The following is a 72,089-nucleotide window of genomic DNA, read 5'->3' as shown; positions in this document are numbered from 1 at the left end:
AGAGGAGGAAGTAGCAATATTCTGGAATGACCTTCAGGTCTGACTCAGAAGATTCACCCAGACGTTGTGCCTATCTGGACATGGACTTGATAGGATCAATGCTATGGAAGGACTACACACAAGTTTGAACCTACTCCCCTAGTTACTGAGGAGGTGTAGAGGAGAATATGTCCAGAGAGAATAGGGGAGAATGCTCCTATATTTGCTTTTGCTATACTTTGGAAGTAAAAAATATTTTTTCAAAGGCCAACCAGTATTAAGTAGTTAAATAAAAATGAGATCCTAGTCATTGGCCCTTTAAGGATAAGAAAAAAACAAACAAACAAACAGGTAGTGGGGGCTTCAATCCAAAGGCATTAGATAATAGATGCCCATAAATCCTAAAAGATACTCTGGAATTCTGCAAGGTGGCCTCCCAGTAATTCACCTGAGAAAATGGGGCTCGAGTTTATACCCTACATTAGCAAAACCAAAAAGGAAAAAAGAATATTGTTGTTGTTCAATCATGTCCAATTCTTTGTGATCCAATTTGGGGTATTCTTTGCAAAGACTTTATAGTTGTTTGATATTTCCTTCTCCATTTCATCTGACAGATGAGGAAACTGAGGTAAACTGGGTTAAGCGATTTGTCCAGTGTCACACAGTAAGGGAGTGTCTGATGCCAGATTTGAACTCATGTCTTCCTGACTGACTATAAGAACTCTATTCAGCGTGCCATCTAACTGCCTGTAAATATACTGACTGCAATAAAGTCAATGAAAAAGAAAAGAAAAAAATTGAATTTTGAATAATTGAAAAACTAATTAAATAATCATAATCATAATGGCTAATATTTGTGCAGCATTTACAAATTGCCAGGTGCTGTGATAAGTGCTTTACAGCTATTATGTCATTTGATCCTCATAGCATTCCTAGGAGGTAGGTGCTACTTTTGTCCTTATGTCCTTATGGGAAAAGTAAGACAAACAGAGGTTAAGTGACTTATCCTGGGTCACATAGCTAGGAAATATCTGATTTGAACCTAGGTTTTCTAAATTCTAGATTCATCATTCTATTCATAATGAAACTATACCCTCTTCTCTAGTAGAAAGCATGTGAGGTTATCAAGATTATATTTTAGACATTTTATACCTGATCTCTATTTTAAAACCCAGTTTTTTTTACACAATTTGGGGGGGGATCTGTCATAAATGGTTATGAGAGAATGAAAAAAAGGCATCATTCAGGTATATTTCTTTAAAAAAACCTACTTTTTGAACCCCACTTCAATGGTTAGTATCTCAATTGATAAGTCTCAGTTCTCTGAGAATGTTTCCTTGCCTGTGAAATAAAGATAATAATTCTACTTTTCTCCTAGGGTAGTTGCAAGGAAAGTATTATAATCTTAAAAAGCTATAGATAAATTTAAGTTATTATGAGGAAAATGTTATTAATACCCCCTATACCTCTACATACAACATTGTCACTGAGCAGTTATATAGTTTTGAGTTTTCCCTAAGGAAAAGGAAGATTTTTCTCAGTCAAGGCTCAACGCCTGTAGAATCCTCTGTGAAGTTCGGTCTAGATTGGATCATCAGCATGCTAATTTTTATGTCACTCCAGAAAAATAACTTTTCTCCTCATGGTGCCCACCTTACACAGAAATACACATTTCACTGAAATCCTGTTATGATAGACCACAGGTTTTAATCTTTATAACTTTCTTCCAATTTCCCTCATCTATTTATTTAAGATTAGACCTTCTTGGCTTCCAGAATGGTGTATCTCATCTGGGGGGAACAACACCCCCCCATATAGAATATGTACTGTCTGGGTTTTTAGGCTGAAAACAAAAGGGAGAGATGCAGACTTGAGCCTTTCATCTTTCCTCTTTAGAATTTGTACATCCACTTGTTTCTCCCAAAATGTAGTTCCTTATTCTTAGTCATATCTTTTGGCTCTACCCATGCTGAGATATCTCTGTATATGCATAGGAAAGATGCAATTTATACTCACAGAAAGGAATTTATTGTCAGGGAAGGAGCTTTGGCCTCAGCATCTTTAGGTAAAGAACTAAAGAAATCCTTATCAAGCCACTGGCAGTTGGGTGGCACAGGGGGTAGGGTGCAGGGTCTAGAGTCATGAAAGACTACTCTTCCTGAGTTCAAATCTAGCTTCAAATTCTTAATTAGCTGTGTGACCCTGGACAAGTCACTTAATCCTGTTTGTTTCAGTTTCTTTATCTGTAAAATGAGTTGGAGAAGCAAATGGCAAACCATTCCAGAATCTTTGCCAAGAAAACCCTAAATGGGAATGTGACTAAAATGTGACGACAATAACAAATCATGCCATTAGGCAGTTAAATGCCACACTTTCCAAAATAACTAAGGAAAATTGATTTAATTATTAAAACCTACAAAAGAATTAGAAAAAAAGTGAAATACCACAAAAAACTCTACAAAAGAATTAGAAAGAAAATTAAACCCTACAAAAGAATTAGAAAGAAAGTGAAATACCAGCACTTTCTTTCTAATTCTTTTGGTCATCTCTCCCTGGTGTTTCACTTTCTTTCTAATTCTTTTAGAGTCCTTTCTTTCTAATTGGAGTCCTTTCATTTCTTTGAACACATACACGCAATATATATCTATATATTCATATATATGTATATATATATATGTGTAGATGTATATGTACATATACTTCTATAGGCATGTATATGTATTTATAGATTTATAACATTTCTAAACAAGGGAACTTTAAATCAGAAGATATAGATATCTATCTCTCTATCTATATAGTGTGTATATTTATATCTCCTATAAGAATATTTGAGCTATCAAGATAAATAAATTAAGGCATAATCATTCTTACCTTCATACATTCAAAGAACTGAAGTCTTGGGATGACCATATCTTACTCACTCTTTTTCTGCCCTCCCCTGCCTGCAAATATTTTGCAAACATTTCCTAAGTTAGGAATAGGCTTCCTCTACATTTTCACCTGCTGAAATAATTCTCTGCTTTCAATATGTAGCTCAACTGCTTTCTCCTTTGAATCATTTCCTAATTCTCCAGCTCTGTTTTTGTATATTAGCATTATCATAGTCATGGATGTTCATCTGAGAAGTGATTATTGCTAATCAAAAAAAAGTTATGAATTTAATTATATTTTAACTTGCATTATAGTTATATATCTTGTCAAGTACTAGATTATAAATTCCTTGATGGTAGAGACTATCTTGTTTCATCTTTATACTGAATCACCAAAAACAGTGCTAATGCCATTAATAAATATTTTAATTAGACTAAAATGAAATTGTACTGAAAGTTAGTGCAGGTTAACCAGAGGTATAAAGCATTCTTAGGTGTCAGAAAGCTACAGCAATGAGTCCAATCCTTTGCCGACAGTTTTTGTTCTGCCTTCTGCTAAGAATGACTTTAATATTCTTAAACAAAGCTTTGTTATATTTTAAAAAATTTTCACTCCATTTCATACAAAAATAGATGGCCAGTTTGATCTTCAGGACATTTTTCACCCGTATAGAACAAAAAGCATACTTCAGTATGTTGAAAAGAACAGTGAATTTGAAGGCAGATGACATGGGTTCAAATTCTGGCCCTCTCTTTTGTTACCTTTATGATTAGGTGAAATCTATAATCTAAGGCTCAGTTTCCTTATTTATAAAGTGAGAGAAAAATGATGGAGTAAGCAGGGCACTAGATGTGGAACAAAGAAGACTTGTGTTTCAAATTCTGTCTCAGATACTTATATTACCTTGGCCAGCTCATTCATCCCTCTGCCTTAGTATGTCTTGGACTCATTAGTTTCCAAGTCTCCTTAAAACTTTGAATCTATGATTCTATGATCTCTGAGCTTCCTCCTACCTCAAAATATATGATCCTATGAAGTAGAATATTTTAATAAAATATTTCAGAGCAATTATATTTTTAATACTCATAACTGTGTTTACTACTCAATTCCCATCTGAAATGAGTTTTCGCTATCATGTACATAGTGCTCCTGTGAATAGATTGTAAGCTCCTTAAAAAACCTTCCCTCAGCAGTCTGTATAAGCTGTCATTTACGGCACTCTCAGAGCTGTGGGCACTTAGTAAATTTGACCTGTCTGATTGACTATTCTATTTCTTTCTCTTTGCCCTTAACTAGTGTTCAATAAATCATATGAACTCTTATTGTTTGGGTCTTACAGCAGTCAGGCAAAGACAGATATTCTTCTGCCACTTAACCATTATTTTATGCTAAGATCACAGACTTATCGAGGTCTCTGGGTACTACAGTGATAGGCATTACATAAATATATAGATAGTTAGATAAATAGCACTGACAAACAACCATATATTATCTGTGTGTGGACATCAAGTGCTACAAAAAAAGGATCTCAAGAGATTTTTCCATTTTCTCTTAGAAATCTTTTCCAAATTAGGACTCTTTTTTTCTGAATTTGGAATAATAGACCATGAGGTCTCTTTTTATTCTTATAAAGAGATTAGTTTATAAAGTGAGACTACAATATGTACTAAAGGAAAATAAATGTAATGCTAGAAGGGAACTTAGTAGCCATATAGTCCAGTCTCTTCATTTTACCAAAAAAAAAAAAGAATTGAAGCTCAGAAAGGTAAGTCCTGGCAGAACCTAGTTAGTATCTGGGGTTGGATTTTAACCCTAGTCTCTCTGCCTTCTCTTTCATTGTTTGTACCATACTGCTCCTGCATATAATCTAATCAAGAAATCAACAAATATTAATTACACACTTACTTTGTTCAGTCTGTTAAGGGATGGGGTTGCAAAGGAAAAAAAAGCAGCCCCTTTTCTCAAATATCTTACAATAGGGGAGGTAATTATGCATAAATTACATGTAATTCTCTTATTTTTGTAAAGTAACTTGATTGAGAAAACTTTCAGTTTCTTTTAAAATATTATAACTAATTCAGTTTTATTTTGAGGTAGCCTCATAGAGAAAGGTATTACATACATCATTAAAATATTTCATTCTTTTTTCAAAAAGGTTGGGACCCGACATAATGAAGGGATTCTAGAGATTATCTAGTATGACTTCCTCATTTTATAGATGAGAAAATTTATCCCAAAAGTGTGTAGTAAGTGAAGGTCACCTAAGGGTAGACAAGCACTAGAGATGGGGTCTCCTATCAGCTTCTTGGTTTTTTTTTTCTACTATAATATGTGTCTACTGAAATAACGATCAGTCAACAAGCTCTTTTTCATGTTGTGGAATTACTGTAGAAGGCTTCACAAATAATAGCTGGAAAAATATCATGAGTAAGTAGGGATAAGTGTCAGGAAAACGAGTAGAGCATTTTTGTCTAAAGGACCAAGATGTGATTATTTTATTACAATCAGAGTAGGTGCAAGGTCAGAGTGGAAGTATTTGCAGAGATCAAATGTGAGACTCATAATGTAGCATAAAGATAGACAAGTGTTAAAGATGATACAAGTTGTACCTTGATGACTTAGAGAACAACAGTAACAATTAAAAGATTCTAGCCTTGCCATCTATCAACACAAGCTGAGGGGGAACTGATCATTTATATTGGAAGAACTAGTCCCCATGTTGGCTTGCAACACCTGACAGGTCTATTGGCAGACCAGCCTGCTGTTCTTATCCTTGACATGACATAGACTACAAAGGTATCATGATGTATATAAGCCATGAAAAATTCCACTGAGTGTCATTATCATGAGAAATGCAGAGTCTAGCTGCTCCTGACAGTCAGTGATGCTATTAGCTGGCCTTCTGGAATTGTAGCCGAAGAAAATGCAGTCAACATATTTTAACCTTCAGAACTATTCGGGCACATTCTGATCTTACCAAACGGGCTGATAAGAAGTAAAGTACAAACTTGGCGTCAAACAGCTGTTTCCAAACAACCAATAAGAGGTGGGGCAAATCTCCACATTTTTTTCTGTTTTTAGATCAAGTCAGTGCCTTTCAAGGCTAAGACATCAACAACAATTTTTCCATTGCATAAAACATAAAGGAGTAAGCTTTTAAATGTATCACAACTCAGCAAGGCAATGGGAAAAAAGGAAGAATAACTTAAATGCCTTGGAGTGAAACCAAGCAGTACCTGAGTCAGGAACACTTATGTAGACAATAGATTATATATTATATTTTGATCCAAATTAAACATCAGTTTTGGAAAGTAGACTCAATAGTTTATGTGATGGTTCTTTCCATAGAAATATATTATAATTATCATCTCTTTTCCCTTTTTGTTTATAAGGAACTGTAATCCATTTTCAGCATATATGCTGGTAGAGATGGGGGGGGGGGCAGAGATAGGGGAGGTTGACCAAGCCATAGGGTTATATTGGAACTACATGAAGCGTGGGAGTAAGTGCAATAATTCCACAGCTTCCTACTTGGAAATGAGCCCAGTTTGGAGAAATAAAAATAGAAGTGTCTGAATACAACTGAAAAGCCCTGCCACATGGAAGTAAAATGCCTGTTTTCTTCAGAGCTGTATTCAGACTTCAAAATTCCCAGAGCCCACAAATTTTGATGATAGTATGTAAACTCTGGGTGTGTGTCTCTGTCTCTCCCCTGTCTCTTTCACATTCTTCTCTCTGTGTCTCTTATTTTCTCTGTCATTCTTAATTGCACTTTTCATTATATGTCTACCTCTAATCACTCTCCTCTCATAATCAGAGGTATCAATATTTGAGCTAGAAAATGCATGATATCTCAGCTGGACTCAAGGTCCCATTGATTTTTTAAAAGTTCCTCTACGTTGAATAGTTTCCAAGCTGATTGTGCTCATTTTTCTAAAGACAATTACACACAAAAGTTTCCAAATGTATTTAGCAAACCAACCTGTTTCTGATTTGCCCCCAGGGCCTTACTTAGCATAGTACCAGTATCAAATATTCAAGGTGGAAGAACTGGAAATAGAAAACAGATTTGGGAAACCAAGACCAACCACTTGTATAAAATAGCAATAATGGCAATATTTTTCACTTGTAGAGCACCTTGTGATCTATGATGCTGTCACAAAGAATATTTGACTTGGATGCTGAAGATCTAGGTTGTAGCTTTGGCTATCACTGCTTTCTTGCTTTATTTCAATTTCACCAATCCATTTAGTTTTCCTTAGGTTCAGTTTCCTCATTGCTAAAATCACTTCTCCTTTAAACTAAAACATTTTATGATGGGATTTTTATATGCATTGTTCAACCACAGTAATTTTCAAAGGCATCCCATTAAGTGATAGAGATGCTGGGAAAAACATACCCATATCAAAACAAGAACATATCCTTGACATATTCTCTAATCAGTCAACTGACAGGCATTATTTATTATTAGGCACCTATCAGGTACTAAGCGCTAAGACAAAAATGAAATGATCCCAGCCTTCAAGAAGCTTACACTTTATCCAGCAATACCATCTTGTGAAATAGGTAAGAGACATGCTATTATTATTATTTTAGAGACTAAAAAACTGAAACTCAGAGAGGGAAAAATATTTGACAGTTAAAGGAACTGTAAGAAGAAAAACTAGGAATCAGTTTAAGTCATCTGATGCCAAATTCATTATATTCCTTAGCACCCATTCTTTCTTTAAACCTCCACCTACTAAAATGAAAGCTTTATGCTCTTTGATATATCCCATCTGCTACATCCTTCATAGTTCATTGGTCTGCTGCCTGACTGGAGCTCATTGGGAGTCAAGGGAAGCCCTGTGTTTAGGAGAAGTAGTAAGGGTGCAAAGCAAAAGAAGACTCTAACTCAGGATATTATAAACCTGTGTTTATCCAGAATTCATGGGTTTCATTTTTAACATGTGTATATAGTTTCCACTACCACAAAACCTCACAAGTGTTTAGATCTTAGACTTGTAAACAGGTTTGATTTTCTTTTATTGAGTCTCTTCCTTCCTCACCCTTTATTGCGATCAGATGGCCCTAATTCCTTTTCATATACTTAGAGTAATGAAATATTTTGTTCTGAATTAAAAATAATCATGTGTTCAAGAAGATCAATCCCAGAACAACAAAAAAGAGAATTGTTTTCAGCAGATCTATTTACAGTGACTGAACAACTGGGGTTTAGATGAATAAAAAGACCCGTAATTTTCTTGAATTATATTGTTCAATTTCAATTGTGTCTCCTAATGTAAACAGCTCTGTGATTGATGTATTATTGAATATTTGTGGAGTGTGTCTGTAATGAATGTGTTTATGAATGACCCTCTGAGAGTAAATCAATGTTAGAAAGAGACCTCTGTTGATTTGGAGTTTAGATGATTATACATCAAATTTTTAAATGTCCAGATTCTAACTAATATTGTTTTCAAATTTAAGAGAAAAGAAGAAATTTAAAAGAACCATAAAACTTTACCTACTTAAAGATTTAAAAGAGGGATAAAAATGTTCCTTTTCCTTTATTAATATCTTAGCCCATATTCCTTTTGAGGAAGACAAAAGGAAATTCATGTTCTTCTTCCATGGAGTGGCTAATGTTTTTCTAGAATTTATATTTACAATACAAAAGATAGAAATAGATCATGATATATGGATGAGAGAGAGGAGAGGGAAAGAAATAGATATTCAGAAATTATATACGCTCACATCTTAGAAAATAAATGTTGCTGTCAGCATAGGAGACAAACTGAACCTCTTAAAAGAGACAGTGCCATGGGCTAAGTTCCCACTGAGGAAAGAAAAGTAGTTTAGATGACATACAAATAAGGACTTCTATATTGGCCACAAGAGTTCTTGTATTCTAACAATTACTGACCTCTATAACTTGGTCTTAGATAACTTACCAAGTAAACATATGGTCACTGAGCCAAGTAGGCTCCTAGTTCTCAGAGCTTGGTTTTACCTCAATATCTAAGTTGTCAAAATCCTTAATTCTTACATTCATTCTATTTTTTTCTCTTCTTCAATTTAATAAATCAATAAATTGTTGTTAAGTACCTGTTATTTATTATATTCTAGATATATAAAAAAATCAAAATGCAGGAGTTCAGTTTAGGGAGATAAATTTGACAGATGAATGAAACCTGGGATAGAGTGAGGAGAGACTTGAGGCAAAGAAACCAACTGGCAGGCTATTGCAATAGTCAAGGAGTAAGTAATGAGAACCTGGGCTACAGCAGCAACAGTATGAAAGGACAGGAGGAGGAACACATGAGAAATACTCTTTAAGTAGAATTAACAAGGGAAGATGGGTATCTCAGTGGATTGAGAGTCAGTCCTAGAGATGGGAGGTCCTAGGTTCAAATCTGGCTTCAGACACTTCCCAGCTTTGTGACCCTGGGCAACTCACTTGACCCCCATTGCCTAGCCCTTACCACTCTTCTGCTTTGGAGCCAATACATAGTATTGACTCCAAGTCGGAAGGTAAGGGTTTAAAAAAATAAAAAATAAATAAAGTAGAATTAACAGGACCTGCTATTTGATTGGATATGGGGAAGAGGGTAATGAAAGGGAGTGAAGAGTTAAGAATGACACCTAGATTTTCAGCCTGAGTGACTGGGAGAATGGCCCTACTTTAGACAGTAAAGGGAAAATACGAACAGTGAAAGGATTTCTCAGGAGAAAATAAGTTCAGTTTTGAATATGTTAAGTTTAAGATGTCTAAATAATCTAGGTTGAAATGTCCAATCCTTAGTTTGAAACTAGAGGCTAGAAGAAAAAGCATTATCTGCATAAAATTATCAAAAGAAATAATATAGCTCTAGAGCTAACCACCATTCACAAACTTGAACTGGATTAATTTCCCAGCAAAGGAGATTGAGAATTGGTCAGAGAGACAAGGAGGAAAAGTAGAAGAGTAGTTTCACAAAAATGTAAGAACAAGATAATATTAAGAAGAAGAGAGTGATCAATAGTGGCAAAGGTTTCAGAGACATCAAGAAAATTGATAAAATGACACTGTATTTGGCAATTAAGAGGTCATTATTAACTCCAGAGGGAACTGTTTGTTGAATATTGAGGTCAGAAACCAGACTGTGGGAGTTAAGAAGAGAATGAAAAGAAAGGCAGTATATATAGGCACTGATTGTAGTGTATTGTGTGTAGTGTATAGAATATTGTCTCAATAAGTTTAGCCATGAATGGGAGAAGAAATATAGAATTATAGCTACTAGAGATGGAAGGATTAAATGAACGTTTTTATGAGGATGAGCATATAATGAACACATTTGTAGGACATAGAGAAGTGGTCAAATGACAGAGAATGACTGAATAATAATAGAAGAGTAATGAAGATAGAAATAGAAGTTTGAAGGTGAAGGAGGGATGAAATAGGATTATTTATATATGTACTGGCTTTGCCATAGCAAGAAGGACCATCTTTTCATACGAGACCAGAGTGAAGGAATAAAAAGTGATGGAAGGCAAGCAAGTGATAAAAGATGAGAGAGATAGGATAAGAGGGACTTATTATTGAATGACTTTGATTTTTTTTTCAGTAAAACATAAGACAAGGCTTTGAACTGAAAAGTTAGAGAGACAGTCATGGGAAATTTAAGAAGGGATGAAAAGTTTTAGAATGTTTGTGTTGACTTGGATGATGAATCAATTAGGGAAAAATAAGAGGCTTATTTTGCCACAGTAAGATTCAAGTCAGGATTATATGACAAATTTCAAAGGTATTTAGCAAAATTTCATTATTTTTCTCCAGTTTCATTAAGTATCATGTGAGTAGAAGCAAAGGCAAAGTATAAAGGGGGCAGATAGTGGAAGTAAACTGTGGATGAGACTTGGCAAGTCTAGATTTTGCCAGGCTTAGGGGGCAAGGGATATAACAGAACACTGAGGGAAGAAGTTGGCAACTGTCTCTGACCCGAGCTGCTAGCACGCAGAAAGTCTTGAAGAATGATCCATATGTATATACATATGTATATATGATGTGAGTACATGTATATGCATTGTGTATTTGCATGTGTGTTTACATGTGTATTGCACAACATACATTTATATACTGTGGTTCAGTCTCTGTCATGACTTTGGATGCTGTGGGAATCTTAAAATTTCTCAGACTCTACCTTGGAACATTATCTTAAGGTTATGTTAAGGTTTATTCCCCATTTAAACAATGGAGGTACTTGGTCAGGAATGTATTGGGAATTCTAACATTACTCCACCCATACTTAGGCATACTTTAGGGGAAGATAAAGTTGTAAACTCCTTACTGAACAATGAAAAAGTACTTAACCCATAGTTATAGTGAGGCAAAAGCCCTTAAGCTAGGTCTATTTTTAGATCTAATACAAAAAGGTGCTAAGTACCTATGAAGGTCAAATTAATCACTAAAAGGTCAGGAACTTGCAAGGGGCAAGCTTAACAAAGAGGTGTGAAGTACTCAGAAGATATAATCTCCCCAGAGAAGGTGAGAACTAAAAACTAAGAATGGAGTGTCCTAGGAAAAGTGTCTACTGTGATTGGTAGACTTGAAAATTTAGGGGAGGTGACACAAGAGAAATTTCTCTTTAAAAGGAGCTGTCTGAACCAGTTCAAGGGAGTTCAATTTAATTCAGCTTTGGAAGCTGAATTGGAGGTCAGGAGTCAGAGGAGGCTGCTGGGTCTCTGAACACTAGAGTTTTGCTTGGAAAGATCTTGTGGTGAGTGATTAAACACTGACTTAGTTTTTTGTTTTTTTTTTTTAAAAGAGGAAAGGCCTAGGCCTAGGCCCTAGCCTTTTCCTACTATTTCCTCTTACTCTGTCTGTCTCTTTCCCTTTCCTAAATTCATTAATTTATATTAATTAAAATCTCCATAAAACCCAGCTGACTTGGATATTTCATATTTGGGAATTTTTCCCATGGCGACCACTTATTTTTGATATAAAATCAAGACGCAAAAAATTATCTTTACAGTTTGGGCAATTCACAGTCTTGAAACCCATATTTTCATGGTCACAGCTGTGGGCCATAATTTGTCAATATTGCCCATTGGGGTTTTGTGACAAATATGCTGGAGTGGTTTGCCATTTCCTTCTCTAGTGGATTAAAGTATAAGTTAAGTCGTTTGTCCAGGGACATAACTTGTAAGTGTCTGAAGCCAGATTAAATTCAGACCTACCTGACTCCAGGGTAAGTGTTCTATTAACTGAGCCATCTAGTGATCTCAATATTTATGTGTCTATACATATATATATATATATATACATATACATATGTATATATATATACATGTTTGTATATGTATGTATACACACAGGTTATATATGTGCATATGTGTGCGTATAATCTTAAATGTCACTCAACTTCTTTTCCAGTTTATACAGCTATGTAATAAGGGAATTTAATAATACATGATACCTAAGACCTTTTGATGCCCTATGAGTCTATGATCCTATATATCTAGACCTGAAATCTTTCCCAAGCTGCAAGCCTTTATTTCTATTATCTGGCTAGACATTTTCTCTAGTACTTCAATTTAAACATCTAAAATGAAACTAATCATTTTTTCTCTAGAGCAAGGTCAAGCTCCCAACTTTCTAATTTATGTTAATGCTACAACTATTGTTCTACTTATACTAGGGACAGAGAATTAAAAGAAATGAAGGCTGTGGCAGCTCTAAGATCCATGCAACCTAGTAACCCATATAAGCCTAGGGAAAGGAGATCTGGTCCCCAAAGGTATTTCTTGTGCAAACATATTGGGCATTTTGTGAAGGAATGCAGATTTAGGGGACAATTTTCAAGGCAATTGAAAAGAAATGGAGGATTCAATAGAAAAAAACAATTATAACAACAATTTCAATAATAATAATAATAATAATTGGGATAATTACCAAAGGAGAAATAATGTTAACACATTCCAAAATGCTTTCTGTCAGGAGGCTCAAGCATCAGATTTAAACACCATGCAGGAATGGGTTAAATCTGGAGCAAGGCCCAAATATAATCAAGTAGTTAAGGGTAATCAAAACAAAGGGGCTTTTTCCTTTTGAAGGTATACACAGAGTTCTTCTGTTTCTGAATCAAGGGAAATTGGTTTAGAAATAAATGAAAGTGATTATAATGGTGATAAGATTAATGAAGTTATAAATGCTGTTATTGAATCAAATGATAATGTACTTAGTGTTAATAATTGTAAGGAAAAATAAAAGTTAGTGGGATCCTGGGAAATGTAGCTCTTTTTTAGGGTAACAGATTTTCAAATATATATTCCCACCTAAGATCCGTAGAAGACTAGTCTCTCCAGTGGATCTTGTAAATATAACCAACTTTGAAATTACAATAATTTGAGGATAAGAGGAAAAGAGAACCAAACCAATAATTGCTAGGCACATGGACAAAAAGCCAGTTAGGGGGCAGTCCCCTTCAGCATGAGAGTAAACATACAAAACAAATGCATTCAACCCCACAAAGTTCAAATCAACACATCCCAAATTTCACTCTGTATCTTCTGGTAGAGCATGTGGTCTGTGGAGGCATCTTCATGGTGCCTTCTCCAAACAGTTCACTTTCTGGATTCAGAGAGGTATCATGTTTCTTAACCTAAAATTACTCTCAAAAAGAATTTAAACTTTGCCATTTAAAATAATAATACATTCCCCCCTGAAGAGGGTGATTGAAAAACACAGGGATCACTTAGGAATGCATGGCTGAGTAATGAGGTATATGAATCAATTATCAAAAGAAAAAAACCCAAAAACATAAAAGAAAAACAAATGGAAGAAAAAATAAACTTTTTGGGGAGAAAGAAAAAATTCAAAATCAGAATCAAAATAGCAAAAATTTATGTACATAAAATTTTGAGTAAACAAGAATAAATTCATAATGGGCCCTTATATTGGGGTCCAATTATAATAATTTCTATCCCACAAGTCTATAGGACAAAATGCAGTACTATTTTACTTACCCATTTGCAGCTAAGACTACAGGAAGTTGCCACACTATTAAAGACAGAATAGGGACAAGGTTATAGGAGTCAGGTAGGATCTAAATTTGAGATACTTGGTAGATTGTGAGATAAGGAAGACCTGCCCCTGACATATGTCAAAACAGCCACAACCTTGAACCCCAGACAAATTCAAGTCCTCTTGTCTTGGCTCAAAATTTCATTAATCACATTGGGATTAGTTGGTCTCTTTGACCTTTTGCTTGTTTGGCACTATGCAATTTAACTTTGTACTTCTTTGGCACTGTGCAGTGACTCTTTTTGTATTCTCTTGTCCTTGAATCAGATAGAATCATTAAGAAAAGTCCTATAATTTTTTTTAAACAATGAATGGCATAGCTTTTATAGTCTAAAGCTATTGGGGTATTGATTGACATTATAGCAAATGTATTTTAAACATATTACTGGGAAAAAAAGTTAAAAAAGATACTCTCACCAATAAAAATGAGATCCATTTCCTTTTTAACTTAACCACTGGGTGAGTACAAATGATTTCAGAATAAAACAGTAATACAGTAGATAATGCACATTCAAAGGAGTACTGAAGTCCCCAAAATTCACAGTAGAGTAGTCCAATTAATTACAATAGCAAACAAACTGACTTTCACATTTCATATACATTGCTGTATGACAAAAAAACCCAAAACTATGAACTGATGAATATTTCTCACAATTTAACAGATGTAGCAAATCTTTCCACCTTGGCAAAAATATTTTTAAACAAAGTAAAACTTATTTGGGTCTAGAACATCACCAAGAAATCTAGATTGTTCTGGTGGAAGTAAATTAAACTGAAGAAATTTGAAGGAGCTTTTTTGGCTTCCTGCTTCACATAAACACCTTGGTAGGAACATTTCTTTGTTTCTCTACCTTTAATACAACATTAAATATTTAAAAATATCCATTCAGAAACCATTAGTTAATTAAAATTATTTCTCAAGACCCCTTAGAACCACCATTAAATTCTTAGCTTATTAAATTCTCTAAAGGTTGTTAACCAGGTTGTGTCCATCCATCATCTATGTGACAATTAGCAAATGAAAAATTAAAAAAAACTGTTTATGAGATTTTACAATATTTTACAATATTTTGTTCAGTAGCCATAGGGGAAAGGTAACAGAATATATCTAGTTAAAACACAGTAGATTAAAATGATTCAGTGTAACAGAACAGTATCAAATACATTAATATATGAACTTAAAACAACAAAATTAAAACTTAAACAAAACAATCAGCAAAATACAATAAAATACAGAGACTTTCATAAAAACAATGGAGTCTGAAAATACTTAAAATCTTCACCTTCAGTCTCTTTAAATTTCCTTTCTCTATCCATTCAGATTCCTTTTGTCAATACTGTGGGATCTGCCATAGAAAGGGAGAAGATTTAGGAATCTCAAACTGGGCAGGCCCAAATGCCAAAGAGTTGCAAGGTAATAAATTTTTCCCCTGAATCTCAGGTAAGATAAAGTAAAAGGATCAGTGCACTCATGAATGGTAAAAGCTGTTTAAAATAGGCAATGCATTGCTCTTTCATAGAATATGCCATGCTTGTAATCAACTTCCTGTTTGGAAGAGTCTCTTCCTTTTCCTTGTCACCCCTAGGTACCCTGCCATGTGGAGGCTAATTGTTGCCTAAGGAAAGAACACCTCAGTTTTTTTTTTTCCATCTGCCCTGACTCATAACTTCTTGGTAGCAACAATCAGCAATAGCAGTAGGGGTCAGGGTCTGCTCAGAGGCTGATTTTAGTAGCAGAGCTGCTGGGGGCCTAGGACTGGGGGCCAGATGAGCAATTGGGGTCAGGGACTGGGAGAAGCAATATCAGCAATGCCAGAGTCAACAGCACGGAATGAGGAATGAAGGAAGAACAAGGAATGAAGGACTCAAGAAGTTGGGCAAGAGAAGTGATTTATCTCTTATTTGCCAAGAGTCCCCCAGCTAAAAATTGCCCAGAAAGTAGGGAGAGCAAGCAGCCAGGCAAAAAGTAGGAAAACAAAAAAGCAGCAACTACAAAGAAAGTTGGAGTTTGCTAGGGTGGGGTAGGCAAAAAGCCTTGGCAGGAGAAACATGGCTTAAAAAATTATCTAGGCTATCTTAAAAAAAATGAGAGTTTCTCTTCCCATTTGGTTGCCAACTGTGAAATCTAAAATTATATCTCCAGTAATAAAAATATTATATTTTAGAGGTTTATTAAATGATCATTAGAAATGAAGGAATAAAGAGGGTACAAAATAAAAACCATGTGCCCATTGCTGATCAGCCAGTTCAAACACCCGCCTTACCACCACCAAGCTCGGGACCAGAAGTAAAGAGCTGGGATCTTCCTCATCCCCACCTAATATCCCCTATCTATAGGTAGTCAGTGGGCTCTTGGGAAATGTAGTTCTTTTTTAGGATAACATTGTCAATTATACAATAGTTAGATACTAACAATTTTATAATAAGTTATACAGTAGTTAGTTACTTAAAAAAATAGTTAGCTACTTAGTTTAGTATAGGAATATAGGTAGGTAAGATTTGTTTTAGGAGAGTTTAGGAGATTGGGCTTTAATCAGGATTAGAGTTTAAGGTAAGATACTGAACTACACTACAAAATACATTGCAACATACATATTAACATACATTACATAGCACAAATTACATATAAGATCACATATCACACAAAAACTGTAAATGCATATGCAAATATATGTAATTAGTATGCATAATAGTTAAGAGCTTAAAATTAAGTGTATGTATATGTATACATGTAACATGTATAAATGTGAATTATATGTGTATAAATATAGCATGCATTTATATACTGTATGTATTGTGTATATATATATATATGGGTGTGTACAATTTTATATAAATAGATCACATGTTTAATTTTATGTATTGTTAAATGTATGCCCACAGGCAAGTCTGGCAGCTGTTTGAGCAAACTGGTCTTGATGGCCAGGCCAACACCGTGGATTCTGTCTTCATTTGAGGCTCTACCTTTCCAGAAGAAGGTGTATCCAGTGGTGAGTTCGCTGAGTGATCCCTCTTCTGGTAAGCGTGTTTCACTTAAGGCTGCGATGTCGATGTTATATTGCTCCAGTTCTTTACCGATTAGAGCTGTTCTTCTCTCAGGTCTTGGGGTATTCTCTCTATCAAGTAGTGTCCTGATGTTCCATGCTCCTAGTAGGAGTTTCTTTGTATTTTTTCTTTGATTTCGACCTCTTACAGGGGATGACCCACCAGCCACAGTGTGCTAAACGGGTGTTTGTAGGGCAGGCAATGTTTGGGACACCTTTTCTAGTCCCCTCACTTGATTAGGATGAGCAGTGCTGTCCTAGAGAGGGCTGCTCAGTCACCCAGGATGCTGCCGAACTTCCCTGCTGCCCATAGGGCCGAGCAACCACTGGTCCATGGGCCGCCTACGTGCAGGATCGTGACTACAACTGCCAGTGGTCACCTCCACCTGTTGCGTCACCACTCCCACATGGCCACAGGTCTTGAAGAGGGTGGACGGGGTTAGGATAGATGAGTGTGCACAAAGATACTTGTGCGTGAAAGAGATTTAACTGGAAAAGCCGATGCACAGAGACAGTCCTACTCTCTTGGCGTGGGAAGCCACGAAAAATTGTTATGTCTGGAGACTTCCTCAGATGCATTGGATGGCCATGTTGTCCTTTGTGCTCCAACACGCCCTAAGCACTCCACAGGGCTTTGCTGCATCGCCCTCTCAGCCGTTGAACCTTCTTATTGGTTTCTTCCGTCTGTTCAGCCAAAGCAGTCTTCACATGCTGGGTGAGCAAAGCCCTGGTTCACCAGGGGTCGATGACCCGATGGCTACCCTCACAAGATTTGGCCAGCCTGTCGAAGCCTTTGCCCGGGGTGTGGCCACTGCTACATGCTAGCAGCTACTGGGAGCCACAAGTGAGAGCTGGGTGTCAGGTGGGGGTCAGAGGCTGGAGACCTGCCCTAGGAGGGCACGACACGCCCTCCATACCAGAGATACTACCCCTCCCTGAGCACCCCATACACCCCATGAGAGGCTCATGAAGATCCGTTTGCCTCTCAACAAAGAGATGCCACAATCATCAGCTCATATGCCCCAACACTGACCAGCACAGAGGAGACCATCGAGCAGTTCTAATCTGACCTGAGTGCCGTCCTGCACTCAGTGCCCACAAATGACAAACTGATACTACTGGGAGACTTCAATGCCCGCGTTGGCCAGGACCATGAAAGATGGAAAAGAGTGCTCAGCAAACACGGCGTGGGCAAAATGAACAACAACGGCCTACTGCTACTCAGCAAATGCTCAGAGTTAGAACTCACCATCACAAACACTGTGCTCAGAATGGCAAACAAATATAAAACAACATGGATGCACCCAAAACAGTGGCATCTCATTGACTATATCATTGTACGCCGGTGAGACATCCAGGATGTAAAGATCACCAGAGCCATGAGAGGAGCTGAATGCTGGACAGACCACTGATTAGTTAGAGCGACTCTTCAAATGCGCATTGCACCTCACCATCCAAAAAGTGCCCAGACCGTTCACGCATTTTACAACAGGAGTCGTCTTAGAGATCCATCTTATTTGCAAACATTCCAGTCCTACCTGGACAACAAGCTGTCTGCCAAGGGATCACTCACTGGAAGCTCAAACGAGAAATGGAACCAGTTCAGAGACGCAGTGAAGGAAACATCAAAGGCAGTCCTAGGCCCAAAACAACGCAGCCACCAGGACTGGTTCAACGAGAACAACACTGCTATTGAAGACCTATTGAGCAAGAAGAACAAAGCCTTTATGGAGTGGCAAAATAACCCAAACTCTGCTCCTAAAAAGGACAGATTCAAGTCTCTCCAAGCCACGGCGCAGCATGAGATCAGGAAGATGCAAGACCAATGGTGGGAAAAAAAGGCAGAAGAAATCCAGCGGTTTGCTGATACAAAAAACTACAAACAATTTTTCAGTGCCCTCAAGACTGTCTATAGGCCATTAAAACCCACCACCATTCCCTTGCTATCCTCTGACGGTGACACTCTCATAAAAGATAAAAAAGGCATGAGCAACAGGTGGAAAGAACACTTCAGTCAGCTTCTCAACTGACCCCCTTCAGTCGACCAAAGAGCCCTTGACCAAATCCTCCAAAACCACTCCATTGAACAACTTGACCTCCCTCCTTCAATAGAGGAAGTCCAAAAAGCCATTAAACAAATAAGTGCAGGCAAGGCACCTGGTAAAGACGGGCTCCCAAACGAGGTGTACAAGGCCTTAAATGGAAAGGCGCTCCAGGCATTCCACATAGTGCTGACCAGCATATGGGAAGAGGAAGGCATGCCCCCAGAATTCAGAGATGCCTCCATCGTAGCCCTATACCAGAACAAAGGCTCACGAGCAGCCTGTGATAACTACAGACACATCTCACTACTCTCCACTACTGGAAAGATCCTCGCCCCTGTTATACTCAACAGACTCCTGTCATCTGTTTCAGAGCAGAACCTGCCTGAATCACAATGTGGCTTCCGACCAGATCGCAGCACCATCAACATGGTCTTCACGGTGAGGCAAATGCAGGAAAAATGCCTTGAGCAGAACCTGAGTCTCTACATAGTCTTCATAGACCTGACAAAGGCATTCGACACAGTGAACAGGGACGCATTGTGGGTGATCCTCAGCAAGCTTGGTTGCCCAGCAAAATTCGTCAAATTGATCCAGCTCTTTCATGTATGTCGACATGACAGGGGAAGTCCTATCTGGTGGAGAGACTTCCGATTGCTTCAACATCTCCAATGGTGTGAAACAAGGCTGTGTCCTCGCTCCTGTACTATTCAACCTATTTTTCCCCCAAGTATTACGACATGCTGTGATGGACCTATACCTGGGCATCTACATCAAATACCAACTGGATGACTCGCTATTCGACCTTCGATGCCTGACTGCAAAAACAAAGTAAACAGAGAGACTCATCCTGGAATCTCTCTTTGCAGATGACTGTGCTCTCATGGCCCACCAAGAAAATCATCTCCAAACTATTGTGGACAGGTTCTCCACCGCAACAAAACTGTTTGGCCTGACTATCAGCCTCAGCAAAAGAGAGGTGCTGTTCCAACCTGCACCAGGGAGGCCAACTAACCAGCCGTGCATTACAATCGACAACATGCAGCTTTCTAACATCAACACTTTCAAGTACCTGGGCAGCACTATTGCCAACGACGGGTCCCTAGACCACGAGATTAATGCCAGGATCCAAAAGGCCAGCCAGGCACTTGAGTGGCTGCCCTGCAAAGTCCTCCCACACAGAGATGTAAGCACTATGATGAAGCTCAAAGTGTATAACGCAGTGGTCCTCAGCTCGCTCCTGTACGGTTGTGAAACATGGACACTGTACCAGAAGCACATGAAACAGCTGGAGCAATTCCACCAAAGCTCCCTCCGGTCAATCATGAGGATCCAATGGCAGGACTGAATCACCAATCAGGAAGTCCTCGACAGAGCCAACTCCACCAGCATCGAAGTCATGGTCCTCAAAACCCAGCTACAATGGTCTGGACACGTCATCCGCATGGACCCACAGCGAATACCAAGACAGGTATTCTATGGTGAACTGTCAGCTGGACTCAGGAAACAAGGCCGACCAAAGAAAAGATTCAAGGATCAGCTAAAGTCCAACTTGATGTGGGCTGGCATTACACCAAAGCTACTAGAACTGGCTGCCTCTGACAGAAGCAGCTGGCAAACCCACATTAACCATGCCGCCACCACCTTTGAAGATGAACGACGTCAACGTCTTGCCATTACGCGTGAACGCCGACACCAGGCCACAACCGCACCTCCGGTAACAACTGGCGTCCCACGCCCCATGTGCCACAAACTCTGAGCCTCAGTCTTTGGACTTCAAAGCCACATGAGGGTACACCGTAGATGAAACTGCACAAAGACAATAGTCATTCTCCATCACCGAGAGACTACCACTACTATTGTTAAATGTATTTCCATAAGCGAGTTTGATGGTTTGTTTTAATTTTTTTTGTAAAACTTATGCAATGTTGTATTCATTGTATTTTGCAAAATTTTTCTCTAAGTTTGAGGTTTTTGCATTGCAATGGTAGTAGAATTTTCTGTATTAGTTGATAAGAGTAGTATTTTATGATTTCAATGTTTTGCATGAAAGTTATGTATATCTTTTTGCTTTTTATGATATTTGCTTGTTGTGCTTTTGCATATGTTTGATTTATATTTTGAACTTTATAACTGTTCATTATTAATTCCCTTTTTCCTTTCCTTGATTAAGTCCCTAGAATAGAATAGTATTAGATAGGATAAGATAGTTGGGTGTAGATTGTTTGTTATTTTGGGTAGATATTTTAATTTAAGTAATAGGTAAGTAAGTTAGTGCACAGCTTTGTGCAAAGAGGGTATTGTAGCTAGGGAATTTGCAAAGATGATTGACAGCCCTCAAATCAAGATTCTACAGGACTGGCTGGATCAGGATTCTAAGTCAGTTAGGCATCTGGGAAACTGTCTCTCTGAAGCTGGGATTCAGACAGAGAGGCTGTGGGTCCCAGAATCTCCCTGAAGAAATCACCTTTGAAGCTGCCTGATTGGATTATCCTCAAGAAAAAGGTTGAGTGTGAGGTCCCCATTCACTCTGATGGACAGATGTGATTTGGGTGTGAACTTCCTCTCTTCCTGGGTATTGTAAGGACCCTATATCTGGATTCTTCAATCTGACCCTTTCAAATCCTCTGGAGTTTGTAAGAATCTGGGTCTCTTTTGGAATTTCTCTTTTATTTACCTTTTAGTGAGTTAGATTAAGCTTAGATTAGAAACCTTAGTGAGTTAAATATCTGGATGGGTTATATTAAGTTGGGTCCTCAACCTGTTAAATTTTATGGTTGTATTGAATATTTAATTCATCACCAGGGATTTTAATTTCTAAACCCCAAAAATGAATTACTAAAGAAAAATGGAATTTATGATAGTTTATTTTTACAATAGAGGGAAGATATTAATGAAGAGAGAAAAGGGGAGAGAGAGAGAGAGAGAGAGAGAGAGAGAGAGAGAGAGAGAGAGAGAGAGAGAGAGAGAGAGAGAGAGAGAGAGAGAGAGAGAGAGAGAGAGAGAGAGAGAGAGAACAAACCCAGGCTTCTTCTGAGACAGGTAGAAATTCTAAGGTCCCAGCCAAGGGAAAGGAGTCTCAAGACGATGGAACTTTTCCAGATGCTCATGCCTCCAGAAATGACAAGGAAGGAAGTCACTCTTTACACTCCCCAAGTAGTCAGTTCAATCAGCAGATTTTTTTATCAGCCTCAACTCCAGCAGGCTCCACTCCAAGTGTGTCTCTTTCAAACTCCCAGAAGACCAACAACCAACAACTCCCAGAAGACCAACCTTCAACAACCAACAAGAAGCTCCCACCCCCTCAGGCCCTTGTCTCTTTCTTTTAAAGATCTTTTTTTCTTTTGTTACTTCTCCAGACTCTAGAACTGCCCAGAAGGCAATTAGTCAATTCTAATTCATTACCCACTATTGCACACCTGGGTCACAGACCTCCCACTTCATGATTAAGTGGGATATTTACACCCTTGGTGATTAGATCTAACATGGGCAGATCTTCCCACTCAACTTTAAGTACTGTGCTTACATTTGAGGTATTAAATCAACAAATAGACAGGGGATTACAATTTCATCTTCACAATCAAGGAAGAGCTTAAGTACCTTCTTTGTTATAATCAGGGGAGAGCCAAATCCAATCTTCACAAACCCCTGTTATTTCCTTACCCTTTAGTTAATAAAATTGTTTTATAAAATTGTGTGATCCCTTCCTTAAAAACTTCCCTTCCCCCAAATCCCCTTATTTCATAGCTCAATTCAATTAAAATAAATACCTGCATTAGACTCTTACTTTGTACAGACTAATGTTCTAGAAGTTGAGGGAAATTAAGATATTTGATAAGATATTGCTCCTGCCCTTTTGGAACTTTTAATCTAATGGAAGTATTTGATACATAAAATAGCTAAAATACAAAATAATATACAATAATTGGTCATCTAATATAACTTGTACCTAAATAAGAATTCACCCAACTTGACCAGCAACTGATTATCCAGCCTCTCTTTGAAGACCTCTAGCAGTACAGTATTTGCCATTTCCAGAGACAGCAAATGATATTTGGGAACAGGTCTCATTATTAAAACCTTTCCCTATATAAAGACCAGCTTGTCCTCTTTGTGGCTTCCATCCATGCCTCCTACTTTTCCCCTTTGGTAAAAAGCAGAACAAGTACAGTTCCTCTCCCAAAAGACAGTTCTTTCAAAACTATAAAATTATTGTAAGATAACTGACTTCTCTCTTCCTAACTAAACCCAAGTGGTTGCTTCAACTAATGATCATATAGAATGTTAACTATCCATTTCCTCTTGATATCAATCTATAATTCTAACAAATAACTTTGATGGTAAATTCAAGTAATTGTTTAAAATGATAACTAACATAGGGCCAAGAAGAGATCACTGATAGATTCTATAGTAACCTCCCTCAAAGATGGCATTGTTTCATTAAGACAGTCATCTTTGGTCTAACCAAGGTTCATGGTAATGAACATTTCTTAGTCACTTTGATGTCCCCTACAGAACCTATCCATCATTTATATAATTTATGAATTTTAGCTACATAACAAATGTGTGTTAAAGAAATGTATAACACATTACTATCAAGAAAGCAACTTTTTCATATTAAAAGTGGAAAGGCATCTATAAGTATCTAATATCCAGTGTTCAAATGTAAATATATAATTATTTAACATGTTAAAATGTTCCAAAAGAAGACAACAAGGATAATAAAGAATTATATTATTTGAGGAATAATTAAAACAATAGATTTTTATTTGGAAGAGCAAATACCTTTCTTTTGAGAAATCAGATACCCATCTTCAAAAAGTTGGTCATGTAGAAGAGGTTTTAAAATTGTGTATGCTGTTCCAGGGGTAGAACTTAAAGGATTTAAAGATATTTGGAAATAGATTTTAGCTGACTATAAGAAAGACCTTTCTTACAATTGGAGCTGTCCAACAATAGAGTGAGTTTCTATGAAATATTAAAGTCCTTTTCACTGGGAGTGTTCAGGCAGAGATGTGGGATTATCAGTTGTCAAGGACATTGCCTAAGGGTTCCTGCATTGGATTGACTAGAATGACCTCTAAAGTCCCTTTAATTCTTAGATTCTGTGATTCATTTTTCTCAGAAACACATAATGCCCACTGATGTGAACCAGAAGCTACCCAATTATGCAATTAAAGTCTTAGGAAACACATCATGCCTCAGCTGGGTTTTTTTCCACACGTGGATAACAACAGCCATAGCAGAATTTCCAAGTATGAATGATGATAGGAAGTTTGTAGAGAAAGAAGAAAATACTAGATACAGCAATTGGTCCTTCATTTGTGAAGTAGGCTTAATAGTAAATTTGACAAGATTAATTGAATGATTATATTTTGTTATTATCAAGAACTCAAATATATTTATAGTTAAACAATTGACTAATTTGTGCAAAGAATATAAACTCCCACTGTGCTTATTTTTGTTGGCTTTAAATACATTTGATTTCTCACCTTAAAAGCTTTCTTCTACTAAGTATCTGTCATGTCAAAATCATTCAAGATTACTTGGAAGATTTAATAAAAGATTACTTTTATGGATCACACTCTGATTACCAATAGTAACCAAGTAATAAAACAGAGAGACTCATAATGCCCAAGCTTGCTTGCTACTCTCAAGAAGATAAACAACACAGAGACCAAAATGGTGGATGTGTTCCAAATGGATAGGGAGGTCCTTCTGATCTTCCTATTTGTGCAAGACAATGGTCTGAGTACACCAAGCCCCTAAACAGCACAAAGTCACTTTCATTAGAATAAATTTGCAATCACTCAGAAGAGTTCAGCCTAAATAGAGAAAAGAAAAATTTTACATGATTTTTTTCTATTGTTCATTAGTATATATCCATGGGCACATACTAAAGTAGTACATATGACAGAGTAGATACTGGGTTGACAATGAGCTGAGAAAACAATGGATTAGGTGGTAGAGAACAGGCTTAATTATCTTTTGAATGCAGTATTTTCTTTTCATGACTCCAAGTTTCTCCTTGGAAAAAACTGGGGTGGGTAAACAATTTTTAAAATTTCTATATTATTCCAGTGATATTATATATCAATAAGACATAAAATAAAACAATTGCTAGAAAATTAATATTATTCTTGACATAGAACAATAGAGGCAATTTGGGGTATGGTTAGACCATAGTATATTACCAAATTTAAAACACATATACACACACATAGGGGCCACATTTATGCTCCCTTTACCTTGCAAATGATTGTTTCCTCTCAGCATAATAGAAAATTCATATTTTCTATTTTCAACAAACATATAATTTCCAATTGTGGTGTTAGGCTGAATTCACTGCCAGAAAGATTACCCTGCTTTTCTCAGTAAGAGTGTCCAATGAGGCCATAAGGCATTGCTTCATAGTTCCTATAAATAAATAACTGAAGGAAATGAACCAAAACATCCAAAATGATATCACCAATTATGGTAACCCAAGCTGTACAGCTCCATAAGGTTTCTTTGGAAATAAGGTTGGAGACAAAAAAAGAATAGAATTGTTTGGTTTGGAAAAGAAAAGAAAGGAAAACAATATTAAGAAGCTAAACTTTTAAAAAATGTTGAAAGGAAGAAAAGAAGAAAGAAAGAAGTGTCTCAAAAATTTATGTCTGAGTTGATTTAAACACAGGGGATTTTTCTCAGACATTGATAGTTAGGTACAAGAAGAATTTCATTCCAAGAATAATTTATAAAGTGTCCACTATATGAAAGTCATTGTGCCATATATTAAATACAATAAAAAAAATCAGAACATCAAATCAGAAACAATCTGCTCCTGTTTTCAAGAATAATACATTCTATTGAGAGGTTTGTTGCTGTTCAGTCATTTTAGTTGTGCAACTTGTTTAAAACAAACAGTTGATACTTTGAGGAAAGTGAGAACTCTAATGACTTGGGATCTGAAATAGTATTTGAAGGAAATTTCCAGGCCATTTAATCTGGTATTGTCTCATTTTGCAATTGAGGAAACTGAATGATCAATGACTTAATGACCAAGAAGCTAAAGGAAAAGACAAGATTCCAATTCAGGTCCTATGACTACAGATTCAGCATTCTTTTCATTGCATTGTAATAACACAAAAACCTAAGGATGAGAGAATACTTAGAAGGGAATAGCCTACCATATGAAATACTGAATTACAGACAATAAAGGTTATGTGCTTTTTAAACACCATAATCTTAGAAAAATAAAAATTTGCCATTTCCAAAAGGCAATAGGAGGGCCCATTGTTGCATAGGAGTAGGAGAAAATATAATAGCAATGATGATTTTTCTAAGATGGATTGGTTTAGCAGTCATAATGAAGATATATATTACCAGTAAAAAAAAGTGGTCTTTTCATGTAATGAGAATGGGAGACATCATAAGGACAGCCTGAATCCCATGTTGAAACCACCAATATGTTCAAAGAACTATGGAGAATTAAGAGAAAAACCTGGAAAGAATCACTCAGAATAAGAAAGCATGAAGGGGTTGAAATCTACACCAGTGGAAAGAATAAACACATGGTTGAAATCATAGAACTTCCTACTCTTTAAGTTCAGGATCTCATTTATGGAGACATTCCTCAAAATAACAACTACAAACACTGATTTGACATTTACATTATTGATCTAGCACAGAAAAAAAAATTCAAAATTTGTTACAATAGAAGGCAAAAAATAATCATTGAAATAGCTGAATGGATTTTCCCTACTTATTAACTATTCAGATTAATCATGGAGATTCTGTTAATATATTTTAAATTAGTTGTAGTTACATTTTGAGTAAGAATAGAAATTTTAAACTAGTAAAATATGATTAAAAATTAGACTAACATATAGTCACCAGAGACTTATAACAAGATTCCACCCCTGTACCCTATTAATGAAAATTCTGTACTTTTACAAGTAAAAGGATTTACTTCTCCCACTTTATAAAAAAACAAACAAACAGGTTGTCTCCTTTATATTCTTTGACCTCACTTGAAATATTACCCCCCTTGAGATTTCTGTTGTTCTCCTATCCAGGTGTTAATATTTCCTCCTTGAAATTAATTTTGATTTATTTTATATAGATTAAATATTTACATATACATCATCTCCCCCTTATAAGTTTCTCTGGAGTAGGTCATATTTTTATTTTTTAGGGTCATACATTTATTGTGGTATTCCAGTATCTGGAACTGTACCTAGCACATACTAAGCTCTTAATAAATGTTTATATTAATTCAATTGCACAGTTTTTCATTTTTCATATTCTTATTATCTTGTAAATTATTTACTTCCCTGTAATTTTAATCAGGGAGAGCTGCAAAGCTGGATGGAATGAGATTAAGAAAATCCAAGGCAAAGAAAATTATTTAAAATAGTTACTATAATTTTTGAGGAAATTAGTCTATCTATTTGGGATGGGATATGACAAGACCCTTTACTTTATTGACATGAGGAAGGAAGTAGGAATATGAGTAGGAAACTCTACCAATGTAAAATAGCATCTTAAAGAGTTACCTGGGGCACCAAAAAGTTAATTACTTTATCAAACAGCAAGCATATATCACTGAAGTTGGTTTACTTGAAAGACAGCTCTCAATTCATTATGCTATTCTATATCTGATTATTCATTCAAAATTTAAAATTTAAACTAATTTTATCTTTCAATCTCAAGCATATATAATATTCTATTTACTGCCTTCTCCTCTTCAAACCTTTCCCCTTCCCAGAAAAAAAAGTCAATTAAAATCTCTAGAAGTTTATGTTGTAGCTTTTTACCAAATCCCAACTGGCTAGTTCTGTCAGTATTATTTCATAATTCCTATTGAATCCATGTAGAATTTCATAGATTTTCATGCTTTTGTCACTCTGTTTTGATGAAATCAATACCGTTCTGCTATATGAATTTGTAGAATACTGCTGACAAGTATATTTTGCATTTTCCTTCACTTTAAAGAATTCCAAAACAAATGAATACAATCTGAGAAGCAAATACTCAAAGGAGCAAATTGTTCCAATAAGGATTGGTAACAACTTAAGACATCAATAGCACTGAGCCATGATCAGTTAAAGAAGCCAAATGTTCATGCAATATATATTTGTGCTACTGATCAAATCCAACTATCCTAGGGATTTTGAATGATAATATTTGTCTCTTCATTAGCTAGTGGGCAAATACAGACATCAGTTAATGTAGAATTGGAAGAAATGTGACATCAGAAGATACCTTTCAACATTATTAGTTAAAATGACAATAGCCAACATTTTCCAAGTTCTGTTCTTAACACATATAGTTCAGAAGATTCGTAGAGGAAAATAAAATGAAAGAATCTACAATGTATATAAAAGCTAATTGTATGATTAAAGTAAGAGGTGTAAGTATAGACTCTTTCAAACCAGTACACTGAAATCATGCATATCCATTGATAATGTATTTTCCCTGTGGTGGTGAATCATATCAATACTCTGCCGTAGTCATTAAATCCACTTAGGGTATGTTAAGTAAATTATTCACTGTTCTAGTTTTCTTCCTTTTTATCTTTGCATTCATTCATTCAACAAACATATGTTAACTACCTACTACATACAACATTCAATACTCATACTAGAGGGTATATAGAAAAGCATGTGACATTTTCTGCTCCCAGAGAGTTAACATTTGATGGAAAATAAAGTGGAAATAATATTACATTATCACAAAAAAATTCATAAGAGATGTACATGTGAATTGTAATGAGTGTTCAGAGGAGGTGGAAAGTTCTGACACAAGATTTGGTACCACAGTTCACTATGTCTTTATCATCATCAAATAATTATCTGTAGGCAAGCTGTACCATAAAAATGAGCAAACAGTGTCTGCATCTTTCTAATCATTTGTCATCTAAAATGAAAAATAAGATCCATATATAGATAAAAGAAAATTAGATTCATGATGATTGAGGATGTGATTTTAAAGGCTTATTAAAGACATACAAACACACACACACACACTCCATATTACATAATCACCTTCTCCTGACTTCCTACCAAATCACTCTGCTCTTTCCTTCCAAGTCTAATTTTCCATAATTATTATCTTTATGCCATTTGATAGTAGATAAATAAGGTATGGCATTAGCTCTATATGCTCACAATTTAACCCCAAGGGTGATACCTGGGTGGCCAAAAATTGGACTTATGGAGTCCCTTGTTACTTTATAGTCACATTAGGAGAAATTAACTTAATAAATTTCATAATTATAAGGAATTCTGAGATTGGACCCATTGCAATGTAATGCATAGTGCATAAGAATGATTGACAAGTGCATGAGATCAGAATCTTTCCTGGAGCCTTGTGGAGTGGAATCCCCAAGGGATAGTTGCTCAACTGACAGTCTCTCTGAACCTCGGATAGGGACATAGGTGTGTTTTCTGAAGCAGCTTGAGTATCATCTTTCAAGTTACAAGCCTGTGAATATCTATGGCTGTGGATAAGAAGTCAGACTTCAGTCTTCTGCTGGACAGAGATTGAGAAGCTGATACAACTGGGGAAATACCATCTGTGAACATATCTTCTGGGATTCTTGGATTTTGCTCACCAAGGATTCTTTTGTAAGATATTGGTCCCTGATAGACTTTGCCTTTAGTTAACTTAGAGATTAGATAGAATAAGTCAGATAGTATATATTTATTTATTGGGTAAAAGAAGTTATGATTTCTCTGTTATCCCTTCTTCCTTTTCCCCTTCTCCCTTAGTGCTAAATAAAATCTAAAATTTAAATGTTATTCCCTCTCTGTTTCTCCCCTAAAATCCTTCCAATTTAAGTGTACCATTTCAGACCTGAGATAATAGAGAATAGGACAGATAAATTTTGAGTAGGAGGAAGAGACCATGGCAGCAATAATATTTGAATTAACAAAATCAGAGCCAGGAATTTGTGCCACATTTTGTCATATCTCAAAGAAGTAATGATGGGGGGATTAAGATAGAATGGAAAGAAAGAAGTTAAACCATTTTGGAGAGCAATATGGAATTATGTCCAAAGAGTTATAAGGGCTCAAAATAGGTCCTTGTATAGGTCCAATTTAAAGTAATTTCTATTCCACAAGTCTGTAGGACAGAATGCAGTAATATTTCATTTACTCATTTGCAGCCAAGACTACAGGAAGTTGCCATAATATAAGAAGGAAAAGAACTAGAATTCTATTTTGATAGGGAAGTGTCATTCCCTCATCTGATTTTTTACATTCTCAGGGGTATAGGGAGCCAGCATGATGGTCAAATTTTGGTAGTCTTATGAGTACTTCATAAAAAGTGTAGATTCAAGGAAGTCCTATGATTTAACATATGTCAAGCGTCGCAACCTCAAGTCTCACACTAATTTCAACTCCTTCAATATTGGTGTAGAAGTTCATCACTCCCACATGGATTGGTTTCATTTTGACCTGTGTGCTCTTTTTGGCACTTTTCAGGTTAAGTTTGTGCTCCTTGTTTTTATCACATTTTCTGGAATCAGACACAAACATTAATCACAGTCCCATAACATTTTATCAATAAATGGCAAGTTCCCATAGTTTAAAGCTTTTGGGTATGCAATGACATTATAGCAAGTATATATATATACATATATACATGTATATATATATATATGTGTGTGTGTGTGTGTGTGTGTTAAACTTATATTACTGCAGAAAAATAATATTAATTATGTGTACCTTTAGTATAAGAAATAAGAAAAAAGGGAAAAAATCAAATATTCTAATCACAATAAAAGAAAAACAATAAAAAAAAAACAAGGAAAAAATCGGGAATTCAATGTGTTCTCGAAAAAAAGCATCCATTTGTCTATGGATTATTATCTCCAATGCATATGATAGGGTACAGTCAATCAGTCTCAACAGAAGATGTTCTTTCTTCACATGAAAACAATGAATCCAAGGGTCCTTTTCTCCAACCTTTATAGATGTTGGAGTAGTTAACAATATTTGGAATGGTCCTTCCCAGGAAGGCTGAGTTGCTCTAGTATGCTTGAAATTCTTAATATACACTTTGTCTCCTGGGTCCAGGTCATGAAGAGAAAAATCTAGTGGTCCGGCTTGTACTGCAGCTCCGGGTTCATGAAGTTCATGTAGTTTGTGCTGTAACTCCTGTATTTAGGAAGCAATAGTAGTATCTCCCCCTAATAGTGATGTATTTGCAAGGGGAAAAGGTTTAGCCTGTATAGGCAGATGTTCAAAAAGCATCTCAAATGGTGAGATGTGTAGCTCTCCTCTAGGCCTGCTTCTAAGATAAAATAAGGCCAGAGGGAGAATTTCAGGCCATTTTAAATGCGTCTCAGTGCATAATTTTCCAATCATAGTTTTAAGTTCTTTGTTCACCCTCTCCACTTGGCCTGAACTCTGGGGATGATATGGAACATGGAATTTGGGAGTTGGCCACCTGTATGGACAGAGCAATGAACTACAGCTAGGGCTTCAGGCAGCTGGAGAGCAGAAAGGACTTCATTAATAATTTCTGCATTAGTAGAAGTAGAGAATTAGATGAGAAAAAGTCAAAATTCTGGAAATAATAATTTTATATGACATCTATTTTAATGTATCATATTTCCATATTTTGAGATATTTAGTAATGAGAGATACCTATAAGTGTCAAATCTTCTGAAAAATATGTTTTGATTTGTTGAATTAATAGCCTTTCCACAGTGACTGACTGGTCCTACTGGGTTCCATACTTCACTTCTTCCCCCATTTTTCAGTTTGCCTTCATGTCTTATCTTCGTTAATTAGAATATAAACTTCCTGAGGATAAGGACTGTTCTGTTTTCTTGATTTGGTGTGTCCAGGATTTAGTCCAAGGCCTGGAAAATAGTCAGTAGATTATAAGTATTCTATCTATCTATCTTCACAATAAATAGGCAATAGAACCAAACTTCTGCCTTCATATTAGGGATTTTCCTCCTAGACTAGGACTATCATATTGCTCCTAGGCTAAAAACAAGCGAAAACTGTGGTGTGTGGCTGATCAAATCTCCACAGCACAGAGGGAAATCACTCCTCTTCCCCCAGGATGTTGATTGGGCAGACCAGAGAAAGACTCAAACCTACCCTAACTAACTGGGAGGAGATGGGGAAAATGCCAAATGTCACCATAGATACTCAACAAGTTTGCACTTGCATAGTTGTACCAGCAAAGGGCATGACAGAGGCAATACATCTCTAGGTTCTTTGTTTTCTAAAGCAACAGAAAGAATTATCATTTTCAAACTGTGTCTCACTTTTGAACATTAATATGACATTTCAATTACTTTATCATATGCATTTTAGTGATACTTTCATTCCCTCTTTCATTTAAGAAGGTGTTACTCTATTTGATTATATCACAGTTAGGGGAGACTCTGGATCTTCACCAACTATGTAAACTTTCTGTACAAACCATACGAACCTCTGAACTCTATTAAAACCACTGATAAGCAATCTTGGAACAACAGTCTCCAGGAATGGATAACTGGGCAAGCATAGCAAAGCACACTATAATTACTGCTTTGTTGACTTTTTCTGAGAGCAATTGTGACCAGACAACTTTCCATGATAAATGGAGTTTTAATTCACTATTCCCATAGGAACAAAGCAAAGGCATTTTTCCCTTGGCAAATATTTCCCAAAGCAATAGGCAACACAAAACTTAAGTGGTTTATTGAATGTGAATAAATCATAATGTGTATTCACAAATTTAGCACTCAATCTGAGTCTACCTGAAAGTCCATGCTAACTGGAGAGAAATTTGCCAGTGATTTTGACAGTCAAAATCCACAGATATATCTGAACAAAGGCTCACAGAGAACTCACTTCCCACATTGTTATTTATCATGGATAATATAGACAATTTCTCCAAGAGTTTCGTTCAATTTTTGGTACAAATTCACAGATAAGGATCTTTTGCGAGACAAGGAAGCCTTCAGAGTAATACACACATGACATGGAATCTAATTCTTAGGAATTTGTAAGCAAAAGAAATGGGACGTGATCATTTAAGTAGACATAGGTAGAAGAGTGTATATTGGTATATGGGAGCAAAAAAGACCTTTGTGGTGAATGAAGTCAACCATATCCAGTTGTGAGAAATTAATGAGTGAAATCAACTAGAATCTGAGTTCTAAAGGACACAGGGATGTGGTTCAGTGTAAACAGGTCCTTAAAGAGTATTTTCCTTTCTCCTCATTCACTTACTCAACACCCAACTCTTGCAAATAGGCTTCCGTTCACATCTCTATTGAGATTACTTTCCTAAGAGATCATTGAATCTGCTGGTCTTTTTTTAATCATCACTGTCCTTTACTTCCTGGCAGCATTTCCCAGGATCAGAATTCTAGAACTAAACAGAGCTTTAGAGATCATATAATCCAACCCTTTCATTTTACAGTTGAGAAAAGTCCCAGGGTATGAAGTGACTTGTGCCAGATCACACAGATATTAAGGATCAAGGCAGTATTTGAACTCAGGCCCTATAACTCAACTATCACTATTCTTTAAATCCCAACATTATCACCCAATCCTTAAGACTCCATTTTTCTTAAACTTCTGTGACTTTGAAACTCTTAATTCTCCATCTTTGGCTTCTTCCTTTCTGGTTGCTTTTCTTAATATAATTTACTATGTTAGTATGCAGAATTTCCAATGACTCTACTATTGGCTCTCTATTCCACATATAATTCATATCTTGAATGGGGATGTATTCTTTGGTGGGCACATGCACATCAGAGCTTAAGTTATCTTGGACATCACATAGAAGTTATACCATTGGCACATCAAATCCAGTTTGTACAACATCAAATTGATCATCTTCCCCTAAAAACCTACACCTCTTTACTTTTGTTTTTATCTTTTTGTTCTCAGAACTTAAGACAGTGTCTGATGCATACTAGGTCCTTAATAAATGTATGTTTATTAACTATACCCTATCTTTTTATGTTTTTTTTTTATTTGAGCTACACACCAGCACTGAAATAGTCATTGTAAATAGTTTTCCTTGAGGTAGGGGGGAATTAAATATTTTTTTCAATTAACAAAAGCCTACTTTTTCTCCTTTAGACATCCTTCTGCACTGAATGAAGGGGGGGGGGATAAAACCCCTGTAACAAATATGAATAAGCAAGTAAAACAAATTCATGCATTGACCATATCCAAAAATATATGTGTCAGTTTGGGGTGCAGATATTATTAATCTCATTTTAGATGAGGAATTGGAGGCTTAGAGATATCAATAGCCTTGCCACAGTTTGAGAAACCTATCCTGGTGCTCTTTCCAATTATGCTTCTCTCATAGTGATGCTATTTTGCTTCATGTATTCCTTCGTTTACCATTCTCTTTCAATAAGATTTAAAGTCCCTTGATACAGTGGTTGATATCCCCTAATTTTTTTGTAACTGTTATCACCTGAGCCATTGCCTCATTCTGTTCAACGAATAACTTTAAATCAAATTGGTCTATGTTAATCAAGATTGAATTGAATTACATTTTATCAACATTATTTGGATATCTGTTACCCTTGAGTATGGACTAGACTTTACCATTTGGAAAAGGGATGAATATGCTTAAGGAAGGGCATGTAAGTTCACTTGACTAGAGGGAAGATATGAACAGATGAAGAATGAAAAGCACTGCCTTGTGTTGGAACACTGTTCTTTAAAGAATCCTCTTTTTCCATTTGTTGCAGGTTTGCTATTTATTCAGAGTTAAGAGATAGCCTTAATATACTTTGGTTCACACAGATAAGAAAAGGTTGTTTGTTTGTTTGTTTGTTTTCCTTTTTAAAAGCTAAATTTGAGATCAAGGAATTATTTCTAAGTCTTTTGTCTTTCTAAGACAATAACTACATCTGAAAGTGGATTATTTTATGTTCTTGCATTTTCATAGCAAAGAGTTAGGAGGTAATAGGGATTATGAGGGGTAAAAATATCCTCTCATATCTGCATTCCTATTCGATTACATAGATTATATGCGTGATCAAACAGGCATGAAGGGCAGTCAGGATTTATCAATGTGCTTTCAAGTTACCATTTTCTTCTGACATACATTAAATTATATAGTTCCATAACTTGTACATTTCTCTTCTTTTTCTGTATCAAAAATCACACTTAGTAAACTTTTTCCTCAGATTTATTCATCTATTAAAAATAACTTATTTACATGATGAATAAGACAAAGAATGTGGTAAATAAGGTAAGATGTTTTCCCCCATCCTTTCCATGGAAAGAAGCAAATTAAGGATTATTTCTGGCTTTTACAAAAATTAAGAAGCATTGAAAAATTTAAGGAATATTTCTACATTTCTCTGAGTTTAATCTCATAGTACGATTTTAGGTACCAGTGTATATAGAGTAAAAGTGAGTGAGAGAGAGATTGGAAAATGCAATATCAATTTCTTGAAAAAATTTAAAGTCTAATTAGCAAACTCTGGTTATATAGACACCATGTCAAAATATATAGATAAAATTGAAAAATTCAGCTTGAAATTTTAACATATTTTATTTATATATTTTTCCTAAATATCATAGTTTTCACATTCTATATTCAGATGGTAAGTATCATGTAGACATAATCTACTCCAACTTTTTTTTTTCTGAAACAGAGGAATCCAGAAAAATTCCAAAGATTTCTCATTTATCTTTGAAGCTTTATAGCATATATGTGCAACTTGGAATATATTTTCAAGAATAAGATAGTAAATTTCATTTATTAAAAACATGTTATTGCTTTTATAAATACCTTGAACATTCAGAATTTCAAATGAGCATTGATAAAAATTTTTTTAACTATTTGACTATATAGCATATAAAGACCAGAAGTTAAAAAAATAACTTTCAAGCTTAAATATATAAATAACATGTTAGATAATTAATGGTGATATTGCAGCAAAATTCTATTAGTGATTTTTAAATAATGTAGATTGCTAGATTCCTCTGATTGGAAGGGACCCTAAAGACCAAACTTTTAGGCCTTTAGTTTAAGCCCTTTGAAGTATAGCAAGGGTTGAGGGAAGAAAGCAAGGTTCCAGAAATGATTTATCAAATCAGAAAACTAGACATGGAAGAAATGTCAAAGAATGAACAGTGAAGAGGAAAAGAAAAGGTAGATCAATAGCAACTGGAAAGATTTCTTTATTTTTTAATATACATAAAATTATGCAGAACCTCTTTCCCTTATACTGAGTATAGATTACACACACACACACACACACACACACACACACACACACACACACACACACACATACATAGAGTCAGATATAGAAAATGTGTTGACTGGTTTTGCTGAACTGTTTTTCAAACCATTATTACAAAGCATGGTTCATATTAAAGAAGTGAGAAGGGAATATTCAGAAATGAAGATTATATGAAAATAAAATATATAAATAAAATAATTTAAAAAGAAAATTCTTTAGTATTTTGTGTATATTTTTCTACCAATTCACTCTGTCAGATGATCTTTGTCATCAGCATTAAAAAAAAATCCAATTCTGGGAAATTTTTTGTATTATTTCCTCATTGTTTTATTTTATCTTTTTTATCACCTGGAAGAGCTCTGATATTCAAATTTTCTCTGGGGATCTACTGACAGTTCCTAAAAAATGACAAATAGTTCTAAGGAAAATACAGATCCAAGAAGCATTTTATGAATTAACTTTTTAAAATCATTTAATATGCTTTAACCTATTTCTTCAACTATAAAATAATGTTACAATATATGAATTCCCTTATGTCTCCAAATTCTCTCACATAATATGAACTCTAACTTTTTTGCTTTTATGTAATGAGCTTCTAATTTAACCCTTCTCTTACTAAAAGTTTTCAAATGAATTTATTTGATAATTCAAAGTGAAGAGAACCTTCTTTTTCTGCAGAAAGTCAATGAAGAAAATGGAAAATTGTGATGCGAACAAAAAGATGGTAAAGGTAGTAGCTTCTCTATCAATATCCAAACCTAACAACCTCAGGAGCAAGAAATTTATAATAATTAAGCCTCAAATAATAAGATAAGAAAGTGGAAACACATCACTTGTAAAAACTTCCTAAAATTACATTGATGGGCTTATTTTTTTTTAAATCTCCAATCCTCGTTTACCTATTTACCAGGCATGGCTAATAGTAGCAAATTCAAAGCTTGGGTATCCCAAGTGATTCTTGATTATTACACCTAGAGGAGTGACACCCTAAAACATGGAATAGGGCCAGTGACTTCCCCCAAAATAGTAATAAAAAACCTGGTAGGGGTCAACGTTTTCCCCATGTATTTTATTTTGGCCAATGACACAGGCAGACCTGCAAGATTTAAGTCATTAATAATTAGAAAAATGCAAATATAAAAATCTCATACCTATCAGATAAAAAAAGTTGACAAAAAAAGAAAATTGATAAATACTGGAGGGACTATGGGAAAACATATTTATGATTTGAGAAGTAATCCAACTATTCTTGAAAAAATTTGAACAACACACAAAAAGACAAATATTGCATACCCTCTGACACAGCATTGCCATTTTTAAAGATAGATTAGGATTCATGTGCACAAAATTACTTAGGTCAGTACTTTTACATTGGCAAATTGGTATTCATCAATTCTGGGATTGCTGAACATGTTGCGATGAATGAATTTTATTAAATATTATTGTTCTTAATATTCTTATTGAAATTATGAGAATAGTTTCAAAGAAATTTAGGGAATCTTATCAGAACTGATGTCAAGTAAAGTGAACATAATGAGAACAATTTATAAAACAAAAATTCTGAAAGGACAAAAACTCATTAAGGATTAAGAGTTTAAGAAAATATAATATAAATTAAAATACTCCTTGACAGAGTACTAATTTATACCTTGCCACAGTTTGGCCCCTAAATTTTAATCTTAAGAAGGGAGCAGTTGGGAAGCTCAGCGGATTGAGAGTCAGGCCCAGAGACAGAAGGTCATGGATTCCTCAGACACTTCCTAGCTGTGTGATCCTGGGCAAGTCACTTTTGACCCCCATTTCCTAGCCCTACAAACTCTTCTGGCTTGGAAGCAATGCATAGTATTGATTCCAAGATGGAAAGTAAGGGTTTAAAAATTTTTTTAATTTAAAAATTTTTAAAAAGCAGGAGTAGTAATCATGATACCAGACAAAGACAAAATAGAAATTGATCTGATTAATAGAGATTCTGAATGAAATTATATTTTGTTAAAGGGTACTATAAAGAATGAAGTGATATCATTACTAAACATTTATGCAACAAAAGGCATAGCATCTAGCTTTCTAAAGGAAAAATTAATAGACTTCAAGGAGGAAATAGTAATACCATACTACTGGGGGAATCTCATCCTTCCCCTTTCAGAACTAGATAAATCAAACCCAAAAATAAATAAGTAAGAAGTAAGGGAAGTAAGGGAATGAAATGCTAAAAAAAAATCAGAGTTAATAGATATCCAGAGAAAATTGAACAAGGATAAAAAGGAATATATCTTCTTCTCAGCAGCACATGGTACATAAACAAAGGTTGAATAGAAATATTGCAAACAAAAGAAGAAAAGCAGAAATAATAAATGTAACTTTTCCAGGTCAAAATGCAATAAAAATTATACTTAACAAGGGTCCATGGAAAGACAAATTTAAGATTAATTGGAAACTAAATAATCTAATTCTTTGAAATTGATGAGTCAAAGAAGAAATCATAGAAACAATTATGAATTTCATTCAAGAGAATGACAATAAGGAGAAAACATATCAAAACCTATGAGATAGAGTCAAAGCAGTACTCAGAGGAAAAGTTATATTGCTGAGTGCCAATATCAACAAAATAGAGAGGGAAGAGATTGATGAATTGGGCTCACAACTTAAAAATTAGAAAAAGAACAAATTAAAAATCCCCAGATAAAAACTAAATTGGAAATCCTAAAAATTAAAGAAGTTAATAAAATTGAAAGTAAAAGAAAGTTAATGAATAAAACCAGAAGTTGATATTTTGAAATAATAAAATAACATACTACTTAATCTAATAAAAAAGTAAGAAGAGAATAAAATCAACAATATCAAAGATAAAAGGGTGATCTCACCTCTAATGAAGAGGAAATTATGGCAATTATTAAGAACTATTTTGCTCAATTCTATAACAATAAATATTACAATCTAGGTGAAATGTGTGAATATTTACCAAAAAAAAATTGCTGAGATTAACAAAAGAGGAAAAAGAATACTTAAATAAACTCATCACAGAAAAAGAATTTGAACAAGCCATCAAGGAGCTTCCTAAGAAAAAATCTCCAAAGTGTAAAAATAGACTTGAATCCAGGACTTCAATCCCAAGAAGTCCTTGCTCCACCTCCCCAGAATGCTTTATCTCACTGAATTCTCACCTGCAAAATCATTATTTAAAGGGACTTCGCCCATGGCAGGGGCTCTTCTCTTCCTGGCTCCTCTGGCAAACAGATGCATCTCATGATGTGAGTAAAATTTGGGTGGGCGTCATGGCCCAACTAGCACGTGCTTCTCTTGCTTGTATTTTCTCTAACCCTTAACCTTTAATAAACCTCATAAAAATACTACTCCTTACAGAGAGAAACTAATTTCTACCTGCCTCAGTTCCCAAAATTTTAATCTTAACAAAAGCCAGATAGATTCACAAGTGAACTCTATCACATTTAATGAACAACTAATCCCAACACTATGTAAATTATTTGACAGAATAAGTAAAGGAGTATTTTCAAATTCCTTTTATGACAGAAATATGATACTGATTCCCAAGCCAGACAGACCAAAAACAGAGAAAAAAAACTACAGACAAATCTCCTTAATGAATATAGATGCAAAAATCTTAAATAGAATACTAGCAATAATATTCCAGCAAGTGATCACAAGGATTATTCATTATAATCAGGTGGGATTTATACCAGGAAAGCAAGGATGGTTTAATATTAGGAAAACCATCTACATAATTGATCATAATAACCAAACAAACAGAAATCACATGATTGTATCAATAGATGCAGAAAAAGCCTTTGACAAAACAAAACACCTATTCCTATTGAAAACATTAGAAAGTATAGGAATAAAAAACCTATTCCTCAAAACAGCAAACAGTATATATTAAAACTACCAGCAATTATCATCTGCAAGGGGGACAAGTTCTATCACTCTTTGCAGATGATATGATGGTATACTTAAAAAATTGCAGAAAAACAATTACAAGGCTAGTGTAAATAATTAGCAACTTTAGCAAAGTTTCAGGGTACAAGATAAACCCACATAAATCATCAGCATTTCTACATATTTCCAACAAAACTAAGAAGCAGGAGTTAAAAAGAGAAACTCCATATAAACTCACTCTACACAATATAATATATTTAGGAATATATCTACCAAGATAACCACAGGAATTATATGAACACAACTACAAAACACTTTTCACACTATTAAAACTAGATCTAAATAATTGGATAAATATTAATTGCTTCTGGATAGAATGAGCTAATATAATAAAAAGGACAATCCTACCCAAAATAATCTACTTATTCAGTGCCATGCCTATCAAACTACCAAAAACACTTTTTTATAGAATTAGAAAATATTATAACAAAGTTCACCTGGAAGGACAAAATATCAAAGGAAATAATGGGGAAAAATGTGAAGGATGGGGGCATAGCAGTATCAGATCTTAAACTGTAGTATAAAGCAATAGTCATCAAAACAATATGGTACTTCCCCTATGGTTATGCAATGTTATGAAACTGCAATGCAAGGTTATGCAATGTCGGTGCTGTAAACAGTATGGACACAGAACAGGTGACAAAGAATTCCCATTCTTTATCAAAGGCAATCAGAAATTAGAACAATTCAGAGTAGCACATGAAGATCCTATGTATGACATCATAAAAGAAATTAAGTGTCATGAAAAAGATGTGCGGATACAGCAGTTAAAGAAGCTACTAGAAGATTATACCTCAGATGAAGATGGCACTAATTCCAGCTCCTCAGAATGTAAGGAGAAGCAGAAGAGAAAGAAGAAGAAAGAGAAACATAAGAAAAGGAAAAAGGAGAAGAAAAAGAGAAAGAAAAAGAAAAAAAAGCACAAATGTAAATCAAATGAGGGTTCAGACTTTGACTAAAGAGTCATTTTCTTTGAATTCACCTTGTCACTCCAGAATCATAGCTGAATGTCAGAGGTAAAGAAGAAGTAGCCACAGAAGGGCCTCAGTTGACAGAAGAAAAAGGAAAACTTATATAGTTAGCATCCCCCCATTGCATTTTGCCCTCACTACCAATAGTGATGAATATACTATGATGTTGAGTTTCTTATATGCCACATTGCTGGATTCTCCTCCTCCTCTTCCTCCCTTGTACTGTAATTTGTGATTAGTTTTGAAAAAAAATTAGGCATAAGATACAAAAATGTTCTAGGTGTTTCCAAGAGAGATTCCCCTAGAAGATCAGAGGATTAATGGGGTAGTAGGATGACTTGAGAAGTTGAGATCTTCAGCAGTTACAAGTACATTCTATTGGGTGATGAATAATAAAACTCCATTATTTCTGATTTAAAAGTGAATATCCTTGCTGTATTCTTGCAAAATCTAATGGTGGAAGAATGGAAAACTGTTGTAATCATTTTGTTGTAGAATCTGGCACTCCACAAAAAGTAATTGATACACTAAGATTTTTAGAAAAAAAATTTTTTTTCTGTCATAAGAAAATCCTTCCTTTCTTCCCAGTACAATCTACTCCCCAAAAAACAAACAACAAAATAAACAAAAGAAAACCCAAAAAATATGTGAACTCAAAAAAAATATGGTACTGACTAAGAAACAGAAGGGTGGATTAATGGGGTCAATTACCTAAGCAAGCTAGTATTTGATAAACTCAAAGATCCCAGCTTTTCAGATAGGAATTCATTATTTGACAAAAACTGCTGGGAAAATTGGAAAACAGGGTGGGAAAAATTAAGTTTAGATCTAGAAAAAGATAAATTAAAAATGAGTAAATGACTTAAGTATAAAGCGTAAAATCATAAATAAATTAGGTGAACTTAGAATCGTATACCTGTCAGATCTGTGGAAAAGAAAGGAATTTAAGAACAAGCAAGAGATAGAGAACATTACAAATTGTTGACTGAATGACTATGGTTATATCAAAATAAAAGTTTTGTACAAAAAAATCCACCAAAATTAGAAGGAAAACAACAAAGTAGGAAAATATTTTTATAACAACACTCTACCAAAAGAAATTTCCCAAATTTATAAGGTACTAAGTCAAATTTACAAAAAAAAAAAAAATAATAAGCCATTCTCCAATCGTCAAATGGTCAAGGGACACGAATAGGCAATTTTCACTTGAAGAAATCAAAATTATCAATAAGCACATGAAAAAGTCTTCTAAATCCCTCCTGATTAGAGAAATGCAAATTAAAACAACTCTGAGGTACCACCTCACACCTAGTATATTGGCCAATATGGCAGCAAAGGAAAGTGATAAATGTTGGAGATGTGGCAAAATCCAGAAACTAATACACTGCTGATGGGAGTTGTCCAGCCAATCTGGAGGGCAATTTGGAATTATGGCTAAAGGGCTTTAAAAGACTGCCTGCTCTTTGATCCAGCCATACCACTGCTGTGTTTGTACACCAAAAGAAATAATAAGGAAAAATACTTGAAAAATAATATTTATATCTGTGCTCTTTGTAGTTGCAAAAAAATTGAAAATGAGGGTGTGTCCATCAATTGGGGAATGGTTGAACAAATTGTGGTATATGCTGGTGATGGAATACTATTGTGCTCAAAGGAATAATAAACTGGAGGAATTCCATGTAAACTGGAAAGACCTCTAGGAATTGATGCAGAATGAAAGGAGCAGAACCTGGAGAATGTTGTACACAACAGCTGATACACTGTGGCACAATCAAATACAATGGACTTCCCTACTATCAGCAATGCAATTATCTAGGACAATTCAGAGGAAATTATGAGAAAGAACACTATCCTCATCTAGACAAAGAACTGTGAGAGCAGAAACAGAAAAAAAGTATATATGATTGATAATGTTTCATTGGGGATGTGCTTGGGATTTTGATATTAAAAGTTCACTCTATTGAAAATATGAATAACATGGAAATAGGTTTTGAACAATGATACATGTGTAACCCAGTGAAATTGCTTCTTATCCCTGGGAGGGAGGAAGAAAGAGGGGTGGGAAAAATCATGGATCATGTAACCATAGAAAAATATTCTAAATAAATTTAAAATAAAAATTATAAATTATAAAAATTTATATAATTTCTTGTAGGATAGCATTTAATCTCCTTTTCTTTTAATCATGACTTTCCTATGGTCCAATAATTCTTAGATTGCCTCTTCTCAATCTGTTTTTTAGGTTGTTTTTATAAGATATTCCCTATCTTTCTTTTTCATTTTTTATTTAGTTTTATTACTTTTATCTAAAGATGTTTTCAATTTCAGTGAAATTTTTAAATTCCTTTTCTAATTGGCTAGCTCTCCCCTTTTTGCATTTTTCCCATTTTCTTGCATTATTTTAATTTTTTTCTAACTTTTCCTCAACCTTTATCATATGGTTTTAAATTTTTTTGAAGATCTTCCAAAACCTCATTTGGGTTTTCTTTAAAAGTTTTACAGGTGAATGCTTTAATTTTGCTTTCTTTTGAATTTGAACTCTGACCTTCTTATTTCCAAAGTAGCTACCTGCAGTTTGTTTCTTGCTCTTTTGCTTACTTATTAAAAAAAGTTGGTGGCTTATTTCTTGTCAATTTTCTGCAAATTTCAGATTCTTCTCACTGTCAGAGGAACAAGGTCTCAGGGTTTTAGTTTGTTTTGTTATTGTTATTTCCTGAGCTTTCTGGTGGCCTTTGGTCTCTTGATTCTTTTAATTTTTTTTATGTTGTTGTCCCTTCCACCCCCCAGCAATGCTATCATTTTCATGACTCTTACTCCCTGCAGTTTCTATGGAGACTTTAAGCATCTTCTTACACTTCTCTCTTGGAGCAACAATCAGAAACTCCATTCTCCCAAGGTTATCTCACTTTTGCATATTCACTCCTCCTCTTCTGTAGTTAAAGTTTGATGCAATATATCTAGTCAGCACACAGACTCACAATCTTCTCTCAGATAGTTGCCCAGTCAGTTTATTAAAGGTTTCAAAGTTGAGGCTGCAGCCTACACAACTGCCTCCAAGCATTTCCATCTGTTTATTTGTTAGATAGCTTTCTCCTAAGTTGTCTCATGTTGAACAATTATTTCTACCCTCTTTTAACCACTTTTGATGCTTTACAGTTCACTCAGACTATTTTTAAACAATTTTGGGAGAAACTAAAGAGTGAGATAATCATTTGTCCTCTTCCACCATCTCCCAAGATTTAATCTTCCTTTTATTTAAGCACCATAGATTTTATCTTTATCTACTTGCATGTCATAATAATTCTTCATTTACTTACTTTTTCCTACTCAAAGAAGCTCCCTAATTTTCTCAAGTGATGTTATCAATACAATGGTATTTGCAAACAAGAGCATCTAAAATAATCAGTGAATGTTTATGTGCTAGGCACTGTGTTAAACACTAGAGACCACACACTTAATAAAGAATGTCTTAATAATAGATCCCCATGCTGCACTTCCTACAATATTTGGTAACCCCTTTGTTGAGCATAAGTAGTTCAAGTCTTAAGTGGAACTTAGGATTGGAAGATCATTAGGGAAGAATATCACAATTGTTATTTCTTTCAAGGAATCTTGAAAATAAAACTCCATCAATTTGTTGTATAGAAAGTCACATTTGAAAAATTAAAAAAATTATAGAAGGAAGAAAGAGACTGGAAAGTATTGACTATATTTGATGGAGAATTCCTTCTCACCTCTCCACTAAAATAAAGATCAGGAATTGAATTTATGCTATCAAATATAATAAAAATAAAAATTTATCATATTAAGAGAAATTAAAAAGGAAATTTTGCTCTTCTTAAAATTATGATAGACATAGATCCACCAGCACCAGTGGGAACCACATAGATCCATACTTAGTCTTGAAGTGAAATATATCCCAGTTGCTAGCAGCCAAACTGAAGTCAATCTAACAGTGGCTTGATGCCAGGAGTCATCATTATGTTGAGCAAGTGCTATATTTAGAAGTTAATTTGGGGTGAATCCTATATCATAACCATGTTAAGTTTGAATCCATTTCCCCTAGGAAATGGAATGGTATAAAAGACAGTTTTCCCCTGGTTTAGAGAGATGATTTTATACTTCTGGTCTCATATATGTTCAGAAAATACTCCTACATGAAATCTAATTCAATTCATGCTAACTTTGATAAAATGGTAATATGTTATAATCACTGAATCAATTCATGATTTAGGTGAGATACAAATCATAACTTGTAATTAATATTTGGAAGAATGCAAAATTTGAGCTTAGTAGAACACTTAAAGGGAGATGGAACTAGCAACTCTATGGGAACACAGCTCATCATTGCTAATGGGAAGTGAGATAAGGACATTCAGGTCCTTACAGATGCACCATAATGATGAGACAATATAAAAAACTTATGAGGTGATCGAAGACAGAATTCCCTCCCCTCCTTTCTTTCTCCTCCCAAAGCCAATGAGCAATTCAAGTGGGTTTTACATGTATCATTGATCAAACCTATTTCCTTGTTATTCATATATGCAATAGAGTGATCTTTTAACCTCAAAACCCTAATCACATCTCCATCAAACCACATGGTCGATCAAATGTTTTATTTCTGTGTTTCTGTTCCCACATTTCTTTCTCTGAATGTGGGTAGTGTTCTTTCTCATAAGTCCCTCAGAATTGTCCTGGGTCATTGCATTGCTGCTAGTAAAGTCCATTACATTTTATTGTGCCATAATGTATCAGTCTCTGTACAATGTTCTCCTGGTTCTGCTCCTTTCACTCTGCATCAATTCCTAGAGGTCATTCAGTTCCCATTGAATTCCTACAGTTCATTATTCCTTTGAGCACAATAGTATTCCATCACCAACAGATACTACAGTTTGTTCAGCCATTCTCCAATCAATGAACATTCCCTCATTTTCCAATTTTTGCTACCACAAAGAACGTAGTCATAAATATTTTTGTACAAGTCTTTTTCCTTATTATCTCTTTTGGAGTACAAACCCAGCAGTGCTATGGCTGGATCAAAGGGCAGACAGTCTTTTTAGTGCCCTTTGGCATAATTCCAAATTGTCTTCCAGAATGGTTGGATCAATTCACAACTCCAATAGTATTGCATTAGTTTCCCAATTTTGCCACATTCCCTCCAACATTTATTGAATTCCTTTGCTGTCATGTTAGCCAATCTGCTAGGTGTGAGGTGATACCTCAGAGTTGTTTTGATTTGCATTTTTCTAATTATAAGATATTTAGAACACTTTTTCATGTGTTTATTGATAGTTTTGATTGCTTTATGTGAAAGCTGACTTTTCATGTCCCTTGACCATGAAACACAACATTTTAAAATCAAATTACCCCAAAAAATCCCTCTTCACTTCCCAACTTTCCTCTTACTTTGAAGGCACCACAATCCTCTCATTCAACTAGAGTTCACAGACTACATGCCACCTTAGGTCATTGCTCACACTTATTCCACAGATCTAGTCAGTTTCTAAATCTTACAGTCTATACCCTCACAATTTGTCTCTAAAACATCACCTATCTTAGCCACCATCTAGTTTCAGACCATCTTCTCTTATTGCTTGGAGTATTGCCAGAGCCTTTTAAATAAATGGCCTCTTTGTCAACTCCAATCCATCCTCCTCTTACTACTAATATTTTTTGTCTAAAGCTTGGGTCTAACCATGTAATGCCCCCTGCCCAATTTGCTCTGTGACCAATTTTAAAATCCTTTTATTTTTTTGGCATTTAAAGCTCTTCATAGTCTAGACCTTTCTCTATTGAATATCTTTAATATCCCCAATCACCCAACTTTTATTTGAAGAAGTACAGAGAGAGCAAACTCACAATTCTGTAAGGTAGCTCATTCCATGTTTTGAACAACCATTAAAAAGTATATATTTAGGGCAGTTAAATGACTCAGTGGATTGAGAGTCAGTCCTACAGACAAGAGATCCTGGGCTCAAATTTGACTTCAGAGACTTCCTAATTGTCACTTTACTTCCATTATTTAACTCTTACCACTGTTCTGCCTTGGAACCAATATAAAATATTAATACTAATATGTAATAAAAGGGTGTTTTAAGTGTATATTTAGGCAAAAACAATTTCCTTTCAATTTCCACTCTTCCTTACTAATTATTTGACTCCAGGGCCAAAATAAATAAATAAATGAATGAATGAATGAATAAATAAATAAATAAATAAACAGATAGCTAAATAAATAAATGAATGGATGAAAAAATAAATAAATGAATAGATAAATAAATAAATAAATAAATACCTGATCTTCCCTCCTCCTGATGATTTTGGCCCATCTACTTGGATTTGTGACTACATTTTTCTGCCTCTGTTTTATAACTAGGTTATTGCCTAAGGTTCTGTGATGTTTACAGCATGAGGACTTAGATTGTTCACCCAACATTTGCCTGATTGCTCAGCCACTGCTCTAAGTTGGCTGGTCTATATGGAACTATTAATAATTCTCCTTTGGTTCAAGCTCTAGTTTTAGCTGCTGTGGAATCTTACTCATTATATCTCTCTGTGGTTCAGTTTCTCCAACTGTAAAGTGATTTGAGATCCTCTCCAAGAACCTCAGAACCAAATCCTGACAATATTGCTATTTTTACACTCATAGTATTTCTTAATTATGTCATTTTGGAAACTATTCACCAGCTATCACATTTAAAGCATAAGAGATTTTTCCTTTTCTTTTACCATTGTACATCATCCTCTCATTCTATGATTTCTAAGCAATATACTCCCTAGTTTCTAATTTATCATGAGCACAAAACTTTCAACTGCCAGGATAGGGAGAGGAACGTGGAATGCTTTAAATTAAGACATAGAATCAGCTTCATGTTTAAAACATCTAAAATAACTTTGCTGTAGGAAAGAGGTTATGTACTTACACTGAGACAAAATCCACTGACAGAAACAAGGCTGGAATTTTGTTTCAGTAAGAAGCTTGCTCACAAAGAACACCACCACAAATAAAAGGTCATATGCAAGTTGACTAATATTCTTAAAAGGACATTTTTAACCTTCAACTTAAAAAAGAAGCACAAAAATTTTCCATAGTATGTGATGCTAAATATTTAATGGTCAATGCTAGGGGTCTCGGGGGTGAGTTTTCTCCAAGAACTGAATTCATTCCTGGGAAGCACAAGGAGTTAGTGTTCAGTAGTGTTCTGGGTATTCTGTAGAGTCCATGACATGTTGTGTTTTTTTTTTCCCCCTAGTGAATCCCTAAGAGCTCCAGGCCAACCTTAGTTAAGAGGAAGGGTTTTCAATGTAGAGCTGCTGGTTTTTGTGTTTTGTTGTTGGTTTTTTTTTCCTTCTTTAAGCAGGGGTGGGAGGGAATCACTGTGTGGGGGCCTAGATTTTGTCAGTATTTCAGACCAAAAAACCTGAAGTTTGTGGCCCAGTAAACAGAAAAAGGTCCCAAAGAGCTAGTATGTCTGTATACACATATAACTTTACATCCAATTTAAATGCACATTTTAGTGGGTTTTTTTCTTCTTACAACCAACAAAGGAAAACGAATGTTTCTGCCCTAAAGCTTCTATCAAAGAACATACATAGTTCCATTCTTCCTCACTCCCTTTGATAGAAGCCTTAGGGCTGAAACCCTGGCTTTTCATTCATTCATTCCAGTGAAAGGGGGTGTAGAGTAGGGTGGGCAACACTTTTAACCCTTTCCTACTAATCTTGGACTAAACTGGCTACACAGAGCTCGCCTATTAGGAGTTCATTTTCTCATAGTTTGGATAAATCCAAAAACATAATTTGCAAAGGATGGGCAGAGGTACATGTCAGTTACTATCATTATCCCACACTGATGATATCACAAGTTGGTTGGAGAACTGGGTTATCTAAAAACAGAAGCAATGAGTTCTGATTGGATTTTCAGCAGCAGCGAAATGTTGTCAGATAGGAATTGGGATTTCTTCATTTACTTCCAAGGAACTATTGTACCATCCTCTAAGAGTTTGGGATTTCCCTAAGATGCATTTGTATTGGTACATTGGCTACAAATGAACTATTTGGTTTTATAGAAGTAATATTATAATTGGAGATTTATTGTATATAGCATACCACAAAAGGCAAAAGTTGAACTATAACAACTAGTTCCAAAATTGTTTTATCTCTCTTCCTCTCAACTTTTTTTCTATGCAATTATCTCCCTGTGATAAATATTTAGTGATCTATGCCAGAATGTGAAGTCATTTAGCCAAGTCAGTGCCAAAGTGATGGCTTCAAGAATACTGGCAACCTAGGAAAGGGACAAGTATAGCGAGAGACAGGTGTTGCATTACATTGTGGTGGTGGTGGAGGTGTTGTTGTTGTTGTTGTCTTTTGGGGGTGTACTTCAAAGACTAGAAAAGATTTTAAGCATTCAAAACAACATTTATGTTGACCCCAGAACAAAAATTTACCGACAACATCCAAAAATTAAGTAACTTTCTTTTCTTTTTTCTTTCTTTTTTTTTACAGTAGATTAGAGGCTCTTTGTGGTGAGAGAAAAAGATAAGAATAGAGAAAGAAGTGAAGAGACTAATCATGAGCTAGAGGAGGAGTAAATGAAAATGGGTCCTTCATTTGTTATACTCTTGATTACAAAAAAAGAAATGAGTCAGGAAAAGGTAGAAAATATAGAAATCAGAAAATCCTAATTTTAAGGAAAAGTATCATTCTCCAGATTCATACCACTTTATGCTAAATTTTAAGGAGACAGTCTAAGTTAGATCTCTGAATCTAGGATCAGATGATCTGTGTCCTAATCTTTGCTCTTTCATTAATTGGATTCTTCACATTGAATGATACACCTCATCTCTCCAGATTTATTTCTCTCTAATAAACTGGGGATATAGTACTTGTACTACTGTTAGCATAGGAGTATTTGGAAGTTTGAATGATTTTATATCTGTAAAGAATTTTGTAATTATAAAGTATAAGGTAAATGCAACCAATTATAATTAGTTTTTCCTTATCCTTTGAAATAAGATTGGTATCATCATACAATTATAGCCATGTAAACATGCATTTGTTTTGTGTCATGAACAATCTTTTGAATATGTAAAGAAGTACACATATGTTTTTAGTGTGTTTCAATGCAGATCTCAGAATGTGACACTATGAATTCAATATGACATTCCAGATGTGGCTTATTCAATGAAGAATACTATGCAACACATTAGCCCCAGTTGAAAAACAAAGCTAGAGAGAAGTACATCAGAAAAAAGTCACTATTATAAAAAACTATATTACAGATCTAGGGATTCCTCAAAATACTGAAAAATAATATTTTAATAAAACTACAAGCAGAAACATTAAGTTTCCAAAAAGATAAAGAGACTTTCCACAAACCTACAAGAAAGAATACTACCTAGAAGGAATAAAAGAAGAGATTTTCTTTAAAAATAATAGCAATTGGGGGCAGGTAGGCTGTTCAATGGTTTAAAAGCCAAGCTGAGTAATAGGAGGTCCTATGTTCAAATATAACCTCAGAATCTTTCTACCTGTGTGACTCTGAACAAATCACTTAACCCCCATTGTCTACCTCTTACCACTCTTTGGCCTTAAAACCAATACACAATAATGAATCTAAAATGGAAGGTAAGAATTTACATGTTTTTATTTTTTAATAATGATAGCATTGGAAGAAATAACTAAAAGGAGAATAAATAGGTTAGAAGAAAAAGCAGTAAAAATTACCTGAGAAACAGATGCAGTGAAAACAAGAATGAGTAGAAATAAAAGGAATCCATGGGAACCAAACGTAAAAACAGAAGAAAATATGAGAGTTGATTTATTTTTAATTAAATAAAAAGTAAAAAATGTAAAAATCACTGGATTCTCTCTATATTCCCCAAAACCACAGCTATTTTTTTAAAGTCTGATAACTACATTTCAAGAAATCATAAATGAAAAATGCCAAATGTATTGAGGTAGAACACACCAATCCCCTTCTGAAAGGAACCTTAAAAAAAAAGTCCCAGCAAAGCTATAGGCAAAATCAAGGCCTCATATAAAAGATAAAAATACTGGATCTTTCAAGCATTTAGGAAAAAGAAGTTTAAATACCAAAGAGCTATAGTCAGCCTCACATAAGACCTAGAAGCCTCTACTATTAGTGAAAAGTGATTTTTGAATACAATATTCAACCAGGCAAATTATATAGTCCCATAGATGAGTATCTTATTTTACAAAGCTGACTATAATTCTATTGGGAAACAAGAAAAAGAGTGAGTAAATCTTTAATAGAGTAAAAAACCTTCAGGAATTTATAAAGAAAAGTCATAGCTAATTAGAAATTTTAACTGTAAATACAAAAGTCAAGTGAAATGTAGAAAGATAAATGCATTTGAGCAAATAGAAAGAGCTTTTCATAAAGTTTTGAGGAAAGTATTTTGTAAACATGAAAGCAAAACATAAATATGAAATATCTATCAAATAAAAAGAAGGAAGGAGGGAAGGGAGGGAGAAGGTTTGGCATGACTTGTTTTTGTAAACCTAAGCTAGTTGCTTAAGATGACTACATCTTTTTCTAACTACTTTCAATACTTCAATTAGCTCCAAACTTCAAGGTATACAGTAGGATGATAGAGCAGCTAGGTATTTCAGTGGATAGAGCACTTGGTCTGGAGAAGCCTTGAGTTAAAATTCAACTGCCAAAGTTTTCAAATGAAGAAATCAAAACTATCAATAATCACATGAAAAAGTGTTCTAAATTCCTCCTAATTAGAGAAATGCAAAATTAAGATAACTTTTGAAGTATGTAAAAATTAAATTATGTCTCTACTAATAAAAATATTTTATGAGGTTTATTAAGGATTAAAGATACAAAAAAAAACCACATGCCCATGGCTGTTTAGCCAATTCAGAATTCCATGCTTAGCTTACCACTAACTTCCTACATCATTTCAATTGAAGAGAAGAGAGCATAGGAGGTGTTACTGCCAGTTAAATACCAATTGTGATCTTGCCAACTTGGGGACTCAGGTGAGATTATAGGGAATTCTGGGAAATACAAAGGACTTCTGGAAATTGAAGTCTAGGGTTCAAATCTCCATTTATACATACCCCTCTGTGATCCTATTGGGAAACCAGATTCCCCAAAAGGATCATGGAAACATAATCAACTTAAAGATTGCAATAATTTGTGGGTAAAAAGAAAAGTGAGCAAAACCAATAATTGCTAGGCGCATTGACAAAAAGCCAGTTAGGTGGCAGTCCCCTTTGGCATAAGAGTATACATACAAACAAATGCATTCAAACCCCACACAGTTCAAATCAATACATTCCAAAGTTCACTCTGGATCTTCTGGTGCAGCCTGTGTTCTGTGGAGGCATCTTCATGGTATCTTCTCCAAACAGTTCACTTTCTAAATTTGGAGAGGTGGCATGTTTCTTAACCTAAAATTACTCTCAGAAGTAATTTAAACTTTGCAATTTAAAATAATAATATTTTATACATGCCCCACCTGAAGATAGTGATTGAAAAACACAGGGATCACTTAGGGATGCATGGCTGAGTTATGAGAAGTTGGCAAGAGAAATAAAAAACAAAACAACAAAAAATATAGACTATCAAAGTTTTATGTGTAAAAATTCTAAGTATAGGAAAAATAAATCTATAACAGGTCCTTCAATCAGGGTCCAATTAAAATGATATAAGCAATTAAGCATTTACCTGGTAAGTAGCCAGGAATACAGAAAGTTGCCACATTATTAAAGACAGAAAAGGGACTAGATTATAGGAGCCAGGTAGGAGCCAAATTTGTGATACTTGGTAGAATGTGGAACAAGAAAGGCCTGCCTTTAACACATGTTAAATAGCTGCAACCTCGAACCCCAAACATGTTCAAGTCCTCTTGTCATGGCTCAAATTTTTATCAACCCCCTTAGGATTGGTTGGTCTCCTTGACCTTGTGCTCGATTGGCATTATGCAGTTTAGCTTTGTGCTTCTTTGGCACTGTGTAATGACTCGTTTTATATTCTCTTGTCCTGGAATCAGACAGAATCATTAAGCAAAGTTCCATATTTTTTAAAACAATTATTGGCATTATTTTTATAGTCTCAAGCTTTTGGGGCATGCATTGATATTATATCAAATATATTTTAAACTTATATTACTGCAAAGTCAAAAAATTAAAATCTTAATACTGGTGACATGTGCTTCAAATATAAAAAATGAGAGAAAAAATAAAAACTGAAGTAGTTTATTGCACATGCAAGCAAAAACAATAATAAAAGAGTTTAAAAAAATAAATATATATAGCTTATAATCATTGACACACTGTGTCAGCTAAGAAAATGTAGAATACAAAGATTTTTCACCAAAAATGAGATCCATTTCCTCTTCATACGTGGCCATGATCCACTGTGAGTACAATCAAATAAATTTCACAAAGTAACAGTTTTTTATAAAGAACAATAGTACAACATGTAATGGAAATTCAAAAGGTATCAATATCCCCAAAATTTGAAATAGCACAGTAAATTACAATAGCAAACAAACGTGCTATCATATTTCACATAAGTTGCTGTATGACATTTAAAGAAAATGGATACTTGTCACAAGTTTTTCAGATGTTGCAATATTTAAACCTTGTCTGAGATATTTTTTAAGCAAAGTAAAACTTATTTGGGTCTAGAACATCATCAAGAAATCTAGATTGTTCTAGTGGAAGTAAAGCGAGCTGAAGAGTTATAAATGAGAGATGCTCCTCTTTTGGGAGCCATCAAGGGGTATCATACCCTGGAATCAACTTCCCAGATCCTTTGGTATGACTGTGATGTTCCATCCATTCACATTTTTATAAATGTGAGAGGTGGAGATTATAATAGTATTTTACTTCAGCTACTAAAATGGACCTTACCTCCTGTTAGAGGCAGGCAAAATGATCAGAGTCATTAAAAAAATATAAAATTCATGTCTAAAGATCCCTTAAAATCAATTTGAGATATTTAGCTCATTAAATTTTCAAAGGTTGTTATACAATTTTAATCAGGTTTGATGAAATCCATCCATCCTCTATGTTACAATTTGCAAAGCCAAAATAGAAAAAAGGCTGTTTTTTTTTTTAATATGGGCTTATTCAATAATATTTGTTCAGTATTGTTATAGGGGAAAAGCAACAGAATTTAACAGTAATTAAAACCCAGTACATTAAAATGATTCAGTGTAACAGAATAGTATTGAATACATTAATATATGAACTCAAAACCAACAAAATTAAATCTTAAACAAAGCCATCAGCAAAATGCAATAAAATAGAGATTTTTATAAAACATTGGAGTCTGAAGAGCCTTAAAAAATATAAACTCCAGTCTCTTTAAAATTCATTCTTTTATCCATTTAGATTTCCTTTTGTCAGTACTGTGGGATCTCACATAGCGAGGGTGGATTTTAGGAATCTCAAATTGGGCAGGCCCAAATGGCAAAGAGTTTCAGGGAGATGAATTTCTCCCCTGAAAGTCAGGTAACATAAGTAAAAGGATCACTGCAATCAAAAAATATCCTTTGAAATAGGCAATGCACTGCTCTCTCATAGAATATGCCATATTAGTAATTAGTAATCAACTTCCTTTTTGGAAAAGTCTCTTCCTTCTCTTCTTTCCCCAACCCCCAAGGTCCCCTGCCACATGGAGGCTAATTGTTGCCTAAGGAAAGAACACCACAGTTTTGAACCAGTTGGTTTGTGATTCCAAAGATACAGGGGCAGCTACCAGCAGCTTGAATCCTGGGGCTGGGCCTGGGGCGATCTGGGTTGGGAAGGTGGAGATCATCTGGGTCTGGTGTGGGAGAGTGATCTGGGTCAAGCAGGTCTGGAGTGGATAACTGGAGGCAAGAGTGTATGGCTGGGGGTAGAGTCAAGGTGGTGGCTTAGGAGCAGCAATAGTTCAGACCTCTGAAAACCCTTTTTTACCGATCACAAACAAAATGCTCCTAGGGGAATGAAAATTAAATCTAACAACAAGACAGAGCCAAGTAACCATCTTGCTGGACTCAATTCAATAGGTAAGCCCCCCAAAAGCCAGAATCTGAAAACATTTGGGTTTAAGGGGAAGAAAGAGGGAAAGTCCCAGGACCCTTCCCCCCTCACCTAGATTGCTAATCCTCCAGCAACAGCAGGAACCTCTGGGTGGGCAAAGGTGCTGGTCTGGAGGGTGTACCTTGTGATCAGGGATATGCCAGGCTCAGCATATTGAACACAGATGTTGGGGAAGGAGCTGGAGAGGGAGCATAGAGCTGGCAGCCTGGTCGGAGCTGTGGAGATCTTCCATATTGCTTCAACCTTCCAGGAGGTTTTGGCCTCAGAGCACATCCAGCCCAACCCAGCTGAACTTAATTCCATTAAAAATCTTCAGAGCTCAGGGAATCCCAAGCTCCAAAACCCTTCCCTCACTGATTGCTGGACATTAATCCAATCAAAAGCCAGCAGAAGACAGGGAAGCTCAAACTCCAACACTCTTCCCACAGAGCCTGCACTGAGAGATCTGACAAAGCTCCAAGAGGGGAGACTGACAGAAAGCCCCCAAACCAAAAAAAAAAAATTAGAGAGGAGCAAGAGCACAGACAAGTACAGGGATCAAAGAAGGGGTAAATATAAGCAAACAACAGAAAAAGAAGAAAGAAATTATAATTGACAGCTTCTGTACAGGCAAAGAACCAAGAACAAATGGAACATAGGAGAAGGCAAGCAATAAAACCGAAATCCCAGTGAATTTGATACAGGCTTTGGAAGAACTCAAAATGCAATCCAAAATACAATTAAGAGAGGCTGAAGACAATTGGGAAAATAATTTAAAAACTATTATAAGTCATTTGGAAACAGAAAATAGTGTCTTGAAAGCCAAAATCAACCAGCTTAAAAATGAGTCAAAGGAGATGAAAGATGAGGCAAAGAAGATGAAAGATGTGGTAAAGAGAATGAAAGATGACCTCCAAAGAAAATCATACCAGAAGGAGAAGGATGACCAAAAAGCCAGGGATGAAATTCAGTCTTTATGAACCAGAATACAACAACTAGAATTAAGTGACCTCAAAAGGCAGCAGGAAACTATGAAACAAAACCAAAAGAATGAAAAAATTGAGGAAAATATGAAGCATCTCATTAACAAAACAGAGGATTTAGAAAATCATTCGAGGAGAGACAATTTAAGAATCATTGGTCTCCCAGAAGACCATGACAAAAGAAAAAGCCTGGACATAATACTACAGGAAATTATTTCAGAAAACTGCCCCTATATACTAGAACAAGAGAGAAAAGTGGAGATTGAAAGAATCCACAGATCACCTCCTGTTCTTAATCCCCAACTGACAACATCCAGGAATGTTATAGCCAAATTCAAGAAATATCAAACCAAAGAAAAGAAATTACAAGCTGTCAAGAAGAAGTCATTCAGATACAACAGAACCACAGTGAGGATAATGCACGATCTGGCTGCATCCACACTGAAGGACTGTAAAGCATGGAATATGATATTCTGGAAACCAAGAGAACTAGGTCTACAACCAAGAATTAACTACCCATCAAAACTGACTATATTCTTACAGGGGAAAGCATGGTCATTCAACAAAATAGAATTCCAAGAATTTGTAAAGAAAAGACCAGACCTGAACAGAAAATTTGATGTCCAAGCATAGAACTCAAGAGAATTATCAAAAGGTAATTAGAAAAGAGGCAGGAAAAAAGAAAAACAAAACAACACTTTTTTTAAGAGACTCAATAAGTTAAAATGATATGTATCCCTATAAGAAAAGAGGTAATTGGTAACTCTTAAAAATTATTATTTTCAACTGGGCAGCTAGAAGAATTACACTAAGAGGGAACAGTGACAAACTGTAAAGGATGAAATGACAAGACATAAATAGGTATATAGATATATGTATGCATAAACGCATATACATGTATATATATATAATATATACTAAAACTAAAAAAAGAGGTTAATACTAAAAGAAATGGGAAAAGAAACAAAAGGGGTAAATTTATATGTCACATTGAAGCTCATGGTGTCAGGAGGAAGAACATCAATACACTGGAAGGGTAAAGAGGTTGGAGATAGGAAATACTCGACTCTTATGTGCATTGAAATTGGCCCAAAAAGGGAAGAACAAACCAATCCATTGGGGCAGAGAATAGATTTGCACCTAATAGGGTAATTGAAGGGTAACAAACAGACTGGTGGGGAGAGAAGCAGTACAGGGGAGGGAGAAGGTGGGGAGTAGTTTTAGAAAAAATGCAAGGCAAATGGGGGGGATAAGAAGAAAGGGAGGTAGAAAGGAAAGTAAAATAAGGGTGGGAACTAGGGGGAGTGACTAAAAACAAAGATTGATGTAGAAGAAAATAGTTAAAGAAGAAAAGGCAGGAGCAGGAGTAAAAATCAAAATGCTGTTAAAAACACAGCTAGCAATCATAACTCTGAATATGAATGGAATGAACTCATCCATAAAATGCAAGCAAATAGTAGAGTGGATTAGAATCCCAAACTCTACTATATGCTGTCTACAAGAAACACACATGAGGAAGGTAGGTACGCATAGGGTGAGTATAAGAGGATGGAGTCAAATCTATTGGGCATCAACTGATCAAAAGAAGGCAGGAGTTGCAATCATGATATCTGACAAAGCCAAAGTAAAAATAAATCTAGTTAAAAGAGATAGGGAAGGTAATTACATCCTGATAAAAGGCAATATAGACAATGAGGAAATATCAGTACTCAACATGTATGCACCAAATGGCATAGCATCCAAATTTCTAAAGGAGAATACTATTGGAGCTCAAGGATGAAATAGATAGAAAAACTATACTAGTGGGAGACCTGAACCTTCCTCTATCTGAACTAGATAAATCAAACCAAAAATAAATAAGAAAGAGGTAAGAGAAGTGAATGAAAGCTTAGAAAAATTAGAGTTAGTAGATATGTGGAGAAAAATAGGAACAAAAAGGAATACACCTTTTCAGCAGCACATGGTACATTCACAAAAACTGACTATGGATTAGGGCATAAAAACATTGCAAACAAATGCAAAAGAGCAGAAATAATAAATGCAACCTTCTCAGATCACAATGCAATGAAAATAATAATTAGTAAGGGTACATGGAGAGGTAAATCAAAAATTAATTGGAAATTAAATAATGTGATTCTCCAAAACTGGTTAGTTAAAGAACAAATCATATAAATAATAAATAACTTCATTGAAGAAAATGACAATGATGAGACATCCTTTCAAAACCTATGGGATGCAGCCAAAGCAGTACTAAGGGGGAAATTTATTTCCCTGAGTTCATATATTAGCAAATTAGGGAGGGCAGAAATCAATGAATTGGGCATGCAAATTAAAAAACTGGAAAGTGAACAAATTAAAAATCCTCAGATGAAGACTAAATTAGAGATCCAAAATATCAAAGGAGAAATTAATAAAATTGCAAGTCAAAGAATATTGATTTAATAAATAATACTAGAAGCTGGTACTTTGAAAAAACAAATAAAATAGACAAAGTACTGGTCAGTCTAATTAAAAAAAGGAAAGAAGAAAACCAAATTCACAGTATCCAAGATGAAAAGGGAGACCTCATTTCTAATAAAGAGGAAATTAATGCAATCATTAAAAAGTATTATGACTAATTATATGACAACAAATATGACAATCTAGGTGAAATGGATGAATACTTACAAAAATATAAATTGCCTAGACTAACAGAGGAAGAAATAGATTACCTAAACAACCCCATATCAGGAAAATAAATTGAACAAGTCATCAAGAACACCCTAAGAAGAGTGGATGGCTGGAGCACAGAAGCAGGCAGAAGGAGCAAGCTGAATCAGAAGCTTTGTGAGGGTGGGCAAAAAACCTTGACTGGAGAAACATGGCTTAAAAAAATTATCTAGGCTATCTTAAAAAAAAAAACTGAGAAGTTCTTGTCAGATCTTGTGGTTGCCAAAAACTGTAGTAAGTTTAGTGGTAAGCTAAGATCAGCTGTAAAAATTAAATTATGTCTCCACTAATAAAAATATTATATTTTATGAGGTTTATTAAGGATTAAGGATACAAAATTAAAACCACATGCCCATGGCTGATTAGCCAATTAAGAATCCCCATGCTTAGCTTACCACTAACTTCCTACATCATTGCAATTGAAGAGAAGAGAGTGTGGGAGGAGTTACTGCCAGTTAAATACCAATTGTGATCTGCCAACTTGGGGACTCAGGTGAGATTATAAGGAATTCTGGGAAATACAAAGGACTTCTGGGGGTTGAAGTCTAGGGTTCAAAAACTCCATTTATACAAGTACCACCTCACACATAGTAGATTGGCCAATATGAAAGTAAAGGAAAATAATACATGTTGGAGGGAATGTGGCAAAATTGGTACACTAATACATTGTTGGTGGAGTTGTGAATTAATCCAACCATTCTAGAGGACAATTCAGAAGTATGTACAAAGGGATTTAAAAGATTTGATCCAGAGACCTTTGATCCAGCCACACCACTGCTGGGTTTGTACCCCAAAGAGATAATAAGGAAAAATACATGTACAAAAATATTCATAGCTGGGATCTTTGTGGTGTCAAAAATTGGAAAATAAGGGGATGTCCCTCAATTGGGGAATGTCTGAACAAATTGTGCTATTTGATGGTGGTGATGGATGACTGTTGTAATATAAGGAATACTGAACTTCTTGATTTCCATATGAGGTAGAAAGACCTCCAAAAACTGATGCAGAGTGAAATTAGCCAAACCAGGATAACATTGTTCATAGAGACTGGAATATTGTGGGACAAACATATGTAACTGACTTTGCTACTAATAGCAAAGCAATGATTCAGGACAATCCTAAGGGCCTTATGAGAAGGAATGCTATCCACATTGAGAGAACTGTGGAAGTAGAAATGCAGAAGGAAAACATTTGATTTTTTACTTGTTTATATGGGTATTGGATGTGGGGTTTTAGTTTTTAAAAGGTTACAAGAATGATTAATGTGGAAATAGGTATTGAGTATATGTATATGTAGTATATGTAGTGGAATTGTTTGTCGACTCTGGAGAGGGAAGGAGAAAAAGGGAGGGAAAGTAAATGAATCACGGAATTATGGAAAAATACTTAAAAACAATTTTAAAAAATTCAATTGCCAGTACTTACTAGCTGTGTCACCTTGGACAAGTCATTTAGCTACTGTTTGACAGTTTCCAATGAGGATACTAATAGTATCTACTTTCCAGAATTATTGTGAGGATTAAATAAAATATTTATACATGATTAGCACAGTGACTGGCACAAAGTAGGTGCTACATAAGTGTTAGTGATCATCATCATCATCATCATTATTAATCTATCAAAAAATAATTACTAAGCATCTGCTATGTACCAAATTATGCTGAGCACTGAGGGCACTTTTATTGGTTAGGAAATTGCTCAAAAAATATTTTTGAACAACCAAACCCAGACTTTTGCAGATATGAAAGTAAAATTCCACAGTATTTAGTACATAACATACTTTTCCTCTTTTTGAAAATTAGGATAATTTTTCTTTCTCCAGGCTTCTAGTCCCTCTATCATTATCCATGATTTCTCAAAGAATACTGACAATGTTGCTACAATTTTAACCACATTTTTAGTGCCATTGGATATACTGTTCATGAGCATTAAGGAGGTAGTTCTGTGCTCTCTTAATGTTTCAATATTGTTTATTCCCATATACTTGTGTATAATATTTATTCTCTTTTTTCAACATTTGAAAATTGTTTTCCAAGATGAAAACAAAATAATAATTAAGTAATTTTACTTTCCTTTTTGGAATGACTTTTTCATCTATCAGAGACAGCCAATTTATTATCTACATTGATTTCTTTCTTTCAAGTTACATTTTTAAGTTAACCATTAACTAAATGAGATATTTTGATGCATTACTATACCAGTGATAATAATAATGAGGACAATAATTAGCATTTTATACTGTTTTTAAGTTTTCAAAGAACTTCATAAGTATTTCAATTTATCCTCATAAGATTACTAGGAGGTAACAGTATCTCCCTTTGACAGATGAGGAAACTGAGTCAAACAGTGGTTAGGTAGGAATACAGGCAAAGGAATAGGTATTTATATAGTATCTCTTATGTGCCAGGTACTATGCTAAGCACTTTATAAATAATAAGTTTACCCTCATAACCACTCTGTATGGAAGATACTGTTATTATTTCCCATTTTACAGTTGAAGAAACTGAGGCAAACAGATAATGAAACTTGCCCAAAGTTACATAGTTCATATTTAAAGCAAAATTTGAATTCTTCTAGCTCCAGGATTTTATTTACTACACTATTTGGATCTAACGTTATCTCTCTGGATCACTGCAGGTATATGCTTTTGCATTACCATTCACATATGCATTCCTTCTCAATCAATCTATCTATCTGTCTGTCTGTGTCTATCTGTTTATCTATCTGTCTATCTATCATCTATCTTTCTGTCTGCTTATATGTATGTATATACCATAAAAGTTTTATGAACTTTTATTAATCTTTATGAATATATTTTGATATAATTAATGTCTTAAAATTATATATGCTATCTGATGTATTGGAAAACATTATTATGGAAAGCATCAGACTACCAAAGAGGTCCATGATACAAAAAGATTAAGAATACATACACTAGCAAAAGACCCTCCACTAGGTATTTTTTAGAAAAACATTTTGTGAGAACAAGTACAATACTTGGACTATCTCTCTGCTATCTCTTGCTTTCCCTGCATTATCTGCCTCCCTTTTCTTTCTAGTAATATGTGTTTTTGATAGCTTTTCACTGATTTTAGATTCTGAACAGAAAATGAAATTACATTGGTCAGGTGACAAAATGGGTATATGGCTCTGAATAATATCAAGTATTTTAAGAAATAAAATAATCATTTTCATTCAAAAACTGTAGGAGAATATGAGAGAAAGTTAAAGACAGGTTTCTGAGCTCAGCATATTCAAAAGAGCTAAATGATTATGTTTTCCTAAGGGTATAAAGGACAATAGAAACTCCTCCTGCTACCCACCAACCATGTTTGTAGGTAAATGAGAGTATCTGTTATACTCTCGTTTCCCCTGAGGTGGTTATTAGAAGTTTCCTTCTTGTCTTCAGTCATGTTTGGAATTGTTTTCAGGATGTTTAGACTCTTTTCCTCAAGTTGTCACCAGCTCATTACCACAGAATTACATTTTACAAACAAGAGCTGGCTTGAGAGCCAAGTTGGCTTGGCTGTTGCTGTCTAAGGGAATTGTAAAAAGGATAAATTTCCTTCGTTTTGAAAAGACGAGCACAATCTGACCAGCAGGCAGTCAGGCTTACAGCCTTTTTCTTCAGTGCTGGCTCATGGCCTTTTGCTCTCTGGGAAGCTACTCTCTGATGAAGTGAATTGTTTGATGGGATAGTGGAAAGGACTTTTTTTCCCCCCTCTCCCCTTTGGAAATGCCAACTGCTTTGTTAGAAGAGTGTGCTCCAGCTTTATTGCAATAAACTTTGTGATTTCAACTTCAAACATACTTACTGAATAGTGGTGACCAGAAAACCCTTATTCTAACCTGGTATGCTTTTGAATACACATTAAAATTTCTATGAAGGAAGAATTGAAAGGTTTTAATTGTTCCAATATCTACTTTTTCTAGGGAAATGAGATTCAGGTATTATGATGTCAATTATATTAAAGTATACCTTCCTTAATGTATAAATACTATTAGCATCATGTAAGTGCTTAGAGACAAAGAAGCCAGAACTTAGGCAAAATTTCAATTCTTTCAGACCAATCTGGTCTTATCAGGACGGAACTGTGGATAGGTCACTTAGAGAAGGCTAAGGCATACTGTCTGCAAGAATTTGAAGGGCTCTCTTGTGGGTGAGGGCAGTAATGGGTGGATGTTACAGAGAGCCAGATTTAGGTTTGATATGGGAGGTGGGAGGAATCCTTTATAACAATTGGAGATATTGAAAGGAGGATTGAGAAGCCCTATGAGGTTTTCATCCTCACTACAGAGGCTTGAGAAAAGTCTAAATGCTAATTGTGTCAAGTATATTGTAAAGGGAATTCAAATTCATTATAGAATGTACTAGATGACCTCTCAGATCCATTCCAATTTTTACATTATTACATGAAGTTGAGATTACTTTACTGGATTAGATGAATGTTCTATCCAATCCAGTACTACCCCTGATAGAGGCACAATGGATGGGCACACTTGGTTTCCCTCAATTTACTTAAAAGTTAGAAATATTCTAAACAAACTTATTTATCACCTCCCTAAAAAATCTCATGAATTAGGTGCAACATCCTCTATTGATTTCTTCATTGGTCCTATTTCTTCTAGATTCCATCAGCTTATCATGTAGCCTAACCTGACTATTCAGTCTGAAATTCTCAGTTCTCCCTGGAATGTAGTGTAAAAATCGGAAGAAGCCTTAAAGTAACTATTGTAAGTTACTATATGGCAGGATCTGATGTGGCAACTCTTCATTCCAATGGTAGATCCAAAGTCATTAGTGACAGACCAGAAAAGGAGAAATTATAAAAATGGCTAAAACAACTATAAGTAGTGTGGTATAATATAAAGAGAATTAAGTCTGCTGTCAGTGGTCATGAGATTGAATGATGAGGATCTGGACTGATAATGATGATTGATGATGATGATAACAAAATTTATAGTTATATAGTGCTTACTATATATTCCAAGCACTTTGTTAAACTTCTTACAATTATGATCTCATCTTATCCTAACAAATCTACAAAGTATGTGCTATTATCATCATCATTTACAGATGAAGAAATAGGCAATCAGAGGTTAAATGATTTCTCTAGGGTAACAGAGATAGTAAGAATCTGAGGGCAGATTTGAACTCAGATCCTCCTGACTCCAGGTCTAGCACTCTATATAGTGCACCACCTTCATGTATCTACCTGGCTGAAGACATTTAACCATCATTTAGCCTCACTTTCCTCATTCTTAAAAAATATGTAGGGAGTAAACTAAATGATCTCCAAGTGTTTTCTAGCTCTAAATCCTAAAATCTAATCTCAGTCCTCCATCTCCTTTCACATCTAATAGTAATAACTATCCTGTCATCTTATTCCTATACATATTTTAAAACTTGTTCATGATTTGAAAAGCTAAAGTTACTAGACTGATCACACTTTTATCACTCTTTAGTCCTGATAGCTGACAGAACATTACCTCACTACATTCCTTCCTATCCCTTCTTAATGTTTCAATTCAATTCATCACATTTAATAAGCACTAGTTACATGGAAGGTGTCATACTTTCATTTTCACCACTGAGCTTTATAATCACTCTAAAATCTGACATCTGGTCTCTTAGGACCCTTAAACTTCCCAAAGGATGTGAGGATGATTTGTTCTCTCAGAAGCATATCCTATTACACTGGCCATTCATGTCTCTCAATGGGTCTCACATTCCTTATCTCATCAAGTCCCTTCCTCTTTAAAATTCTTTGAGTCTATTACCAACCCAATCATATTTTTTTTAAAAAAGGGATTTCCTTCATTAAGATAAAGAACCATGCATTATTTAAAATGTTAGACTACAAGTTCCTTGAGGACAAGGTTTATTTATATTTTGTCTCTTCTAGTACCCAACGTCATGCCTTCCACAAGAAAAGAAACAACAAATGTTGACTGAATTAATTTACCATTTAATATGTTTTCCAAAGACATAATGTAGCTCAGGTGGGATAACTGTGACCTGCAGCTGAACTACTTCCTGTAGCTCTTTACAACTTTTTCTGCCAGATGACAGATCCTCACACTGGTAACATTATAATAACATCAATTTTGACCTATCTTCTTTTGCCTGCATCGGTACAAAAATAATAGCCTATCTCTGAACTAGATGAAATAAAGGCTAAAATGGGGTCAGAAGAGCTTCTTTCCTATTAATAATCTGGATCCCAAAGGGAAAGTCTTAAGACTGCCTAAAGACTATTTTACTGAAGATTTGCTTTAAACCAGATCATTGCAGGATGCAGAAGTTGATAATGACAGAACTTTCATGCTTCTACAAAAATACCACTCTAGCAACCATTGCCAACAATAGCATAGATTTTGAATTTGGCAAAGAGCTCTATCAAGCGTAGGAAAAAGTATCTTAAAAAGACATTAGATACACTGCCATCATGAAAGAGGAAAGCTACTGTTATATGGTTGGGATACTTATGGTAAAATGAGATAATGTTTGCAAAGCATGTAGCACAATAGCACATAGCACATAGTAGGTGCTATACAAATCATTCTCTCCCATGTTTCACAAAACCTGGTTATGAATCGAGGATAGGCCATTTCATAATTGTGTGGTTTGTAGGTATACAATTTTACCTCCACAAATCTCATCAAGAACATTTCTGCTGCTACTGAATTATAATGAGGCTTGAATAAGTAAGACTTTGTTATTATTTCCAGTTTATGACTATCATTGTTCTCAACAATGCATGCATATTCATATGTGTAGATATAAAGGCAGTGCATAAACACATGTATATGTTCATATATTCATATATTTCATTTTCTACCTAAATGTTAGTCATATGGAGATTGACAAGATGACCGTCCTATTTAGTTTCTATGGTTTTATTTTTCAAATGTCTACTTTCTATGAGTATTCTATGAACAAATGTTCTAGAAGACAAATACTATAAATGGTTAGGGTTTAGCCACTAATATTTGTTTCTTCTGTCTCTCCTTCCCTTTCTCTCCCTCATCCCTACTCCTTGTGGAGTGTTAGCAAATTCTTCCATCAAAACTACAGAGTGCTTATTAGAATACATGTTTTCAGATTCAAAAGTTGCTGATGAAAGTATGAAATCTAGATGAAACCTCAGTGGCATTCCAAATATCTAGGGCATGGTAGTGGAGGAGAGTAGTAGTGTGGTTTTTTCCCCAGAAAAATCAGTTAACAAAAAGGTATGAAGCATTGCATCTATTTCTTCTCAAACAAAAATCACTGACATTTTTTCCAACATAATTCTGTTTGTTTCTTTTTGAAACCCCCAATTAAATGTTTTTAAAATTTAAACTTAATTTTTGAAATTTTTGTTTCAAATTTTCTCCCTCCCTACTATTCCTTCCCCCACCAAAATCACTTTAATATCTATTATGCATGCAAAGTCATGAAAACATGTGTCATTAGCTATGTTATAAAAGAACATGCAAAGGGAAAAAAGGAAAAATAAAGAACTTAAAAAAAGGTATGTTTCATTTTGCATTCAGAGGTTTTCTGTTCTTGTCACTAGTGTTAGCAATTTTCATCATGATTCATTGGAACTGTTTTAGATCATTGTTTTAATTAGAGTAACTAAGATTTTCATAGTTGATCATACCTTACAATACAGCTGTTATATGCAATGTTCTCTTGGTTCTGCTTACTTCACTTTGCATAAGTTGATATATTTTCCTGTTTTTTTTTTTCTGAAATCATCCTGCTCATCATTTCTTATAGTAAAATAATATTCCATAACAATAATATAAGACAACTTGCTCAGCTACTCCATAATTGACCCTCAATTTCCAATTTTTTGCCACCACCAAAATTTCTGCTATCTTTTTTTTTTGGTTTGTCTTTAAATCTATTTTCAGTCATATCTGATTCTCCAGAACCCCATTTGGGGTTTTCTTGGCAGAGATACTGTAGTATCTTTGCTATAAATATATATACATATGTATATATTTATGTACATATATATATTTTAAATAGGGCCTTTTCTCTTTTCATTGAGCTCTTTGGGATACAAACATCATTGTGGTTTTTCTGGGACAAAGGGTTTGTACATTTTTATAGGATTTGGGGATAGTTTCAAATTATTCTACAGAATGGTTAGTTAGATTAGTTCACAACTGCATCAGTGGAGCATGTGTCCCAATTTTCCCACATTCTCTCCAGCATGTATCATTTTCCTTTTCTGTCAATATTAACCAGCCTGATAGGTATGAGATGATATCTCCAAGTTTTTTTTTATTTGCATTTCTCTAATCAGTAATGATTTGAAACATTTTATCATGTATTAATAGCTTTGATTTCTTCTTCTGAAAACTGCCTGTTCTTTTCATTTGATTATTTATTAGCTGAAAAATATCTTTTATTTTTATAAATTTAGCTCAGTTCCCTATATAACAGAAAAGTGATACCTTTAATCAGAGAAATTTGTAAATTTTCCCAGTTTGCTATTTTCCTTCTAATTTGGATTTCATTACTTTTATTTTTGCAAAACTTTTGATTTCATGTAATCAAAATTGTCCATTTTACTTCCTGTGACCCTTTATCTCTTGTTCAGCCATAAAGTCTTCCCTGATCTATCGATCTGGCAGGTAGCATGAATAACTATGGAAAAGGAAAAATAACATTAATAACAATAAAATTCAATCAATGCTTTAAGGTTTGTTTGTTATCTCATTTGATTCTTACAACAACCCTTTGAGGTACATTCTATTTTTAGCCTACATTTTACAAAAATATATATTTTAATAGAAACATCAATTTTGCATATCTGTGTTTTCAGATGATTAGAATAAATTCTAATTTTTGTTATGTATCATGACTTAAAACTTCATATTTTCCAAAAATGATCACAGTCATCTGATGCTAGACCACTCCTCTGTTCCAAGTTTAACCTCAATTAATCTTCATTTTTGAAAGGCTGTGTGGAATGATCAATAGAATTGTGGTCTCACTCAGAAAGAGCTTTGCTATTCTAATAATAAAATTTGAGAATTTGAAAGGGCCACTATAATCTACTAAAAAAGGGAAAAAAATCACCTAAAACCTACCTGGTTCCAATCTTTTGTCTGTCTATTTGACCCTGAAAAAGTCCCATGAACTTTCCAGGCAATCTTCTAAGATTATAGATTACATAGGCGTCATTGACTTACGATAGTACAAGAATTTCTACACCAATATTTCTCCATACCAATAAAAGCACAAGGCAGGGACAGATCAGACCAAAGGAATAAATAAATATATTAATGAATCTATCTTTTTTAATTTCTAATTTCTTTTGTTTTTGTCTCGTCTCAAATAAATATAATTTAATGGAAAAATATGACACTGGGGATTCAAAATAATTAGTCATACTTTAAAGCAACTTCCATTACGTATATATTTTGTTCAGAATATAGTATATATTGTTTTATAAAACTAATTATTTCACTTTGAACACACACAGCAGTTATGTGATGCAACAGATAGAGTACTGGACTTGGACTATTCTTCATGAGTTCACATTTTGCTTCAGACACTTACTTGCTATATGATCCTGGGCAAGTCATTCTACTCTATTACCTCAATCTCATCATCTGAAAAATGAGTTAGAGAAGGGAATGGCAAACTATAACAGTATTTTGCCAAGAAAACCCAAATGGGCTCATGAAGAGTCATACTGAAAAATTTCTGAAAAACAAATATATCCATATATGTGTTCAATATACAGATACATATGTGTGTATATATTTTTATATATACACACTCATGTATATACATTCATCCTTCTTTATTTTCTGAGGGAATTTGTTTCTAAATCTATCCTCTTTTCCTTCATCTTTATTCAGTCTCTGGTCCACCAGTGATTTCTTTGTTTCTCTCTTCAAGTATGTAAAAGTCTTCTCTTCTTTAAAGGAAAAAGAAAAAAAATATTGATCTTACTCCATGCCACCAGCTTAAAACTTTCCAGTAACTGGCAAGGATAATATGAGTGATTGGTGCCAGCTACTTTGATTTTTTAAACACTTTTATAAATTCCTTTACAATATTGCTTTAGGCTCCCTCTAATATCTTTCACAATTTTAATTATTTAAGTAATGCTTAAAATGTTATTATTATTCCTATTTTTACTATTACTGTTATTTGTACAATTATTTTTAAAAATACTCAAACTATTAGTATTATTGCCATGTAATTGTTCTTTTTTCTAGATTATGTCAATACAATTTTTAATAATAATTTTCTGACATTTTACAATGCATGTTCTCTCCCTTATACCCCATCCCCTCATAAAGAAGACAGTATGACATAGGTTATACATGTGCTATCCTATAACACATATTTCTGGGTTTGTCATTTTTTGAGATGATATATATATATGTATATATTGCTTACACAAAAGGAAAATTCATGGAGGAAATAAGGTGGAAAACTGCATGCTTTAATCTGCATTTAGATTCCATTAGTTCCTTCTATGGTGGTGGATATATATATATATTTTTTTTTTCCCATGAGTCCCTTGGAGTTGCTCTAGTTCTTTAACTTCTTAATAATGGTTCAGTCATTCACAGATGATCATCATACATTATTGCTGTTACTGTGTACAACATTCTCCTGATTCTGCTCATTTCATTTTGCATCATTTGATTTAGGTCTTAAAATTTAGTTGTTACTTCAACTGATGTTCAAATTAAATTGGAATAAAAAAGAATCATATAATGCCTTCCAGGTCATCTAGACCAACTTAAAACAAGAATATATTATCTAGATCCACGTCTTAGAGAAAGGATTATCTTCAATAAACCACTTAACTTATAACAACAATAATCATTAGGTATTCTTGTCATATTTAGTCAAAAATACTATTCCTTGTACCCTTCACCCATTCATCCTAGTTTTTTCCTCTGGGGCCAAGCACGACTCTTTTCATTTATAGCCCATAATATCCTTAAGAACTAAGATAATATTCTTTTCTATTTTCTGTGATCCAGAATAAACCAGTAGATCCTATATATATGATTTTGAGATACATCAAGTACTGAGGTTTTATACCTCAACAGTGATGATTTCACTGTAATTATCAATGAGGAAAAAAGTTCTATTTTGCATTTACATGCTATCTTCCAGTTTAATCTATAAATGTTTTTGTAGTGATTTAGCTTAATTGGGCCTCATGCCAATATTCCCTACAGGCTCATTTTCCTGTCCATTGCTTCTTGCTGTTTTGTAAGACATTATTGGCATATATGCTCTCATACTCCTGTATAATATTTTGTAAAGTGTCTATCATTGGCATATCTCTATGTCAATGCAGGAGATCTGGAGTTTTCTGGGTGTTGTGATTTCTATTCCCTTTTGGCTTACTCACTGCAGGGACATATCTTGGACATCTACATTATATAGGGATGAATTCCCAAGTAGTCAGGAAGGTAAGTTCAAATCTTGTCTCAGACAGTTATGACTTGTGTGACCTTAAAAGATAATGAAGATAATAATAATAGCACTAATCTTGTTGGGTTGTTGCAAGACTTAAGTGAGATAATATATATTAAGTTCTTTGTAAATTATCAAATGTTATATAAATGTGAGTTATTCTTATCATATTTGGTTAAACTTGTCTAAGAAATAGTCATAATAATAAGCAGTGTCTTGAATTATATCCATTGCCATTTTCCAGAAGCAAAAAATAATAATTACCTAGAGATTTTTAACCTTTTGCCATGAAATATTTTCTTCTTGCACTTATTTTTTTCAATTAATTTTAACTTCATTCCAGTTGTCTGGTGGTTTCATTGGATGTAGACATTAGATTTAAAAGTGAGTTCTAATGTACAGACAAATTATTTTCTGTCTCCTAACAATATAAAAAAAAGTTGCATTTAGGGGGCAGCTGGGTAGCTCAATGGATTGAGAGCCAGGCCTAGAGACAGGGGGTCTTGGGTTCAAATCTAGCCTCAAATACTTCCCAGCTATGTGGCCCTGGGCAAATCACTTAACCCACATTGGCTAGCTCTTACCACTCTTCTGCCTTGGAACCCATACACCATATTGGTTCCAAGACAGAAGGTAAGGGCTTTAAAAAAAAGATGTATTCATCTTGATTTTTTTGATCATTATATCCAATACTTTTTTCTTCTAAAAAAAACCCAATAAATGGAGATACATGACTCTGGGATAATCTGCCAGGTGTTGACCTTCTTCATTTCTTTATCCTGATCCACATTTTCTAAAATATTTTCATCCTCATGTAATATCATGATTAATTACAGCTGAAGTTTTCAAGTCTCAAAAGATAAACTTCATTTAAAAAACATGTCATTAATATGTTTTTACTTCTTTACCTTCTGCATACATGCATAAGCAGCAATTGTCTTCATCATCACATTTATATCTATGGTTATCAAGAGCAATGAACAGGAAGATGATTAACTATTTCATAAAATTGATATTTTTGTCACTACATTTTGTCATACAATGGAAAGCTACTACACAAATTCCTTTCTTTTCATCTCTGAGGAGAAACAATGATTCATCTTCCCATATATCTTCATGCATTCTGGCTTTATTTAAACTAAAAATATCAAGTAAAATCAAATCAACATGAATTATTAAGAGTTACTATCTTCTAAGCACTGTTCTAAGTAGTAGGGATACAAAGAAATGCAAAAACAATCACTGACTTTAAGAAACTGGCCAACTAATGGGAGAGACAACATGCAAAAAACTATGCAGAAACAAAACATATAAGGATAAATTGGATATAATTTAAAAGGAAAGGTTCAATGTCCCAGAGCACAAAGTAATAATGTTTCTTGTATAACGTACAATTTTAGCTGACTTGAAGGAAGTCATGATGTAAAGAAGAGAAGAAAAAACATTACCATGAATGGGGAAAAACAGTAAAAATTCATGGAATTGGAAGATGAAGCTAGTTGTGTGAATAATAGTAAAGAGCCTAACATCACATAAATGAAAAGGTAGGAAGGGATCAGATCATGAAGATATTTAGAAGTCAAACGAACGATGTCATATTTGATACAGAATTTACTACATTCATCACAAATTTTCAAATGGGCTATTTGTGTACAACTTTTGGTAGTCTTCCAAGCTCATATTGGGAAACTTGTGTTGACTTGGATAATTAATTTATTATGAAGGGGTAAAATAATTGCATTGCCACACTGAAGGTCCAGTTCAGAT

This window comes from Monodelphis domestica, chromosome 2 (genome assembly GCF_027887165.1).
Source record: "Monodelphis domestica isolate mMonDom1 chromosome 2, mMonDom1.pri, whole genome shotgun sequence".
Taxonomy (NCBI): Eukaryota; Metazoa; Chordata; class Mammalia; order Didelphimorphia; family Didelphidae; genus Monodelphis; species Monodelphis domestica.
Note: the sequence above shows the minus strand (reverse complement) of the source record.